At 35.4% G+C, this 72,089-nt stretch overlaps 1 protein-coding gene and 1 long non-coding RNA gene across 2 annotated transcripts; one reads left to right on the top strand and one right to left on the bottom strand.

Annotated features, from left to right (window-relative positions):
- Positions 1 to 31,578: 31,578 nt before the first annotated feature.
- LOC122586731 (protein FAR1-RELATED SEQUENCE 5-like) lies at positions 31,579 to 38,941 on the top strand. Its single transcript, XM_043758719.1, has 5 exons — positions 31,579 to 31,674; positions 36,621 to 36,720; positions 37,161 to 37,986; positions 38,310 to 38,568; positions 38,633 to 38,941. The coding sequence occupies exons 1-5, from the start codon at positions 31,579 to 31,581 to the stop codon at positions 38,939 to 38,941; spliced, it is 1,590 nt and encodes a 529-aa protein (XP_043614654.1).
- A 28,797-nt stretch (positions 38,942 to 67,738) lies between these two features.
- On the bottom strand, positions 67,739 to 68,793 carry LOC122590107. Its single transcript, XR_006322404.1, has 4 exons — positions 68,734 to 68,793; positions 68,234 to 68,376; positions 67,991 to 68,053; positions 67,739 to 67,912 (listed from the first exon to the last, which is right to left on the bottom strand). It is a non-coding gene; the product is annotated as an uncharacterized LOC122590107 (long non-coding RNA).
- Positions 68,794 to 72,089: the final 3,296 nt, after the last annotated feature.

Consider the following 72,089-nt stretch of genomic DNA (forward strand, 5'->3'; position numbering starts at 1 on the left):
TTCACCGTTCGATTCCTCATAGTTAATAACATAATCCTGTCAAGTTTCATGTTCTAATTCAATCTGGATCAAAAGTTCAGATTTTGAGTTTTTGGCGCTAAAATTTAGGATTTGATTCTGTTGTGTTATAAGCTAAGTTTTGTTTATCGGATCATTGCTGAGGTGAAAACAAACCGTTTGCAAGTGGTTTCATGTACCAATTCTCAGAAAATCAAAAGATATTGAAGTTTTAAATTTCGTCAATGGAGTTGTTCATGTTCAGAGATTGAAGACGACGGTTAAAACGATCTTAATTTAGATCGTCTCAGTTTTCTATCCTTCATATTTTCATATCAGTGTTGTGGATTGTCAAACGATTCAAATTTTGATCGTTTTGACAAGTGTTGTGTTGTGAATAACTGATTGTGGCTAACTGATCCTTTGGATTGGTTTTGGTCAGTTTAGTTATTGAAAATTACACAAGTTATTGAGAAATTCTGAAGAGGAACCAAAACGATCTCTTTTAGATCGTTTCAAGTTTCAGTCATAATTTTTTCTGGTTTGAGTAATTTCATACTACTTTTGGGTAACTGATCTTCGTGATTGGTTTTGCTCAATTCATTTCATTACAATTCATACCAAAACTCTGCCCAAATCATTTCAGAACACTTAGAATTTTCATTCTTCATTCAATATTAGATCGTTTCAATTTTAATTCAAAAACAAATCGTTTCATTTTAATCCCAGAATTAGATCGTTTCATACTTAATACAATTTAGATCGTTTCACTTTAAATCCCAGTTCAGGTCGTTTCATTTTCACTCCAAATTAGATCGTCTCTTTCATACTTCAAAACAAATCATTTCATTCTTCATTTTAGATCGTTTTATTGTTCATTACAAATCAGATCGTTTCGTTCTGTGTTCAAATTCAGATCGTTTCAATTTCATCACAAATTAGATCGTTTCATATTTTTTCTAATTTCTTAAAAATCAATTCAATTCTCAATTCAAATCAATTTCAAATGACTACTCGTGAAGCATTGTCTCTGGGTACTGATACAAGACCACCAGTTCTTTATCGTGGTAATTATGGACTTTGGAAGAAAAGGTTCATGGATTACATTGAACGTCAGACAAATGGTCACATGCTTAAGGACTCAATCATCAATGGACTTGCTATGCATCGTCATCCTACTACCCATACCATTTTGACTCCTGATCTTTTAAATGCTGAACAAAGAGATCGTACTGCTGCTGACAACAGAGCTAGGTCATGCTTGTACCAAGCATTTCCTGATGAGATCTATGGCTCAGTTGATTCTTACGACACAGCAAAGGAGATTTGGGATGAAGTTGCTAGACAAATGGAAGGTTCTGATGTAACTTCAACAATTCGACTGACTAATGTCTTAACCGAATTTGACAATTTTCAGAAATCTCCAAATGAATCTCTTGAGTCCGTCTACTATCTATTTTGCAATGTGATCAATGAACTGAGAAAGAACAAGGTCAAGAAAGATGAGATTGAGTTGAACATCAAGTTTATCAAAGCACTTGGTTCCGAATGGGAAGAATATGGAACCCAAATCAAACAACATCAAGATCTGACCAAATTCACCATTCATACTCTTTATGAATCTTTCAAGTTGAATGAGAGCAAAGTTCTAAGCAAAAATTCATTCAACAAAGTACCAGAAGTTGTATCTACTGATCCTTTGGCATTGGTTGTTGAACGAAAGGTTTCTGAGGCTCTTAAAAGACAAATGACTATTGTTTCTTCATCTGATGAGGAAGGAGAAGATTACTTGGCTCCAAGAGATGGTGTTCCTGATGAATTCTACCAAGCTCTTGCCGCTGTTACCAAGCATTTCAAGAAGAAATATTTCAAAGCGAGGCCAACTAACAACAATCTTTGAACTTCATCAACAAGTGCATTTCCAAAGAAGGAACAATATCATCACAAGAGTTTTGAACAAGGTGAAACAACTGTCTCCAAGCAAAGAGACAAGAAAGCTGAAAATGAGAAACACATCATGGAGAAAGAAAAGACATATGACAAAAAGTGTTACAACTGTGGATTTCTTGGTCATTTTGCTGTGGATTGCAAACTGCCTCGCAAAAAGGATTATGCATACTACAAGCAGAAGACGCTTCTGGCAAAGCAAGTTGAAGCTGGTCAAGCCTTGATTGCTGAAGATGACAAGTGGCTCTTGCGTACTGATGATGAAGATGAAGATCTGTCTGCCAATGTATGTTTCATGGCAAGGTTGAGCAAAGATAAGATGCTGGAGGCTGATAACACTGACGAGGAATATCCCGATGATGAGGTAAATCTCGACTCTACTTTTTCATCAATTAAGGATAAAGAGTCTTGTAGAATTGCCTTATCAAACCTGAAAAATCATTGCACTTCTTTAGCCAACAAAAACAAGAAATTGAAAAATAGCATTGTATTTTCAAAAAGGGAATACACAAAACTTCTTGAAGAAAATTCTAAACTTCTTTTTGAATATGATGCTATGAAACAAGAATTTCAAAAACTATAAAGAAAAAATGTTGGTCAAAGAATGTGAAATGAATGCGTCTCCTGACTCTAAGTTATTGGAAAAGTGTCATAATTTAGAAAAGACCATTCTTGATCTTGAAAAGGCCAATCAAGATCTTGAAATTCAAAAGACCAATGAATGGCTTCGTGCAAATGCAAGACAAATGGATGTTGATATTCTGAATAAAAAGCTTCAAGAGGCTACACCAAAAACAATTGAACTTGAAAGAAAAGTTTCTGATTTAAATCATAACTGTTTTTTAAAAGGCATTGAGATTGAAAATCTTGGAAGCCAAATTGAGGAACATAAAAAGAATATACTTTTCTATCAAGAAAAATTGTACAAAGTTGAACAAAACTCTCTTTTGGATTTCACTGCCTATTTCAATAAGTCAAAGATTGATAGATCAGAACTTCTTCTTGGGTTGGGATTTGAGAATATCACTCCATTGCAAAAAGCCAAAGAAAAAATCGAACCCTTGTATGATGAAAAGTTTTTAAGACTTGGTATGGTTCAACAATTCATACGTCCATTGGATGATGAATTTGAGACTGATGAAGTTGAGAAAATTCAAAACAATAAATTTTTGGTTAACTATGATGCCATCAACACTTCTTACGAAATGAAAAAGTCTTCAATTTTTGAATTAGAAGAGATTGCGTCAAATTTTCAAAACCAAGAATCTGTCGTTTTCCCACCTAAACCAACTAAAGTGTATGTTCCATCCACTATTTTGGAAAAACAAATAGAAGGTTTGCAACAAAAGGTGGAATCTCAACAAAATTTTATCAATACACTAAAGTCTCAAAGTCCAAATTCAAAGAATGAATCAATTGTTGTTGATATCAAGAAAGTCTGTGTGAATGTTTCTACACAAACAGATTTTAGTCTTTCAGTAGACCATTCAACTTAGACTGCTTATGTTTCATCTATTTCTACCTCCACCCAAACCTTGACTGATTCTTTTAAGTATTCATGTCAAAATACTGCTACTGGCATAGCTGATGATTATGTGCAATCTGATTTATCGAATGACGAACTTGCGCATAGTTTAGTTTTGATATGGTACTACGTTAGGTTTTTCACTTGTGAGTTTCCCGAAGAGTTAGTTGTTCACCCTAAGCCTTGTGCTAGTATAGGTGTTGATACTTCTACTCAATTTTCTTGTGAAACCAAAGAAGCGTCAGTTCAAGTTAATTTTATCCCTGAGACAACCAATAGTGTGAAGTTGGAAAACAAAACTCCTGATTTTTCAAAATTTTCTCCGGTTTCACCATTCAACAAATCTGATTTTGATAAATTCATGGAGAGAGAATATGTTTTTGATTCTGAAACTGAGAAAAAGATTGAATCTACCAAAATCAAAGTTGAATCAAAAAAGGAATCTCCAAAATCGTTTTTCAAAGCTCCAACTTCATATTATTCAAAGAAACGGATTACTTCCAAACCCATCAAGACTGAACCAAAGACTGTCACCAAACCAAGAATCAATAAGTTAAAAACAAAGTGTCCTACCCCGGAAAAGCATGTTAAAACCAAACAAGATGAGACCAATCCCAAAATCAAATACAACAAAGTGAAACTTCTGAAAATCAATTCAAATGTTTCTTCATCTAGCTCTCATTCTAGTTCAAATTCTAAAGTGTCTAAGTCTAGCTCAGTTTTGCTAACTAGGGATGCTTCAAATGGTGCAACTAGGTATAGGGATAGATATGGCTGGTTTTCTCATGATAAACCTAAGAAACAAGAAGTTTTTGCACCTCCAAAAGAGTCTGAAAAGATAAAAGTGCTTCAAAACTCTCATTCTAATCTTCTTAATATCAATTCAACAGGTGAAAAGAGCTTGATTAGTGAGTCTAAATGGGTAGCTAAGTCATTAGTACCTAAGATCACTAATGTTGATAAAAAGAAGAAAAGGCGAAGAAGAAAAGATGGTAGAAAGAAGAAGCATGTTTTTGTTGAGTCAAACAATTTAGTTTTTAAGTTCTCTGAGTTAAACAATTTTAATGGTGCCAAGGCTAGGCCTTGTGATGTTGTAAACAATGATAATTCTTGTTCTCATATGCATGGTTTGAATGTTGGTAAACATGTCACTTTTGATTCATGCGTTACTATTCGATTGTTTAATCCAAATGTGCTTATTGATAATGTGCTTATAAACAAGTATGTTGACATGAAAGCATGTTTGTATGCATCTCCTAAGTTATATCCCCTGCCTGTTTTAACTAACCACAAAGGACCCGTCTTTAAGTGGGTACCTAAAGTCGGTTAAATTTTTGTTTGCAGGAAATAACCATCTGTGTATGGATACTCGATTCCGGGTGTTCAAAACACATGACTGGCAATAAATCATTGCTCAAGAATTTTGTTGAAAGATTCATGGGAACTGTTCGTTTCGGAAACAACAATTTTGCTCCAATTCTAGGTTATGGAGAGATTGAAAGAAACGGAATTGTCATCAAAAAGGTTCATTATGTTGAAGGCCTGAGTCATAACTTGTTAAGTGTTGGACAGTTCTGTGACAACAATCTTCAAGTACTTTTTCGACAATCTCTGTGCAAAGTCCAAACTCTAGAAGGAGTTGATATCCCATGCGGAGATCGTGAAGACAATCTTTTCACAGTTAATCTTGATGATAACCAACCAACTGATAATATCTGTCTTGTTTCAAAAGCTACTTTGAAAAATTCTTGGTTGTGGCACAGAAGGCTTTCTCACTTGAATTATCAAACCATCAATGCTTTAGTCAACAAGCAACTTGTTGAAGGTTTGCCTGATTACAAATATGAAAGTGAGCATGTTTGTCCCTCTTGTGCAGTTGGGAAGATCAAGAGAACTTCTCATAAACCAAAGAAAATTCCACACACTTTGGCACCTCTTCATTTGCTTCACATGGATCTATGTGGGCCTATGAAAGTACAAAGCAGAAACAGGAAGAGATATATTCTGGTTATCATTGATGATTATTCTAGATACACTTGGGTCAAGTTTCTTGCTTCAAAAGATGAAACAACTCAAATCTTGATCGATTTCATCACTTCCACTCAAGTGAATCTTCAACTTCCAGTCCGTTATATCCGTTCAGATAATGGTACTGAGTTCAAAAATGCCATCTTCAATGAATTTTGCAAATCAAAAGGCATTACTCACCAATTCTCTGTTGTTCGTACCCCGCAACAAAATGGTGTTGTTGAAAGGAGAAACCGTACGCTGGTGGAAGCAGCAAGAACAATGCTTGCTTATTCCAAGTTACCATCAAACATGTGGGTTGAAGCTGTTGACACAGCTTGTCATACTCAAAATCGGTCCATCATCAATCAGCGTCATGAGAAGACTCCTTATGAGGTTATTAACAAACGCAAACCCAACATCAATTACTTCCATATTTTTTGGTGTGTTTGTTATACCTTGAATGATCGGGAAAATGTTGGAAAGTTTGAAAGGAAAGGTGACGAAGGTTACTTTGTTGGTTACTCAAAGACATCGATTGCATATCGCATCTTTAATCGTCGAACAAACACAATTCAAGAAACCATGAATGTTTGGTTTGACGAGATGTCTGGTATGATATTTGAACATGAAAGTTTACTACCAACAACTAGTGATCCAAGTACTTTAAGTGCTTCTTCAAGGACGTCTACCTTAGCTTCAAAATTCAAGAAATATCCAACTCCAACAAGTGAAGAGCTAGATATTCTTTTCGAAGAATTCTACAATTCAAAAACGATTCAAGAAAAGGAACCTCAAGTCATCATTGAACAAATTCCAAACAATAACCCCATTCAAACAAATGAATCAGTTCCAGACAACAATCATGAATCCTCTTCAAGTTCTATAGAGCAAGGAGAATCATCTTCAAGTGATATTTATTCTCAAAAGAATGATCAAGAACAACCTTCTCAATTCACCCAAACAACAAGTCCATCAAATACTCCAAATGTGTATGTACCACTGGATTTTGATCATCCAAATTTTGAGGAAAGAGTTCTTCCAAGCTATGATTCCATTGCTCAACAGAACTCTGGATTTAATGATGATAATGTTGACCTTCATCAACAAGATCCTCTTCCTCATGAACACAAGTGGTCATGTATACGCAAAGATCATCCTACAGAACAAATCATCGGAGATCCACAAGCTGGTGTTTCTACCCGTACTACAGTCAATGAGTGTCTTGTTGCACTTTCACTGAGTAACATTGAACCCAAAACAGTCTCTGAAGCTCTTAGTGATCCAGAGTGGGTTAAAGCAATGCAAGATGAATTAGCTCAGTTTGAGAGGCTGAAGGTATGGAGATTGGTTCCAAATCCAAGGAAAGAAGAACCAATTCGCACCAAGTGGATTTTCAAAAACAAGAAGGATGAAAATGGAGTTGTGGTAAGGAACAAAGCCAGATTAGTTGCAAAGGGTTACTGCCAACAACCTGGTGTGGATTTCGACGAAACTTTCGCTCCTGTTGCAAGAATGGAGGCAATTCGTATCTTCTTAGCTTATGCTGCATTCAGAAACTTTACAGTATTTCAAATGGATGTGAAGACAGCATTCTTGAATGGAGAACTCAAAGAAGAAGTTTACGTGGAGCAACCTGAAGGTTTTGTTGATCCTAAGAAGCCAAATCATGTCTACAGGTTAGACAAGGCTCTCTATGGTTTGAAGCAGGCACCTCGCGCATGGTATGATTCCTTATCTACTTTCTTACTCAAAGGAGGCTTTACCAAAGGTACAATTGACCCTACCCTGTTTATTCGTAAGCAAGGTAAACATGTTTTAGTTGTCCAAATATATGTTGATGACATTATTTTTGGGTCAACCAGTCAAACTTTTTGCCGAAATTTTTCATCTCTAATGGTCAATCATTTTGAAATGAGCATGATTGGGGAAATGAATTACTTTTTGGGTCTACAAATCAAAGAATTACCAACTGGTATTTTTATATCACAAGGTAAGTACATAAAAGATATGTTGAAAAAGTTTGAAATGACTAACTGTTCTTCAATTTCAACCCCAATGGCTGCTCGTACAAACATAAATGCTGATAAAAATGGGAAAGCATTTGACCAAAAGAAGTATAGAAGCATGATTGGTTCGTTGTTGTATCTAACAGCATCTCGCCCAGATATAATGTTTGCAACATGTATGTGTGCTAGGTATCAAGCCGCTCCAACTGATTTACATTACCAAGCTGTAAAACGAATTTTTCGTTATTCAGAAGGGTACACCCAATCTTGGTCTCTGGTATCCAAGGGATACTGGATTCAATTTAACTGCCTATTCAGATGCAGATCATGCAGGTTGTAAGCTGGATCGCAAGAGCACATCTGGTACTTTACAATTCTTAGGGGATAAGATTGTAAGTTGGTCATCCAAAAAGCAAAATTGTGTATCACTGTCAACAGCGGAGGCTGAATATGTGGCTGCTGCTAGTTGCTGTGCTCAAGTGTTATGGATGAAAACACAACTTACCGATTATGGTCTGAAATATGATCGTGTCCCTATCTATTGTGATTCTCAAAGTGCCATCGCAATTTCTGTCAACTCAGTCATCCACTCACGATCAAAGCACATTGATGTGAGATATCATTTTCTTAAAGATCATGTTGAGAAAGGTGACATCGAACTTTATTTCGTGGGAACTGACCATCAACTGGCTGATTTGTTCAAAAAACCACTGGACGAAAAGAGGTTTAATTTCTTAATCTTTAAACTTGGTATGCTAAATCTTGATCCTTGATTCACTTTAACATGGAAGGAATTCTTGATTCATTTTTCAAAAATAAAAATTGAAAAACCAAAAATCAAATACAAAAATATAAAATATTGAAAAATAACAAAAAGATTTTCTTAATTTTCTTTTATTTCGAAGTGGTTTACATATACTCTGTATGTAACCCGTGCTTAAAAGATGTATTTATTATTTCGTGGCTTATGCACACTCAGTGTATAACCCAGGCTTATTTGTGTTATTTATTTCAAAATGGCTTGCACATACTCTGTATGCAACCCGGTCTTAAAAAGAAAAAGTATTTATGCTTCAAAGTTGGAATTAATTCATGTTGTTATACATATAAATTGATATAAGATAACGCAGAATTGAACGCCTTTGTGTACTTCCAAGTAGTCTTATATGAATGTATATGTGTAATACAAGATGTTGATTGCAATTTTGTTACATCTGTTTCAAAAACTCTCAATTGTTGATATAAGAAACAAAGGATTGAACGCCTTTGTGTACTCCTGAGTTATCTTATCTTGAACAATTGATTGAGTTCATTTTTCATAAAATCTGTTTTGATATCACACAAATTCTTTTTGCTCCACATTTTCTATGAAAATCTTTTGGATCTATCTTTACATAGATTTAGGGGGAGTTTGTGATTTCAAATCTCTTTCAAACTTCAAATGTGTTTTTAAAATTTTCTTTCACATTTGATGATTTTTTTATTCTTTTTCAAAACATTTACTTCAAAAGAAGTGAGGTGTTTAGTTTGCACATGAGCGACTAGGTTTTTCTCAAAAATATACTCCATGAATTTCATCATTACCGAAGAATTCTAACTCCGGAGTAGTCACTTCTTTCATTAGAAAGTGAGGGTATTTTGAGATGATGATTTTGTGCAACTAAGTTGGAGGGAGTAAAGTTGAAAAGTAAGAGGTTAAGGTGATATGTTGTGAGAAAAGGGTTAAAAGAATTGACACCCTTCTCCAAACTCTAAAATCACCGGGTAAAACACATTTCTATCGGATGTCATTTGTTGATATCTCGGTATTGAAGAAGCCTTCATGAACCCAGTGAAGCAATGCACATCTTTACCTAACCACTCAAGTGTTTCTTAACAAATGCTTGTTTTATTTCTCACGGAGATTTTCTCATTTCTATTAACTCTTCATTTGGAAGACGTTGATATTGAAAAAGGGTGACACTCTGCTCCAGTACCCGACTTCATTTGATCACTTTGTGTCTAGAGCTTTCATAATTGATCATTAATTTGATCGTTATTCATTCTTTAGGACACATTTGCGTCATATCTTTGTGATATACATGCTTATCTTTGTGATATAGCCGGAACATTTGTAGTGATATCTTAGATGATATTTCACGATGATCAAATGGAAATCCTACCATTGCTAACATCATTTCCAGCTTTGAAAGTAGGTCTCATAATTGCATTTGTGTAATTATTGAGTTAACAAGAAGTCTATTGTGACCTTGGATTTTTTTTCTTAAAAGTCTTTAAGGATGGTAGAACATGGTTATCGAACGCTTAGGTGACACTGACCATGATTTACATTCTTTGAAGCAATCTTAAGGTTGGAAAGCCAAAAGACCAAACTATGTTAGAGGTTTGCTTTGTGCATTTCTCAATGATACATAGGAAATTCGATAAATGGTATACATTTCCTTCGGTCATTTCATTAATCCTTTCGATTTTTGAATGCAAACGGATCATTCTTATCCGGTTTCTTTTCTCATCACCCGAACATAGAAAACACCAACACCATGATACAACGGTTATCCAAACAACTTCAATCTTACATTTTAGTCATCCATAGGAACAATTGGGTTGGATTATGTGATTAGATTGATGTTTTGTTTGTTGATAAATCTTCATATACATAATGTCTAAATTTTAGTCATGATTATTTCTTCTAAATATTCAAATCAATCAATGTTTGCATAATGACATTGGTTCCCAACTTTGTCATTATGAGGGGGAGAAAATAGTATGATTGATTATTGATTAGGAGAAGAAATTAGAATGATTGATAAGGACAAGGAGAAAAAGTTGTGTTTGGTTGTTACAATTGCTTTCAGAGATACTATCATTCAACTTCAAAAATCAAAGAGACTGTGATTACTCATTTCCAAAACCTCATTGAAATGTTTACTCTCAAAAGTGTACAAGACAATGTGACAAAGATCAATATTTCAAAGGACAAAAGATTCAAGTTTCAAGACAAAGGAGAGTAAGATCTTCAAGTTATACAACAACACTTTACCAAAATCTACATTGCACACATCAAGGGGGAGAGTAAATGTTTCTGAAAATTCATTCTAAGATTTCAAAGAAATGACTTCAAGATTCGAAGATTGAAGAATTCAAAACAAATTCATACCTTCCGCACCTCAAAAGACAACTCTGATTCATGATTCAACAATCCTCGAAGATTTAATACACACACTCATCATTCTCTGTTCGCAAAGAACATTGAGAAACAACAGATGATTTAACCTCAAGAAGTCCAAAGACCAAGATTGAATCAAGTTCTCCAAAGACAATGAGAAAGCTTTGAAGACTTGTTTTTCACACACCAATTGTCTTCATCACCGGGTTCATCAAATTCTTTCCTACAAGACAAATCAACACGTACTTCAGACCTTACAATATATCACTAAGGGGGAGAATGTTATAAATCCAAAAATAGTGATACATTGTAATTTAAGTTATGGACTTACTTGTTGTTAAGTCATGAGTTGATAATTTCTAAGGTTGAGGGGCTAATAGTGTTAATTAGCATAGTTAGATAGTTTAGACTATAAATAGCCCTCAATTCCTTAGAAATTATAACAACTTGACACATTAACAACTCATTATTCATACAACACACCTGAATATCACACTCTTAATCCCAATTCTCTCTCAAAACACAAACAAACACCAAGAACACACACACTAACCAAACGCCATTGTTGATGTGAATTCGGTTGAGGAAATCGTGTTGATTATAGTTTGTTCAGCCTATAAATATAAGTCTTAGGTCAAGAATTTAGGTTGATGATTTAGTTGCAACATAGAGTCATTCACTAGGTTCTGGAGGTAGAGATCTATACCTCGAGATACCGCTCAAACTATCACGATTACGGATTCACCTTGTAATCATATGATTAATGATAGTATTTTTGTGTTTATCTCCTGTTCTTATTATCTTCGTGTGTGTTTATCATGATAATCTTTAATTAACCCTAAAGACGATCATAGACGGATTCCGCACATCTATGATTGTATAGATCTCGTGTTAATCGATCCGGGAACGTGCTGAAACACGTTTTCTAACAGGTACCAATAGGTTCCTTACCATGTGGTAAAGGAACTAAAAATCAGACGTGCTGTCGTTGAAATTGAGTGAGTTCTTCCTGCATGGCAGCAACCCAAGAGAGATCAGCCATTGCCTCACCAATATTTTTGGGAGTGATCATTGACAAGAAGTTTACATAGAGACATGTGTTTCTTGTCGCTGATCGAGTGACAATACCCTGCTGAGGATCACCAATGACTTGGTGAGCGGGGTGACTGGCTGTCCACCTAAGTGAAAGAACACTTGAAGAACCTAGTTGAGTATCAGCAGAAGATGGGGAGATGTGAACAGAAGGAAGAGGATTATATGAAGAAAGGTCAATAGTGATAGTGGGTTCAGTGACAGGATGATCAGTTGAGTTATATGACTGAGTTGAGTTATCCTTGATGTTGGAGTCGTCAGCAGACTCCATATCCTCAGCATTTGCTGAGGCATCATGAAACTCATCATAAGCGAGATCATCAGCATGAACATCCTTAGTCAACGATCTATCGTTGGCTGAGGAGGCCTGGATGGATCTCAGAATAGGTTCAACTGGCTCAATTGAGTAAACATGAGCGACAACTTGTTCCTCATCAGTACACACTAATGAATCATGAGATGTCTGTTGAAGACATTCAGGTAAGGTACAAGGTGCATCGGAAAATGAGTCAGCTTCCTCATTGGAGGGATTAGTGAACTCACTGAAGACTTTTTCATATGAGGAGGATTATATGTCTTTTAAAGCAGATGAACTTTCATCAAAAGTTACATGAATGGATTCATTCACTTTTTGAAGACGAACATTAAATACCCTAAATGCCTTGCTTATGGATGAGTATCCTACAAAATAGCGATCATCCACTTTGGGATCAAACTTACCTAGGTGATCCCTATTATTCAAGATGAATACAGGGCATCCAAACACATGAAAGTATTTGACTTGAGGTTTCTTACCTCTTAAGACTTCATAAGCTGTCTTATTACATCTTTTGACAATAAGACAGCGATTCTGGGTGTGACAAGCTGTGTTAACAGCCTCAGCCCAAAATTTGTTTGGGAGGGAGGACTCACTGAGCATTGTTCTAGTAGCCTCGATAAGGGTTCTATTCCTTCTCTCAGCGACAGCATTTTGCTCATGAGTTCTGACAGATAAGAAATTTTGTGAGATCCCTTGATCATCACAAAAAGATTTAAGAGTGTGATTTCGAAACTCAGTTCCATGATCACTTTTGAGTTCTTTAACTCTTATGCCGTTGAGATTTTCCATTTTCTTAATAAAATTTATAATCTCTTTGGCCGCATCACTCTTGGAGTGAAGGAAGATAGTCCAAGTGTATCGTGAATATTCATCCACGATAACTAAGGTGTGTTTGCTACCTCTTAAACTTTGGACATTTACTGGACCAAAAAGATCCATGTGAAGGAGATGAAAGCATCCTTTGACAGAGTTGGCTTGCTTGGTTTTAAAGGAAGCTCTATATCCTTTACCTTTTTCACAAGCACTACAAAGTTTGTCTTTTTCAAAGGAGAGATGAAGAAGACCATGAACCAAGCTTTTCTTAGCTAATGAATTTATGGTTTTAAAGCTCACATGCGACATACGCTTGTGCCATAACCAATTTAGTTCAGCAGCTGACTTGGCAAAGAAACAAGTCTCACTATCAGTTTTGATAGGAGTGAAGTCAACGAGTTATACATCTCGTTTTCTTGGAGCGACCAATACGACTTCCTTGTTGATATTTACAACAGTCCCTTGATGTTTATCAAGAATGACTTTGTAGTCAGCGTCACAAAGTTGACTAATGCTTATAAGATTATGTTTTAATCCATTCACATAGGCAACTTTGGAGAATTTGATTAACCCATTTGAGAGGAGACCATAACCTTCAGTTTGTCCGGTAGAATTATCACCAAACACTACAGTAGGGCCAGCAGCCTCTACATAGTTATCCAGCAAGGTCTTTGAGCCAGTCATGTGTTTTGAACATCCACTGTCCAAATACCACACACCTTTTCCAGTGAACCCTGCAAGGATAAGACAAAAGGTTTTAGTTTGGTCCACTTTCAGACTCACTGACAGGAATGTCAGTAGAAGTAATGATGGGTGCATCAGTGGTGGAGGAAGACTCAGTGGAGAAAGTTTCCTCAAGAGTGAAGTGGTTTCCTAAGTCAGGAAGCGTATGAGTTCTGTCATTCTCATCAGTGGGCATCATGTTATTCTCACTTTCTAGAAGCACCACTGAGTTGCTAACAACGTTGGGAGCACTGAACTCAACCAGCATTGCAGGTCGTCCCCACGAATTGGAGATGACATTCTGAGAATGAGGAATCTCAATGCGTTGAGAGGCAATATAGTTGGCAAGATTAGATTGATGAGTCCCCGCAGACCCAGTGTCAATGAAGAGAGATTCATTTGAAGGATTCTCACTAATCATGGAAGAAGAGGCAGGGTTGGTTAGAGAGACACAGGCTGAAGTGCGAGCATTTGATTACACAACAACTTTAGGGGCATCTCTTGAGTTACAGCAATCTGTAGCAATATGTCCTCTCATGCTACAAATATAGCATTTCCTGTTTGAGGAGTTGCTTTGTTGATTGCTAAGAAGGAATTCCTTAAGTTGAGAAGACAAGTCATTGACCTGTTGAGCAAGTTCAACAATTTTAGGGTCTGAAGAGGTTGAAGCCTTAGTCTTTGCCTTGGACTTAGGCTTTGATTTTAGCTTGCGAGAATTCTTTGAGAGAGGAGGTGGACCCAAGAGAGATTTGCCAGTGGGGTCATCTAGACGAGGAGTGGAAGAGGAGGCCACTTGTGAGCCTCTTAACACACTCCAAGCTTGTTTTAGATCAGATGGAGACGAGGAAGTCCTGGATTGAAGAACCCTATTGGGAGTGGTGGATCTAGAAGATCGATTTGGAGTGGAAGACCTCCCTTGCCTATGAGGAAGATATTCCACAACAGGAATAGAAGATTGTGTCTGCTGGGAAGACAACTATCTTTTATTTGGAGTGGAGGATCTCACTTGCTGATGTGGCAAGTGTCCCCTTTGTGGAGTCACACTCCTTGCTTGGTGCTGGGAACCATTTCCTCACTGAGGAGTAACACTCCTTAGTCGTTTCTGAGAAATGTTTCCTCGCTGAGGAGTTGTATTCCTCATTTGTTGTTGGGGAATGTTTCCTCGCTGAGGAGTGGTTGGTCTGTTGACCGACTGAGGCACACTACCTCTTTGAGGAGTTGGGTGTCTCAGAATTGAACGAGGTGGAGAAGAATGAGAGGCCCGCTGACGGACAACCGGTTTGGCTTGAGATGAGCCTTCATCATGAAACCTAACATCTCCAAACCTTACACGTCTCTCCATGAGGCGTTCATGCTGAGATTCATCAGCACTTAAGATTTTAGAAGGAAAAGAATTTGATGAGATAGACTGAGGTTGCTGTTTAGTATGATCAGCTCGCTGAGGCGTGCTATAGTCATATGGAGCAGCAACGTTACTTCTTTTGAAAGTCTCAGACTTATTCAAAGTAAGGGGCTGAGGAGCGATGGACTTGTACCCATCACTTGAAATGTCTCCATGAAATGTTTCATTTGGAGAATATTGAATTTTGCCTTCGTGTGGCATCATGCCAACAATAGGCAAATGGGAAAATATGTTATTTGAGGATGAGGATGAGCTAACTACTTTAGCTTCAGAAGAATTTGAAGGGTCGCTGGAGAGAGATGTGGAGGATCCAGCGTCCATTTCAGTGTGGTAATCATTTCCTTTAACGAAATACCACTTTTTCATTTCCTCGGGAGAAGTAATACCAGAAGGAGGAATTGAGATTTCAGGTTTCACATCATCTTTAAACATGTCAGCGATATAGGCAGCAGATTCAAAATCTCCACCTATCACTGCCTGAACTTGTGCAGGGACTTGTTCATTAAGACATTGATGATGAAACTTAGAAGCTTTTGACCAAGAGGTCACAATCTTCTTGAGGTTTAGAACTTCAAGCTTGAGTTTTTCATTTTCAAGCTGAAGTTTTTGAGTCAGCAACTCATGTGACTGAAGTTCAACATGAACATTCTTTAGTCTGTTGAGTTTATCAGATTTTTCACTCAATTTAGAACTTACTGAAAGGAGTTTCGAGTGAGCTTCAGCACGCAGAGTTTCTACGAACTGAAGATCACATGACAAGGATTCAAGAATTTTGGTTTTGTCCTCATCAGCAGTTGAAAGAAGAGTATGTACCTTTTTGACAGTGACGTTGACCCACTGACTTGTTGACACTTGGTCTTTTGTCAGCGCATCACTATCAGCCAGAGCCATGAGACACATGGCGTCAACATACTCCTCATCATCAGAGTCATCTAAATCAGTACTTGTTCCTGTAATCATCAGCAGATTTAGATGAGTTAGATTTTGGAGTAGCAGGAGTTGGGATAGAAACCCTGCACTCCTTTTGATTGTGGCCTTTTCTACCACATTTCCAGCATTCTTCCTGTGATTTATCCACAGGAGGCTTATATGGAGCAACCAACTTACGGTTGTTCCATTTCCTGGAGTACTTCTTTCCAGCGATTAAGGCAAATTCAACAAAATCACTGAACATTTCTTGTTTCTCTTCAGCATCAAGCTCTTCAACAAGAGCTTGAAAGGAAGCTGGAAGAGAAGAGGTGCTGGCACCATCATTGGGATAGATGGGCTCAGAAGAGATGAGAACAAGAGGGTCAGTTAAGGGGTTTGCAGAAGTGCTGGTTGCAGAAGAGGAGCCAGCATGTCTCCTAGATTCTGCAGAGGCTCTAATGTTTTGAGCCAAGGCTTTCTCTTCAAATTGAAGAGTGCCAAACAACTCCTCAAGATCCAGTTCTTGAATCTTTTTGGTGGTACGGAGGATTTGTCTAAGATTCTGCCATTTGAGAGGAAGAGAATCGATGAACTTATGGCATACCTCAAAATTGTCATGGGTAATGCCAACGTTTGTCATGTCATTGAGCAACCCTTTAAATCGGCTATATGTGCCCTCGAGACTTTCATCGGGAAGAGAAAAGAAATTTTCATAAGCACGTTTGAGGTCAATTTTCTTGGTATTAATCAAGTCAGCTGACCCTTCATAAGTGCTTACTAGTCTTTCCCAAACTTCTTTTGAAGTGGGGAATTTAATGACTAGTTTCATCACCTCAGTGGGAAGGGTGGTGATGATCATGTTTTTCAGTCTTGAGTCAAGATTGACGAGCTTTCGCTCTTCTTCAGTCCACTGGACTTCAGGCTTAACTAGATCTGTTACAACACCTGGTGTCCTTTGAACATATGTGGGAATGTAAGGACCTTCATTTAGAATGGTCATAAGATATGGTTCTACACCCACTATGTGTAGTAACATTCGTTCCTTCCATGAGCCAAAGTCCTTTGGCTCAAATTTTGGAGGAATAGAAACGTAACCAAAGTCACGCGTGTTAACAAGAGTGGGTACGGACGACATCTTTTAAAAACAGAAAAAAAAAATTTAGATTTAATGTGAAGAAAAGAAAGAAAATAATGTAAACACAAGAGGCAAACAGATCTTGTTCCAATAATTTAGGAACGGTTGCTCTGATACCACTTGATGGTCCACGAATGCACTGCTTGTGTTTTAATTAACAAACTTGTAATATAAAAACGAAATAACAAGAACAGAGATGAGAAGTAAGAACTTTGTTTAGTTATATGTATTTCAACTAAACGATGAAAACATGGATGGTTGTTTGATAACTACAACAATGAACAATAAACAGAAAAATACGTTAAGTTTTTGAACACACAAAAACTTAACAAATTACTTAGAGAAAATAAAGTAAAACTGTGGAACACACCAACAGGTATGGTGGCTAGGTCAAGTGATTCCTTTTATAGGCAGATAAGGAATCACATGACTACCCTAGTAGATGTTGACACATGAAGGTTGTTAACTATCTATTGGTGGATCATTCAGATCTGCAGAGCTCTCTTTCCTTCATCTTGTTTGTTTCCAGAAACAGTATGAAAGAGAAACTTCACTGCACCGAAGTAGTACAAGGTGACATGTCTTCATTTTGATCTTTCGACACGTGTCCTTGGGACCATTCTTCTAATCTTCAAATTCCCGCTCATATTTGACTTACAAATACTAGATGGTGAGTCATTGAACATATCCTTTAGACTTTGAAGATAAATTATGCTTGCAGATATATGAGCTCGCTGACAGCTCGCTGAATGACCCGCTCGCTGAGTCCCTCAGCGAATCCCTGATCTAACAATATATATATATATATAACATATATATATAGGGAAAAGGGAATATAAGGCTGACAGGCACCTAAGCTTAGGTGTGGAACCCCTCACATACCAATATTATATTATTTCTTGTTTAATGAATAAATGCTTGGCCCCATGATATTTATGGTTTAAAAAATTAGTATGTGAGTGTTCCAAACCTAAGCTTGGATACCCGACAGCCATATATTACCATCCCCCATATATATATATATATATGTGTGTTAGGTAAAATAAAACAAGTATTAAAGTAAAACAAATAAAACAATAGGTTTAGCTTCACCGAAAATCACCGTACATCATGAAAAATCATCGTGCATTAATTGCTTTGTGAATCTCTGTGCATCAATTTAACCATGATCTAAGGGTCAAGATCTTATCTTATTTGTTTTACTTTAATACTTGTTCTACAATACTCAATCCTTACAAACATACATATATATATATATATATGGGGTAACACTCCGGTGAGAATAGTATTAAAATAAGAACGGTGAGAACACTTAAAACACATCATTTTGATGCATTAAAAGTCCATAAAACTAACATAGTGCGTAACTAATTATCATTATTTAAGTGTTTAACAACACATTGATCCGTCAAAATCGAAAAAATCACGTTTTTTTGGTGGATGCATCATTTTGAAGAATATGCATCGAAAATGGATGCACAAAACAAAAAACATGATTTTCTTGATTTTGACTGGCCAATGTGTTGTTATACACTTAAATAATGATAATTAGTTATGCACTATGTTGGTTTTATGGACTTTTAATGCATCAAAATGTTATTTTTAAGTGTTCTCACCGTTCTTATTTTAAGATTGTTCTTATTTGAGTGTCCCCCTATATATATATATGTAGGGGTGGGTTATTTCAATAACCCTTAAAAAAAAAAACCCAAGAACCAATCCTAGCCATCCATTTATCAAGATCAAATTTTAATCAGCAAGGGTATTCTAGTCATTTAACATGTAATTACGAGTATATAACGTGTTAATTCTCCTCATTCACATTCTTAAGTGTGTGTAAAAACACACACCTTCCCACCTTCTGCTCTCAACAAAATTCCGATCAGATCTTCATATAATCCGATCAATCCTAAATGAAATCGCGATCAAACCTCCATTAGTTCCGATTAGATTCGATTTCAGATCTCAATTTCTATAAAAAAAAAAATTCATAAATTCAATCAAAAATTCATATTCCGGTTTTTGTGAAATTCAGATCCAATTTCCGATCAAACTATAACAGTTAAGTAATCATCAATTCGATTATCATCAATTGCAGTAGTTTTTTTTATTTATAACTTTTTTAATATGAAATTTTTTAATTACACAGGTGAATATGGAAGAGGATTCAACCATGAATGATTACGAAGTCAATTCAACGATTCATGAAGAAGATAGTGTGTTCAGTAACCTCTTTGAAGCTGAATCGAATAAGTTTTCAAATTTTCAGCTTAAAATTGAATGTATGTTGATCCTACACGTGTGTAGCAGATGTATGTATGCGTATTTTCAAAGTTTCAGCTTAGAAATTGAATGTATGTTGATCCTACACACGTGTAACAGATGTATGTATGCAAATCCAAGTTGTATTAGTCGTCTACTCATGTGTAGGATGTGTTTTAGTTAACAGATATTAAGTTAAAATGTTAATCAATGTATGTTGATTCTACACAGGTGTAAGATATGTTTTGACTTTGTTATATGAGTTGAACTTCACATGATTACCTGTTTTACACAGGTGTAGGACAGGTGTAGGTAGTTAACAGATATGAGGTTGAAATGTTAATCAATGTATGTTGATTCTAGACAGGTGTAAGATGTGTTTTGACTTTGTTATATGAGTTGAACTTCACATGATTACCTGTTTTACACAGGTGTAGGTAGATAAATATGTATTAGTTTTGAAGCTCCAAAATATCGATATAAAAAGTTCATCCTACACAAGAGTAGGACACCTTTTGTGTTAGCATGTTTTAGATATGATTAGTCGTTTACAAATGTGTAGCTACATATGATCGTTTTAGTCCTAAAGCTGAAAATATCACTAGAAAGGTCTGTCCTACACAAACGTAGAACATGTGCATATCTAAATGTTGTGTGTCGTGCAGGTTCGGTTAACAAGCCATGTAGTAGCTGGTATAACAGTAGGATGATAGAAACAGATGAAGGTGAAATATGTTGGATACCAGAAGTAGAGGAAGATGTAAGACCAGTTAAGGGTCAAGTTTTTGATACAATAGATGATTGCATTGAAATGTATGAGAGATATGCGTACCAAGCGGGTTTTGACACTAGGCTATCCACTCAGAAAAAAACAAACAGTGGAGTGGTTAGATTGAAGTACATTTTGTGTAATAAAGAAGGGAAACCACAAGGTGTAAGCATAGATACACTTAATCACGAAAACAGTGGCAAAAGAGTACGTATTTCGTCACTACAAGTGACAGGATGTGAAGCACATGTCATATTCAAGCTGATCGAAGGCCGACAATCGTACATATTAGACGAGTTTGAGGAAAAACACAATCATCAGCTGAATTCGGTAAAGCATAGACACTTGTCGAGAAGACAAAGGAAATTGGGAATCTCTGAAATGGCGTTTATTAATAAGGTTTCAACTTCGAATATAGGAGCGACAAGAGCTCATCATATCTACAGCAATATGCTAGGTTCTTACAAGAACACACACGGCACAGTGAACGACTTCAAGAACTACAAGAACAAAATCAATTGTTTTATAAGCTCAAGTGACGCGTAGATGTTGGTAAATAGAATGGAAAACAGACGAAAGCATGTCCCAAATTTTACCTTTGAATACAAGGTAAAAGATAACAGTGAGTTGGAGTGTATGTTTTGGGCCGATGAGACAGCAAAAGAAAATTTCAAAGAATTTGGAGATATCATTCATTCGATGCTACTTACAGGACAAACAGGCAAGTGTATGATCTTTTTATTCGGAGTCATATTATTGTATTTACACGTGTAAAAGTGTCGTTTATTCGTATCCTACAGTCCTACACAGGGGTAAAATAACAGCCATAATGTAATATTTTTTTTTTTTGAAATCATATTATTGTATTTACACGTGTGAAGGTGTCGTTTATTCGTATCCTACACAGGGGGTAAAATAACAACCATAATGTGCGATTTCAGGTACAACATTATGTTTGTCCCATTCACTGGGATAGACAACCATAAGAAGACTGTGTCTATCAGAGCTGGTATGCTTAGGGATGAAACAACAGATTCTTATGTGTGGTTGTTGAAAGCGTTTTTGGATACATTTGGAAGCCAACCAATGATGGTCGTCACAGATCAAGATGCAGCAATGAAGAAGGCCGTTGCACTCGTCTTAACGGAATCAAGGCACCGACTGTGCATGTGGCACATCACTCGGGAGCTGCCTATGAAGGTACAAAATGGAAAAATGTGACATTCTTCACATGTGTAGGACGATATTATACAGCCTGGACCTCTTAAAAAAAGCACAAGCTTCACACGTGTAGGTAGGCTAACCATTTTCTTATGCAGGATGTGGCAGGATGTGGCAGGGAAATGACGAATTCTAAACCCTAGAGCGGGATGTGGCAGGGAAATGACGAATTCTAAAACCCTAAAATGATAAAACCTAAATGCTAAATCCTAAAAAACCTAAAACGAATGAGGGTTCCCACTCTAGGGTTTAGGGTTTGAAGCCAAAGGGTTAGCCTATCGGCTAACCCTCGACCTTCAAACCCTAAACTCTTGAGCGGGATGTGGTAGGGGAATGACGCATTCTAAAACCCTAAAATGCTAAACCCTAAATGCTAAATCCTGAAAAACCTAAAATGGATGAGGGTTCCCACTCTAGGGTTTAGGGTTTGAAGGTCGAGGGTTAGCCGGGAATGACGCATTCTAAAACCCTAAAATGCTAAATCCTAAAAAACCTAAAATGGATGAGGGTTCCCACTCTAGCGTTTAGGGTTTGAAGCCCGAGGCTAACCCTCGACCTTGAAACCCGAAATGTGGTATGGGAATGTTCAAAAATAATGTCGTACACATACTTAAGAACTGGTATATTTATAAATTACACATGGGTAAGTATAACCTACAAATGTGTAGAAAGACCTGTAACTGGTGAGTTGTATATCATACCCATGGGTAAGTACAACCTCCTGCCCATGGGTAAGTACGACTTGTCCATGGGTAAGTACGACCTGCCCATGGGTAAGATGTATAATGGAAGTAAAAAAGACAGTTCTGCAAAGGAAATTAAATCTGAATTCATCAAAGATACAGAGTGCAAATCATAAGTTTCAGCATTAAACACATGTTCAAAGATAGCTTCATTAACACGTAGCACAATAAACGACAAAAAGATGTCGAACAATCCTACGTCCCAAGCTAAAACATCAAAATAACAAGATTAAAATCAAAGTCTAACAGTACCAAAAAGTATTAAACAACCAAGTTCACCAGCTAAAAAGGATCAAAATGCATATTAGAGGCAACAACATTACGAATCGCCTCCTTGCCCGTAGGAACATGATACGACTCCTTGAACACCTTTAAATATTCATCAAATTTATGTTTGAGAATGTTCTCTGAATGGCACAAAATCTTGGTGCAGTATTTCGCCCTTAGGTTAAAAAGCTGAATTTTCTGAGTAACGTCACCACTTGCACGCTCCCTCTTAAATCCAATGTCCCAGTCTTCACGTGCTTGGCCAACGTATGTGTCCATATGACACATCAAAAACACCCCAAAGTCTGAAATGTTGTGTTTGGTCCTCCACTTCATCTTCATTATATTATGCTTGACCTTCTTGATACTGTCTGCTTTGGGATGACCATATCTTCTCAAATGACAAACAAATAGGTCATGCTGAAACAAAAAGCGACAAGTACTATGTAAGAAATCAAACTTGGCATTGTAAGACTAAAGATGCACAAAAATCGATACTTACGACAACATCACAGACTTGTTTGTATTTCACATCATATTCATCACACGAAGCACTATTATCAATTATGGTGAAGGCAGCCCTTGCAAGATTAAAGACAATGAGGTAGTAGTGCTCAAATGCAAGAATCGGGAAAAAAAACCTGCATATTCAATATAACGTATGCTGAGCAGTTATCATACACATCTGAAAATCAAAGGAGGTATTGCTAAAAACCAGAAACCACAGAAGTACTTACAGTTTCAAAATTCTTCATGTCCATGAACTCAGTATTACGACGCAATACCAACTGCATATTCGATTCAAAAATCTCGAATGCTTTTTCAACAGTCAACGTTCCGTCCCACATATTAGATGTCTGGTTTAAAAAACTAGTTTAGTACCTTAAAAGGTGTAAAAAGAAAAAGTAAAAAAAAACATAAATTAATTTTAACAAACAGCTTACAATTGTTGTGGAATACAAAAACAATCTAGTGGGTATTCCTCCATTGACCTTTTGTTCTTCAAGAAGTATGAGACTCCAAACATCAATAACAGAAGCATGCACAGGAACTCCAGGTGTCAAACTTTCCAAATGGGCACGGGTTAAACAATGGCCAGTTTTTGTATCAAATACAAACTCCCTAACAAGAATAAACAACAAAAACATAATAAACTGAAAACATGTGAATAAATATAAAAACATAAAACTGTAAAATGAAACGATAAAACTACACACGTGCAAAAGAATAAACTTACATGGCTTCACCTTGAAGAACAAAGAAACTGCCAGAAAGTTCAAACTCAAATTGCTCAAGGGACGTAGTGACATCAGTAACCATACCCTTATACGGAGAACGAAAGTATTTTGAAGGTTTTAACATCCGTTTCTTAGCATCCTCTAACTTCGCATTCTTTGCATCATCATTACCCTTTGAAGGTTTCTCCCTCCGCTTCTTAACATCCTCTAACTTCGCATTTTTTGGATCAACATCATCCTTTTTCGACAAAGCAAAATTAGCAGAAACAGATGGCGGGGAAAAACGAGTGACAATGCGATTACTAGGTTTTGGGGAAGGAGTAATGAAATCCTAAGACAGATGAAGAGAAAAACTCGGAGCATAATCTGTAGCACAACGGCCTAGTTTGGTTTTAGGCGCACTTTTATCAATGTTATCAAGAACCGTATTAAGAGCGGGATCATTCAACCACTCGTCTCCATTTAAACCATCACCTTCACCCGCAGAACTGGCAAAATGTTGTTTATCTTCATTTTCTGTTGACTTCTCGAAATTGGTACCATCAGGAACATCTTTTTGGTTATCAAAAACATCATCATCAGTATTCTTAGTATTCTCACAAAAACCATCAGACTTTTGATCATTACAACCCTCTTCATTACATTCAACATCACCACCATCAGCATAATCACATGGATCTTGGACACACTCATTGAATCTTTGATCATCAGCGGTTGGGATTTCAGTGTTTGAGTGTCTTAAAAATTCTTCAAACTTATCCTTCAAACTTAAAAGCTTCACATTATCAGGAAACAATGAGACCCCCTTATTCAATGTAGAATCAAGCTGAAGAACAATTTCCTGAACCTTTGAATAGATTTCCTGAAATGTAACAGAAACATAAAGTATTAAGAATGTAATAAAAAGAATGATCCTACACGTGTGGAGTTGCTACACATGGGAAGGTAACACTTTAACATTTGTATGACAGTGCTACACCTATGTAGGTCATAAATTACACATGTGAAGGTGATAAAAGATTTACCTCTACAGACGAGTCACCCGATGCACAAGTAGTGGCAAGAAGATTAACACCTTGATCAACTTCATCCTCTGATAATGGAGGCTGCAAAGGAAGCTTACAGAAATTTCCATTAGCTTTGAGAAAGAGGGGCGGAGGAAATAAGGGGTGAGGAGACGAGAGAGGTGTGTTTGATGGGGGTGGGGAAATTACTAAGATACTCTTTTAATTAGAGACGGGGGAAAATTTTGATCTAATCTCAGTCGTCCAAACTTTTTGATCCAAGGGATGTTGTTAGTTCCTGGGTTCTTTTTTTTTTGGTAGTTCTTAATTTACCCCCCTTCTATATATGTATATACATATATGTATGATAAAAAATAAATGTGAGATTTATCTCATATTTAAATTTTGATGTGAAACTCTTCACGTACATCTGATTTATTTATTTTTTAGAATAAATTAATAAGTTTATTTCGAGTTTTTAATTGATTAAAAAGTTTCATTCGGGAAGATTTTTATTTAAGATTAGACATCTAACAACTTTGTACTCATCTTTTAATATCTTTAACACCTAACCCTGAGGTATTTAATAGGATTGAATGGAATGGATGGAAAAGGGATGAAGACTTCTCTTGTTTAGTTGCATTAAAAAATGAAATCAAATATTGAATTATCTCAATCTTGGGTTTTATATCCCAGGTTTGGATTTTATTATTCACTTGTTAGGATTGTAGATCTAGGGTACCGTTAGGAATTAAAGTGACCAAAGTGGTGGATATTCAAGATTAAATATCCATACCCTCGTTTGATATAAACATGTACACTCTAGCTATCTAGCATAGGTTCACTTGTATTGGATTTTTAAGTCACCAAAGCAATGATCTAGTGTTGAAGTGCATAAATCCAACTTTTGGTGAATTTCTCGGTCTGTGGAACAACGACGGGGTGTTTAAGTGACGACGGTAACGGTTACGAAGCCTCGTAATGTGTAAGACATACATACCATGTAAACTCTTTTCCTTTGTAGGCGAATATGTACCAACCTGTAGGTGGTCGATCATGAATTTACTTTAGACCTATTTCTTGTTTTGTAAGCATTAGTGAATGGTGGCTTTTTAAGTAATGTTTTTTTAGTTTGAATTTGGTTAATTTTAAATTAAAAAAAAAATCCCCCTCAGCAGGTCCGTGTGGACCTTTTAATGATGTGACACTTAACAGGCGACTAACAATGTAATTAACGATATTATCTTTATTAAGAACTTTTTAAAAATGAAATTATTATAAAAGATGAAAGATAAATAGGTTGCTTTCATTAAAATTTTGAGTAAAAAAAAAATCTGTGGAGTGAATGATTTGTGTGAACAGTCTTTTTTGTCTTTATATCACCTTTTAATATTAATAATATAGAAATTAAATTAAATATAAATAAATATCTAAGTTTGGTGGAGTGGTTTGGCTTTTTTCTTATTTTGGAGGAGGTTTTTTTTGTCAAATTTCTCAATCTCGTATTTATGTTTTTTTCTTCTTTTTCGTTGACATTTTATTTTTAGATTTTGTCTCTTTCAAATTTGACATACAACCCTAAAGTTAGTTTTAAATTTTAACTAGCTAATCAATCCGGATTCAATCCGGATAGTTAAAACCATGTTTTTATAATAAATACAAGATAAAATATTTGTAATAGGTAAACTTTGGTGTTAATATTATCGAATTTAATAAAAACTTTGAACATAACAATCGTTTCAAAGATTTAAAAAGCCGCTACATATTGTATATCTGAAACTTTTAGGTACTTAATTTAATACACATATAAAAGTGGTTTTCAAAAAAACAGAGAGTCGACAATGTTACGATGCAATGTGCAATTACTTATAAAAGAACCATACTTGCGAATTGTGATGATGCGAGTCAAAAATACGAAAAAGAAAATAATACATAAACGTTGAATGGTAAAATTAGAAAGAAAAAAAAAAGAAATGTTAAATCAAAAAAATATATTTTTTGTAATATGACATCTAACCTCTTTTAAAAATAAGGTGTATAGAATATTCCTAATTTACCACATCAACTTTTTTCTAAAAATACATTTTGTAAATAATTCTCTTTTATTTATAATAGAGATAGAGATTAGGATTTAGGAGTTACTAATTTCATTTTATTTAATTTTCAAAAATGATACTAATATGACATCATTAGGAGAAAGTTGTAGTGTAACACTCCGAGTTAGGCTCGAAATGCACCGAAAAGTTATAGTGTAAGCATGAGATTATCGTAGAACATGAACTATATGAAATAAAGGGGATTCGGTGAATGCAACATCAACAATAAGTACATAATACATAATGCAAAGAAAATACGGGCAAATGAATCCTGGATCCATGTAAGTCCAAGCCCAAACTCTAGCATAACATCAATCAACTGACACATCTTGGATTCCCCTGAATACCTGAAAAGTATACTAAACAAAGTCAACACTAGGTTGGTGAGTTCGTAGGAGCAAATGACAAGGATCTAATGCCAAAGCCATTTACAATATGAACAAAGATAATGAGCATGGAACACACTTACAGTAAGTCCTTAAAAGGCACAAGTACTCAATTTAGGTTGGCTCGTAGCGTAACCTAGACCCACATGTATCCATTGCACAATTATACCATAGCTAGAACACACATAATGCACAAGAACACAGAATATCGACATCAACAAATATCCATCAAGTTCTGAAATGTCAAACATGTTCATCAATGTCCCTCAATTGTTCTCATCTCATCCAATTGTCATCAAGCACGTATAGCACCTATTTATTGCACATGCACACATTGTCCCTCTATTGTCATCGATATTTTCATCGATATTTTCATCAAGTACATAAGTACCCGTTTAATGTCATCAAGTATATAAGTACCCGTTTAAAGTCATCAAGTACATAAGTACCCGTTTAATGTCATCAAGTACGTAAGTACCCGTTTAATGTCATCATGTACGTAAGTACCCGTTTAATGTCATCATGTCCATCATGTCCATCAACTCAACCATGCACAATGCACATACATTTCATACGACTTTACATTTAAGGAATCTTAGATGTTTGTATACAGGGTCACCTGTAGCCTTCCCACCACATCTGCAACTCATAAAATGTATCATCGTCTTCGATGTATGTACAACTATCCTAATCATAAATAAATCAATCATACTCAAACAATCCATAATCAATCAATGTCCATCAATGACCCTCACATATGTATTTACATAACTACGCAAGGTATTTAGAATACGCATAGTAAACAAGAACAAGTAATAATGATATCGATAAGTATCTAACAAGTTCTATAATGCCAAACATGACTATCAATGTCCCTCAATTTCACTCAACTGCACGTAATGTACCTTATTGTACCCAATTGCACGTAATGTACCTTATTGTACCCAATTGCATGTAATGTACTTCATTGTACTCAATTGCACGTAATGTACTTCATCGTACTCAATTGCACCATGACCACCAATGTTTACCCAGAAACAAACACCATGTGTATATACTTCGTACGATACTACATTTGAAAGGCCTTTGATGCTTATATATAGGGTCACCCACAGCCTTCCCACCACATCTCCAACCTTTCGAAGGTATTATCGTCTTCCATATACACACCACTAACCTAAAAGTCAACCAAACATGTACATACAATAATTATATAACAACCACGTATTTACACGTTAACAATCCCATCAATCAAACAATGTCATCACTCAAGACACTCAACATATACACAATCAAGTTATGTCATCATCAAGGAAATCAAACGTATGCTTAATTGAACTATGTCATCAATCAAGGCAACACATAATTACACAAACAACAAGTTAACACACTAAGGTTGTACACTTTTCAGCCCGAATCTCAAACGAGTAGGGAGCTACGAACTCACCTATGATGAGCAATAACAAGTTAAGATCCAGCTATGAATGTCCAACGGTCGTCAAATGTCTACAACCGAAACTTCAACAACGATCACAACCTACTTTACAACATCACAAATGCATTCCAACAATAAGGTCGAACTTTCTATACTATGTCACTATCCTCAAAGGTACTTTAGAAGTGATTTCAAGAACGTTTAAACAATGATTGAAAAGTTTTGGTTAATTACGGTCACTTAGCACCAAAATTCGAGATGGAAATCAAAATGTTTAAATTCGTGTTTTAACAAGTTATATGACCTTTATTTGATGATATAAGACTTCCCTAAAAGTTATAAGTTGATTGAATGTAACACGAAACGGGAACTGAAAAAGTAGCCAAAGAGGGCAGTGGAGCACGACTCTTGTGCAGAGCAAAGGCCGTGCTCAGCCTCTCAGAGGCCATGCTAAGCCTCTCAGAGGCCGTGCTCTCCAGACGGGCATAAACCACATTTTTCAACCCAAAACTTAATTCTTGACCTTGTAATCGATTAAGGAAGTTCCAAGACACACTTTGAACATAACCAACCATGTTTCATCATAACCCACTTCATAATTTTGTCTCAAAACATCAAATCCATCAAAATCAATCCAAAACCCTAATTTCAAATTAAACGACTTTTGACCCGTTTTGTGACTCAAGGGTTCTTAAGTTTAACTAGAAACAAGTTTACAATCATAAAATAATCGATTTGGGAGGAACTTGACTTACCAAAATCACCACAATTGTTCAAACCCGAAAATTGACCCGAATGGAGGATTCTTGCACTTTTTGATGACCCAAATCTTGATATGATGCAAAGGAGATGTAATAGATGATGTTTTTAGCACTAATCCAATTTGAAACCATAATCTTGGTGTAAGAATCTTAGAGAGAGAGAAAGACATTTGTGTGTGTGTGTTTTGTTCTTGTAAGAAAAAAGGAAGGAAGAAAAGATAAGGGAAGGAATGAATGGATGGAAAAAAAATAAGGAAGTTACTTGGGTGATGGGTCATGGGTTTGACCCATGGAGGATCCATTTCATGTTGCTAACAAGATTTAATGTCATCTAGTACTGTAAAGCCAATTAGATATAAATGTCATCTCAAGGTTTTGGTTCGATTAGCACCAACGATGATATCGACTAGCACATAAGTCCTAAAGTAAACTATAAATTGATCTATTTGGACACATTGCACTTACATGAACTCCAAATTGCACTTGAACTATATTGGCCAACTCAATAATTATTCAAATGGAACGAGTGGTCAAACGGTCAAAGTCACGGCTGTTACATGTAGCCCGTTATTAAGATTAAATGATGACACATAAGCAAAATTTTAAAAAAATACTCTAGATAGAAGGCTACTTTATATATATATATATAAGAGACTCAATTGTTATATATATATATACAAGATCTTTTACCCGCACGATATGCGTCTGTTTAAAATTATAGTTGAATTAAGTTGGCTAAATGTTTAGAATGTATACTTTAACAATTATTAATATTTTTCTAAGTTTATATACACTGGTAAAAATTCATCTTGTTTTTTGAACGTTTGTGTCACGAGACGGCTAGCCGTTACATCTATCATCTACTTTAAGTGGTGACATCATTTATTCATGTATCTGAGTTGTAGTTCTTGATGATAATTTATTAGCTTGAAGCAAGTTCACAATATTTAAACCTGTTAGATAAGGCCATCATGTTAACACATATGTTACTTAAAAGCATATAACTCTAAGAAACAACTTACGGTTGTGATATTATTAACTAAATTTCTTGTTTTAGTTAAAAAAAAACGGTATTGATAGTTAATATACCTGACAATTGTTTTTTAAATAAAAATAATTGCCATTGAAGTCTACGATTTTTTTTTATATAATTTTGTAATATATGATTTCATTTAATTGTTAATCAGCTTGGTTTTGTGTGATTTTGACATAATGTATTTGAAACAATTTCGCAATTAACAAATCTTCATGGATAGAAACATTAAAGTTTATATGATATACATAATTGCTATTTGAATGACAAATTAACTCAAAAAGATGATGATCTTAAGCTATCAATAAAAATAACATAATAAAAAAAAATGGTAGATTGATAGGAACCGTCTGATCCCATGTACCGAATTGGTACCCCCAGCAGTGATAGTGTCAAGGTAATTCAACCACTTAAATTCAATTCTGCCTCTGGCAAGATTCGAACCTAGGTTGCTCCTAGAAAGTGGTAGCTGGTGGCCAACTCTTCTACGAAGAGTTGGTTAAATACCATAATAAATACAATAAGAAACTTAAATAACAATATTGACAAAAAGAAGAAAAAAAATTTTAGTAACAATATTGAGAGAAAAAAATACTGAAAAAATCATAAAACCTCACAACAAATTTTGTAGATATGGACTAAGAGTGTCATGATCATCAGGGGCATAGCTATATAGGGGCCAGAGGCGGGGCCCGACCCTCTGAAGTTTTTTTTACGATGTAGGGGGTATATTCTTTTCGTGTAGAAAAATTTCGATATACTCGGTTTTGACCCCTCATTTTAATTGTAACTTTTTTATATACTAAGCAATAAAATTGATCCATTACATTTTACATAAGCCCATTCAAAAATACTTAGCCCAAACAAAAACCCATTACTTAATTAAAATCTTACCCATTAACTAAAAAAAAATAAATAAACAGGAAAAAAATAAAAACAATTCCCTCCTACTCCCGTTCCCTCCTCCCCCCTTTTTGTCCTCATTCTTCCCGCCGGCCAACCACCACCACCTGCAGTCCCGCTCCTGCCACCTCCGACCTCCGGCAGTGGCGCCACCGCCGTCCAGCCTCCAATTTCAGGTATGTGTGTTATTTATTTAGGATTTTATTAGAAATTAGTGATTTAATTTTTAGTAGAAATTAGGAATTTAGTAAAATTAGGGATTTAAGTAGAAATTGTTAATTGTTATTAGAGAATTTGAGATAATGTTTTTGTTAATTGTTATCATATTAGGTAAGCTTGAGTATTTGAGACAATGTTTTTGTTAATTGTTATCATTTGTAAATTGTAAATTGTTCAAGACTCGCCTACGTAATAAGATGTCAGATGACAATCTAGCAAATTGTATGGTGATATACATAGAAAAAGAGATTGCTAGCAAGTTTGACGCAGAGTCCATAATTGAAGAATTCAAGGTTCTTAAAGGTCGAAAGACTGAACTCTAATTTCTTCAGTGAATCGAACCAGGTACCAACTGTTTGTCTCCTTTTTAATATTTACTTTTCTTGGACAAATGTGGTGATTGAAACTTTTTTTTTTATAATAATAGTATTTAATTTTGACCCGACCCGACCCGAAACGATCACCGACCTGAACATATTACCCGAAAAATAGCGTTAGGGAAAAAAAATTGATCCCGACCTCCCACTCAAAAATTTCTAGCTTCGCCACTGATGATCATGAAGTTTATATAATGTTAAATATACCATCTGTTCAATAACATTTATATGAACTAAAAATCAGTTATATATATCTATAGGCCATATATTACATGCGAGATTTTGGAAGAGATTACGATATGAGATTAGACATTATTTTCTTTAGTGTTTTATTTATAGTTATTAACTAATCTATACTATCTATATAAACAAACTATCTCAACAAGTTTAACACTCTACCTTTAAAATCTCTAACTTACCCTTTTAATCTATACTACCATCAAACACTTTATCCCTGTAATTTCAAAAATACCCTTAAAAAAAACCTTACGCGTGTCCATTCTCTTCCCTGAAGTTGCTCAAATAGTATACCAAAAAAACACACATGTGTTACTGAATTTAATAATCAATCAACATAAAAAACGCTCACTCTAAAACAACGACGGTTTGCACTTTCAGCCGGACTAAGAAACACTTGAGTTGAATCATACATTGATGTAATAATGTAACATCCCAAAACTTTTTGACGTTGACAGTTAACTTGCCGTTAACGACCGTTAGTAACTATGCATTTTATATGTGCTTACGTGAATTTAATGATCTACATGAGATATGTGTTAAAGTGATTTAAAGTAATGAAATTAAAGTTGATAATGATTAATAAAGCCAATTAATGTTCCTGATAAGATATAAGGGTCGATAAGTGTCCCCGTAGGCGTTAAAAGAGTCGTTAAGGGCCAAAACGGGTTGTAACGAAGTGCGAGGGCCTAGATGTAAAGTTTTAAAAGTTATTCCACTATATATAATAGCTTGTGCACGACCTAAAGGCTGGAAATCAGATCTAAACCCTAGAAAATTCTCACACACAAAATCCTAGGTTAATTCTTCAAGTTATAGTCGATTTCGGGGGATTTCGAAAGGGTTTTTGCTTGGTTTTCGATCCGCTGATCAACCCGACAGGTATTATATCATCAATTGATTGTTGATTAAGTTTTAAAGTAAGTTTGTCCCTGTAAATTCGACCATGAGGGCTGGGGTTGTTGGAAGTTGATGTTTTCGGTTAAAAACGACGTTTTCGTGAGTAAAATTATTAATAGAGTTGATTAACTATGTCAAGATGCAAAGTTTAATCTTGAATAATGTTGTTTATATGTAAATAAGTGAACTCCAAGTGTTTAATTAGATCCATGTGTGTTCAATTGTGTTTTTAAATTAAACGTTGCGGTTTCGAGTCATTTTGATAATCAAAAGAGGGATTCATTTATGCAATTGATGTAAGGATCAATTGGTGTTTTCAATGAGTGATGTTGGTCTTATTTTAAGTGTATTTGATGTTCATAAGACCTGGAGATGTGTTAAAGTCGTTCGGGATGTGTTTGGTTAGGTTTTGAAGTTGTTTTTCACGTTTAGTCGTCGTAACTCCCGTTACGGTTGCGTAACTCCCGTTAGGTGGGTAACTGAGATAGCACCTCCACTGTAACTCCCGTTACAAATATTCGTAACTCCCGTTAGGGACTGATTTTGTTAACGTTATTAAACGGTCATAACTTTTGAACCGTAACTCCGTTTTTGACAAATAAGCTATCCACAGAATTGTGAGAGAGTCTACTTTCTAATGGTAATTATTTTAAAAGATGATGATGATGTCAAGTTTTGTCATGGGTCATATTTATAGGTATCTAGACTTGAGTTATGACCATAAGTAAGTGGATATCTGATTAGCTCATTATGTCGTTTAATGGTTATAGGTAGTCGGAATACATGCAAAGCTCGATAACTTACGTTATCATTTATTGCGCTCTTCAACGAGGTAAGATACATGACTTTTCTCACGCTGGGGGCACAACAAAAGTAGTTTTCTTTAATTAACCTCTTAATCGGATTATCTTATGTATGTTGGGTTATCCGAGTCATGCGGGAGGTTATATGGGAACATATGCATGTTGAAGTAGTTAATTATGTTGTGATGACGTTTAAAGTTGAAGTAATTATATGCATGCATAGTGTGATGATTACAATGATGTTTCCATGAAGTGTTTACGATATGTGTTGTTGAAATGATTTAAGTTGATATGTTGACGTTTAAAATAAAAGTAAGTATGTGCATATAAAGTATGATGCTTATAATTACGACGCCATGATATGTTTATGATATGTGATGTGATGTTGATAAAGTTGTTGATATGCCTAAATGTTGATATGTGATGGTTTATATGTGCACTTAAGTATGAAATGTCTAGCTCACTAGATACACGAAGAAATGTTATGAGATGTGCACGTTAATGTGGTTATACGTTGAAGTAGGTGTGAAACTCATTAGGTAATGAATATACCTACATTTAAAGTAAAGTAAAGATGTTGATATGTGATTAGTTTAGGTGAAAGTGTAGCTTAAGCTAATATAAAGTAAAGTAAAGATGTTGATAAGTGATTGGTTTAGGTGAAAGTGTAGCCTAAGCTAATAAAGATAAGAATTCTCGAGCATAAGTTGTGTTAAGCTTAACCCGTGCTAGTTGAAAAGCTAGTGCGTACGTGGTCGCTTGGGTGGCTCCTTGCGGCATAGTTATGTTGATCTAGTGTTTCCGGGTGGAGTGACTAACCACCAATGTTAAAAGCATGACGGGATACTAAAAAGTGGTCGCTTGAGTAATTTCTTGCAGCATAGTTACGTTGATCTAGTATTTCCGGGTGGAGTGACTAACCACCAATGTTAAAAGCATAACGGAATGCTTAAAGCTGATTAAAGTTGATAAGTCGATACGTTGATTAAAGTTGATAAGGTGATAAGACGATAAGTTGACATGTTGATAAGTCAATACGTTGATTAAAGTAAATAAGTTGATAAGACAATAAGTTGACATGTTGATAAGTCGATACATTCAATAAAGTTGATCAAAGTTGATAAGATGATAAGTTGATTAAGTTGCTTACATTGATTTAGTTGATTATAAGTATGATTTATTGTTGATAGGCACAATTAGGAGTATATATCCTACATGTGCTATACATATATGTGTGATATGTTTAAGTGTGGTATGTAAGACGTGAGATGAAGTTGATTAAGTTGATTAAGTGGATAATAAGATCGATATATGTGTGAAAGAAGTATATGTGCTTTACGTTATGAGATCAAAATGTGACGTGAGAATATGCGCTAATATGAATACGTGTGACAAGTTTATGTGTGATATGCCAAGATATGATATGAAGTTACGTTTAAGTTGTAAGTCTATGTTGATATGATATAAGATATTGATTAAGATGTGAGTATATGATGATATGATGTATATGTTGATATGAAATGAAATGTGATGCAATGTGGGAAAAGGGAAGTGTGGGTTGATCTATGATTGTTGTGGATGATACGTAATGTGATTATGTTTTGATAAGTAAAATATGACGAAGTTTTATGAAAGTAAAATGACGAACGTTTTATCAAAATGTGTGTATCTTACTTAGCTAATTTTATTAGCTAACACTTGCTGTTATGAAAATGTTGTGTCCTTCAGGATAAGCAAGTTTGAGCTAGAGAAAGATTTAGCTTGTGAGATGGGTAGATGCAATAAAAAAGATTAGCATAGATTGTCGAATACTTAGACTTCCCATAGCCTATGTTTCGGCTACATTATTTACGTTTATGTTACATGTGATAATGAATGGCATTTATGTTTGTGCCAAGACTTGGATTTCATTTATATTATTTTGATGATGCACGTTAGTAACACCATTTTATAAAGGTACCATCCGGTTACGGATGGGAAAGTTTTAAAGTGATCCTTTTCCGCTACGTTTTAATCGCCGTTTGGCAAAAGTTTTTTCGAAATCCAGGTTTTAAAACAACGGGTGTTACAAATAACACGGTACTTTCACTTAACCAACTTTTTTTCCTATGCCTCGACGCATCGTGCGGGTACAAGGCTAGTCAATATTTAATATATATATATAGTTTTGGTTTATAAAATTGATTTGATTTAATTATTTTTTATTTAACCTTTATTATATATTTGTCTTTTTCTTTCTTTTGTTTTAAGCATATATCATACTAGCTTAGACCCGCACAAAGAACTGATTAAGAAAAAAAGCTAAAAAAATATAATAACTGATAATTACACTATTATTAATAATTTATGATAATATAAAACCGTCAAATTACGTACTACTGATGTAAATAATAAAATTATAGTTTATGAATATATGATATGGGGGTGGGTTATTTCAAGAACCCTTAAAAAAAAAGAACCCAAGAACGAATCCTAACCATCCATTTATCAAGATCAAATTTTAATCAGGAAGGGTATTCTAGTCATTTAACATGTAATTACGAGTATATAACGTGTTAATTCTCCTCATTCGCGTTCTTAAGTGTGTGTAAAAACACACACCTTCCCACCTTCTGCTCTCAACAAAATTCCAATCAAAATCTCCAAATTCCGCTCAAATATTCATATATTCCGATCAATCCTATGCGAAATCGCGATCAAACCTCCATTAATTCCGATTAGATTCGATTTCAGATCTCAATTTCTAAAAAAAAAAAAATTCATAAATTCATATAAAAATTCATATTCCGGTTTTTGTGAAATTCAGATCCAATTTCCGATCGAACTATAACAGTTAAGTAATCATCAAATCGATTATCATCAATTGCAGTAGTTTTTTTTTTATTTATAACTTTTTTAATATGAAATTTTTTAATTACACAGGTGAATATGGAAGAGGATTCAACTATGAATGATTACGAAGTCAATTCAACGATTCATGAAGAAGATAGTGTGTTCAGTAACCTCTTTGAAGCTGAATCGAGTAAGTTTTCAAATTTTCAGCTTAAAATTGAATGTATGTTGATCCTACACGTGTGTAGCAGATATATGTATGCGTATTTTCAAAGTTTCAGCTTAGAAATTGAATGTATGTTGATCCTACACACGTGTAGTAGATGTATGTATGAAAATCCAAGTTGTATTAGTCGTCTACTCATGTGTAGTATGTTTTTTAGTTAACAGATATGAATATAGGTAGATACAATTGTATTAGTTTTGAAGCTCCAAAATATCGATATAAAAAGTTCATCCTACACATAAGTAGGACACCTTTTGTGTTAGCATGTTTTAGATATGATTAGTCGTTTACACATGTGTAGCTACATATGATCATTTTAGTCCTAAAACTGAAAATATCACTAGAAAGCTCTGTCCTACACATACGTAGAACATGTGCATATCTAAATGTTGTGTGTCGTGCAGGTTCGGTTAACAAGCCATGTAGTAGCTGGTATAACAGTAGGATGATAGAAACAGATGAAGGTGAAATATGTTGGATACCGGAAGTAGAGGAAGATGTAAGACCAGTTAAGGGTCAAGTTTTTGATACAATAGATGATTGCATTGAAATGTATGAGAGATATGCGTACCAAGCGGGTTTTGACACTAGGTTATCCACACAGAAAAAAACAAACAGTGGAGTGGTTAGATTGAAGTACATTTTGTGTAATAAAGAAGGGAAACCACAAGGTGTAAGCATAGATACACTGAATCACGAAAACAGTTGCAAAAGAGTACGTATTTCGTCACTGCAAGTGACAGGATGTGAAGCACATGTCATATTCAAGCTAATCGAAGGCCGACAATCGTACATATTAGACAAGTTTGAGGAAAAACACAATCATCAACTGAATTCGGTGGAGCATAGACACTTGTCGAGAAGACAAAGAAAATTGGGAATCTCTGAAATGACGTTTATTAATAAGGTTTCAACTTCGAATATAGGAGCGACAAGAGCTCATCATATCTACAGCAATATGCTAGGTTCTTACAAGAACACACACGGCATAGTGAACGACTTCAAGAACTACAAGAACAAAATCAATTGTTTTATAAGCTCAAGTGATGCGCAGATGTTGGTAAATAAAATGGAAAACAGACGAGAGCATGTCCCAAATTTTACCTTCGAATACAAGGTAAAAGATAACAGTGAGTTGGAGTGTATGTTTTGGGCCGATGAGACAGCAAAAGCAAATTTTAAAGAATTTGGAGATATCATTTCATTCGATGCTACTTACAGGACAAACAGGCAAGTGTATGATCTTTTTATTCAGAGTCATATTATTGTATTTACACGTGTAAAAGTGTCGTTTATTCATATCCTACAATCCTACACAGGGGTAAAATAACAGTCATAACGTATGATTTTTTTATTCGGAATCATATTATTGTATTTACACGTGTGAAAGTGTCGTTTATTCATATCCTACAGTCCTACACAGGGGTAAAATAACAGTCATAACGTATGATTTTTTTATTCGGAATCATATTATTGTATTTACACGTGTGAAAGTGTCGTTTATTCGTACCCTGCATAGGGGGTAAAATAACAGCCATAATGTGCAATTTCAGGTACAACATGATGTTTGTCCCATTCACTGGGATAGACAACCATAAGAAGACTGTGTCTATCGGAGCTGGTATGCTTAGGGATGAAACAACAGATTCTTATGTGTGGTTGTTGAAAGCGTTTTTGGATACATTTGGAAGCCAACCAAAGATGGTCGTCACAGATCAAGATGCAGCAATGAAGAAAGTCGTTGCACTCGTCTTAACGAAATCAAGGCACCGACTGTGCATGTGGCACATCACTCAGAAGCTGCCTATGAAGGTACAAAATGGAAAAATGTGACATTCTTCACATGTGTAGGTAGGCTAACCATTTTCTTATGCAGGTAGGAAAACGCATGTTTGATAATACTGATTTCAAGAAGAAGTTCAATGACATAGTTTGGAACATATCATTGAGTACAAAGACGTTTGAGAAAAGATGGGCAGAGATAATGAAGGAATTCAAGTTGGAAGAACATCCATGGTTCATGCATATGTATGATATCAGGTCTACATGGATACCAGCTTACTTCACAGACTTACCGATGTCGGGTTTGATGAGAACCACCTCAAGATTGGAAAGCGAAAACTCATTCTTCAGCAATTTTCACAAGTGGTGGAGCAATGTTGATTCAATTTATGATGTCATATGAGTCTGCCATGGAGAGGCAGGGGAGTAGGCTAGAGGTTCTCGACCACCAGACGCATAACAAGAGACCACCGCTTCAAACCCCTCTTCTTATTGAAGAACACGCTTGCAATGTTTACACGCGTACCATTTTCTTGTTAGTGCAAAAAGAAATATATTTGGGAAGTTGTCAGTGTTCTCGGCATTCCGTAACCTCAGGGATGCAAGGATGTGATGTGATTGTGGTTAAAGAGATTAGGGAAGTTAAGAAAAACATACAAAAAGTGGTGGTCGGCAAAAAGAAATACAAGAATGTTGAAGTGGTTGAAGACATCAAAACTGTGGATCCAGAAGAAGCTGAAGATGAAACCGAAAATGAAACAGGGATGGGAAGCACAACCAAAACTGTGGAAAAAGAATATACTTTCCAGGTATGCTACTCAAAAACTCACTTAGCACATTTACTTACACATGGGTAGGTACATCTGATAATATATGCTACGCATGGGTAAGACAGTTTATTAGAATTTTTTAGATGTAACAACGGGTCCTATTCTCTTGTGTGACATTAAGGTGACACATAACAAGCAAAATGGAACCACTGATTGTAGTTGCATGACTTTCACGAGATATGGATTTTTATGCCGGCACATATTTTGTGTGTTCAAGAGCTTGCATGTTCAACAAATTCCAGAAAAATACATACTAAGAAGGTGGAAAAAGGATTTGATACCTCCAGGAATGAGAACACGAAGATATATTGGAGAAGGTGGGTCAAGTGAAGAATGTGAGAGGATGGGAAATGAGTTGCATTTTATGGTAGATGTTTGTGTAGATATATTGCAGAAAGATGAGGAAAAGCTGTCTCATTTTGTTGAAAAAGTCAGGGCGCTAAAAGATGAGATAGAGGCTGCACATTCAAACTCAAGATCAAACGATCATTATGAGGCAATAGAGAGATTCTTAGGAGTTACCAAGCCAAGTAACAATGATGTTCAAAATCCACCTGTTTTACGATACAAGGGATGCGGAAAAGACAGCAGATTAAAGTCTCTAAACGAAAAGGTGACTGAAAAATATCTAAAGCCAAAAAGAAAGTGCAGAAAGTGTGGGACATTGACAAGTGACCACGACGCAAGGAATTGTGAAAAGAAGAAAGCAGAAAAAGCTAAAGCAGAGGCGGTGGCTCAAGCTCTTGAAAAACTTGAAAAGAAGTAATCAATTGGATGTTTGAATTAGAAGATAGATAAATATATAAAAAAGATGTAATTCATTGATAATTTTTTCTTTTTCTTTTTTCCGAATGTTCAAAAATAATGTCCTACACATGCTTAAGAACTTGTGTGAGCAATGTAATTCTAAAACCCTAAACCCTAGAGCGGGATGTGGTAGGGGAATGACGCATTCTAAAACCCTAAAATGCTAAACCCTAAGTGCTAAATCCTAAAAAACCTAAAACGGATGAGGGTTCCCGCTCTAGGGTTTAGGGTTTGAAGCTCGAGGGTTAGCCTATCGGCTAACCCTCGGGCTTCAAACCCTAAACCCTAGAGCGGGATGTGGTAGGGGAATGTTCAAAAATAATGTCGTACACATACTTAAGAACTGGTATATTTATAAATTACACATGGGTAAGTATAACCTACAAATGTGTAGAAAGACCTGTAACTGGTGACTTGTATATCATACACATAGGTAAGTACGACCTGCCCATGGGCAAGTACGACCTGCCCATGGGTAAGATGTATAATGGAAGTAAAAAAGACAGTTCTGCAAAGGAAATTAGATCTGAATTCAAAGATACAGATTGCAAATCATAAGTTTCAGCATTAAACACATGTTCAAAGATAGCTTCATTAACAAGTAGCACAATAAACGACAAAAAGATGTCGAACAATCCTATGTCCCAAGCTAAAACATCAAAATAACAAGATTAAATCAAAGTCTAACAGTACCAAAAAGTATTAAACAACCAAGTTCACCAGCTACAAAGGATCAAAATGCATATTAGAGGCAACAACATTACGAATCGCCTCCTTTCCCGTAGGAACATGATACGACTCCTTGAACACCTTTAAATATTCATGAAATTTATGTTTGAGAATGTTCTCTGAATGGCACAAAATCTTGGTGCAGTATTTCGCCCTTAGGTTAGAAAGCTGAATTTTCTGAGTAACGTCACCACTTGCACGCTCCGTCTTAAATCCAATGTCCCAGTCTTCACGTGCTTGGCCAACATATGTGTCCATATGACACATCAAAAACACCCCACAGTCTGAAGTGTTGTTTTTGGTCCTCCACTTCATCTTCATTATATTATGCTTGACCTTGTTGATACTGTCTGCTTTGGGATGACCATATTTTCTCAAATGACAAACAAATAGGTCACGCTGAAACAAAAAGCAACAAGTACTATGTAAGAAATCAAACTTGGCATTGTAAGCCTAAAGATGCAGAAAAATCGATACTTACGACAACATCACAGACTTGTTTGTATTTCACATCATATTCATCACACGAAGCACTATTATCAATTATGGTGAAGGCAGCCCTTGCAAGATTAAAGACAACGAGGTAGTAGTGCTCAAATGCAAGAATCGGGAAAAAAACCTGCATATTCAATATAACGTATGCTGAGCAGTTATCGTACACATCTGAAAATCAAAGGAGGTATTGCTAAAAATCAGAAACCACAAAAGTACTTACAGTTTCAAAATTCTTCATGTCCAGGAACTGAGTATTACGACGCAATACCAACTGCATATTCGATTCAAAAATCTCGAATGCTTTTTCAAGAGTGAACATTCCGTCCCACATATTAGATGTCTGGTTTAAAAAACTAGTTTAGTAAAAAGTAAAAAAAAAAAAAAACATAAATTAACTTTAACAAACAGCTTACAATTGTTGTGCAATACAAAAACAATCTAGTGGGTATTCCTCCATTGACCTTTTGTTCTTCAAGAAGTATGAGACTCCAAACATCAATAACAGAAGCATGCACAGGAACTCCAGGTGCCAAACTTTCCAAATGGGCACGGGTTAAATAATGGCCAGTTTTTGTTTCAAATACAAACTCCCTAACAAGAATAAACAACAAAAACATAATAAACTGAAAACATGTGAATACATATAAAAACATAAAACTGTAAAATGAAACGATAAAACTACACACGTGCAAAAGAATAAACTTACATGGCTTCACCTTGAAGAACAAAGAAACTGCCAGAAAGTTCAAACTCAAATTGCTCAAGGGACGTAGTGACATCAGTAACCATACCCTTATACGGAGAACGAAAGTATTTTGAAGGTTTTAACATCCGTTTCTTAGCATCCTCTAACTTCGCATTCTTTGCATCATCATTACCCTTTGAAGGTTTCTCCCTCCGCTTCTTAACATCCTCTAGCTTCGCATTTTTTGGATCAACATCATCCTTTTTCGACAAAGCAAAATTAGCAGAAACAGATGGCGGGGAAAAATGAGTGACAATGCGATTACTAGGTTTGGGGAAGGAGTAATGAAATCCTAAGACAGATGAAGAGAAAAACTCGGAGCATAATCTGTAGCACAACGGCCTAGTTTGGTTTTAGGCGCACTTTTATCAATGTTATCAAGAACCGTATTAAGAGCGGGATCATTCAACCACTCGTCTCCATTTAAACCATCACCTTCACCCGCAGAACTGGCAAAATGTTGTTTATCTTCATTTTCTGTTGACTTCTCGAAATTGGTACCATCAGGAACATCTTTTTGGTTATCAAAAACATCATCATCAGTATTCTTAGTATTCTCACAAAAACCATCAGACTTTTGATCATTACAACCCTCTTCATTACATTCAACATCACCACCATCAGCATAATCACATGGATCTTGGACACACTCATTGAATCTTTGATCATCAGCGGTTGGGATTTCAGTTTTTGAGTGTCTTAAAAATTCTTCAAACTTATCCTTCAAACCTAAAAGCTTCACATTATTAGGAAACAATGAGACCCCCTTATTCAATGTAGAATCAAGCTGAAGAACAATTTCCTGAACCTTTGAATAGATTTCCTGAAATGTAACAGAAACATAAAGTATTAAGAATGTAATAAAAAAAAACGATCCTACACGTGTGGAGTTGCTACACATGGGAAGGTAACACTTTAACATTTGTATGACAATGCTACACCTGTGTAGGTCATAAATTACACATGTGAAGGTGATAAAAGGTTTACCTCTACAGAAGAGTCAACCGATGCACAAGTAGTGGCAAGAAGATTAACACCTTGATCAACTTCATCCTCTGATAAAGGAGGCTGCAAAGGAAGCTTACCGAAATTTCCATTAGCTTTAAGCTCCGCCTCAACTCGCTGTGCCAAGTAAATACGATTCCAGCACTTGATGGCTGGTCGTGAGCGAGGAACCGGGAAACTTTCACAAATGGTGGAATCAACATAAAGCAACTGCATCATCGTGTAAACGACGTTAAACACACAAACACATAAATAAAAGGCAAAAACGTAATAAAAACAGAATATTACTTGCAAAAACGTCATCGGCCCAGACCAATGTGTATCCTTAGGCAGTGGCCATCTCTTCTTACATCCTTCCATATGACGAATCAGAAAATCACACCAATCAATCGACTTGATGTCGGTATCTTCTGTTATGCGGTCAAGAATTGCCTTTTGACAGCCAACAGTGTAAGCACCACTCGCATCCAAAGTGACCATCGTGCCGACAAAAAGCATTAAGAAATTAAGCTTGAACGATAAACCAGCCTCATCAGAATGTTTGAGAACATGCGCAACATGCTTAGGACGAACATATGCCAAACCAAAATCAGATTTCCATCGATCAGAGAAAGATTTTTCATCATCACCAACATTCTTTAATGGCAACGAAAAAAGATTTATATCACCCATTGGGATCCTGAGAATATCACGAACAGCTTCACGATTGATATTAATGGAAACAGAATCAAAAGTGATCTTCAAACCTTCTACATCTAACTTATCAACAACAAAAAAGCCTAACGAACCAGGGAGAGTGTCGAGTTTCATATCCAGAAAACTACCGAAACCCATCTCTCTAATAACCCTTTTCTGTTGTTCTTTGATATTAGACAACTTCAAAAAGCAAGTTAGGAGATGACCTAGTCCTAACACTAGGAAGAATGTCAACTTTCAACTTCTGAGTCCTTTGTTTAACATTGTCTCCCTTTTTTGAACTTCTCATGGACTTTTTACTCTTAACCGACTTCTCAACAACCTTTGAAACATCTTCAGTGTCTCCCTTTTCTGCAATTCTCTTGGACTTTCTACTCTTAACCGACTTCTCAACAACCTTTGAAACATCTTCAGTACGACGTTTCTTCGACCTGTGAGAAACATCTCCTGTATCAGTTTCAATCAGCCGTTTGTTTGTTTTAACGGACTTAGAACGACTGACACTGTTGGATTTATCAGCTTCAACAGGCTTGACGGTGGAAACCTTCTTCGCACGCTTTGATGACCCAAAATCAGAATCAGAAGAAGACTCAGAAACGTCGGCAACCTTTTTAGAAGATTTTGATTTCAGAGATTTCGGTTCCGATACATCTTTATCATCAGTTTTATCTTGCGGAACTATAATAAAAAAAAATACATATAAGGAAATAATCAAAAAGCCACAACTAGACTAAAACAAATAAACCTAAGCAATATAAGCAATTAAAATGAGAAATTTACACATGTGTAGCAAGACTTTATCCTTAGCCAATTAGATCAACAACAAATATCAGAATCATTATTAAAACATCATCAACCGCTCACAGTTAAAGATTTCTAAAAGTAACTACCTACACATGTGTAACTAACTAAAAAATAAGAAATAATCAACAATGAAAAAAATACATCAACTAATAACGAAACAACAACAATAACCAAAAGAATAACAGCATAAAAATGTCTAAATAAGTAGGAATAAAAACCATCAACTACACAAAAATCATATACAATCTTCAATTAAATAAAACGTAAAAATAAATGTAATGAAAAAAACCGAAATGCATACCAGGAGATTTACATCGTTTTGCAGACCTTTTCCTCATCGTAACCCTAACTTGATCGGGAAAAAATATTTCAAACCCTAATTTCAATCGGATTTTAAAAATAAGATACTTTTCACCGGAATCTGTAGTAGTATTTGATAATACGAAGATAGAAAACGGAAATTAATCAAAAATTGTTAGGTCCAGTTTTAACTAAACTGGAGCTCTCCAGTGACATCTGGAGAGCATGGAGAATTGTCCGAAATATTAGAAGTCCAGTTGCATTGTACAGGGTTAGCAACTGATGACTTCCTCCAGTTGAGATCTGTTTACTAGAATCTGAAGACCTTCCAGTTGAAATCAAAGACAACAAATGGAAGATAGAGATTGGCAATGGCAGCGAAGCCCAGTTGACAATCTACCAGATTAATCAACTGGAGAATCCTCTAGTGTAAATGCACTTACAAAGCTTTACACTGATTACTAGGAGGACCTTCTTTACTCTACATCCTTTTAACCGGACAATGATCTTGTCTTTGGATAAAGACACAAAGATGTAGAGTAAGTGAATAAAGTAACCTTTTGTCTTACTTTATTTAACACACACAAAGGATTATTTTAACAATACTTTTGTGTGCTGTCAACCATATTTATACATCGAAGTTGAGATCCCCATACTCAATCTTCGACTATAAATAGAGGTCCTTGCACAAGCCTTTTCAACAACTTTGCAAATACATATATTCTGCAATATTGGTGAACTTGTGCAATATTCTCTCAATCGTAAAAAGGAACATTTCACAACTCTAAGTGTTTCGATTGTTAAGGAGAATTTCCAAGTTTAGATCAATTGTAATTCATAGGTTGTTAGGATATTTACATTCTTGTATTATCTTGGTTCCGCAACAACCTTGTATTTTATTTAATCAAGTAATAAATAAAATACTCTTGAAAATTACATATTGTCTCACCAGTTTATATACTCGTCATTTATATTATTGCATTCATTAATATTCTGTTACTCCAGTTAACCTGGTACACGATCAATCTAACTGGTCACTTCCAGACTAATTGATAGTGTTGCAAAGTTCACTCACCATCGACATAGAGGTGTCTTCAGCACCCATCTAGTAATAGTTGGGACTTACAAGTGGTATCAGAGCAGGCAGGTTGAATTGTTTCAATTCTATAACCTAGGTCTGCTTCGATGGCTGCTGAAGGTGAGAATGGTTCTGGTCCAAATGAATCTAATCCTAATATTGCTACTCCTTTAAATACTAATCCTCCTCCTCCTACTACTCCTGGAGCTAACCACGTTCATGTACATTACTCCAACTCTCCTGTTCCCAAATTTGATGGGAATGGTGAGACATTTGGTACATGGAAGGCTAGAATGCTGTAACAACCGCCTTAGAAATAATTTAAATAAATCCATAATATGTTCTAGTTTCGAACATGTGCTCACGTGAAGGTCTATTCACTCTTAAATCTTAAATTATAAGACGCGTCTATGGTCTATTGTGATAAGAATGTTAGGTTTCAAGACGTAAGCGATTGTGTTCAAGAAATTCTAGTCTGAAAATGTTTCATTTAGACCCTACAATTATTAGAATCATAAATTAAGGGAAAACTATAAAAGGGTTAGAAAACCCAATTTCTCCACTTCTTCTCCATTTTCATCTCATCTCACCTCTCTCTCTCTAAAAACACACACATACCTTCACCATCTTCACCCACAAAAATTCATCATTTGATTTTGAGTTGTTAAACCAAGATTTCTTGCATTTTTAGCTTCCTTGTGATAATCAAAACATATTTCTAGTATCGATTTTCAGGTAATGACAACAAGTTTTGAGATTTTCATCAAAATAAAAGCTTACTTTTCAAGTGTATGTTCTTGATGATTTGGTCCATTTTTGGTGTAAAAATCGTGTTAAAAGTTAGTGGGTTTGTGTCTAAAAGTGTTTAGTAACCTTTTCGTGATCAAATTTGGGTCGTAAACATGTTTTAATCTTCAAAACCCTCGTTTTTGTTTGAACAGTCCCAAATTCGTCCTAAAAACACTTAAAACGAATTTAGTATCCTGGAAACGAATTTAAGTCTTCCAAAACGAAGTTAAGCTTCAAAACGAACTTAGCAAACTTAAGTCCTCAAACGAATTTAAGGTCTATCTTCGTTCAGATACACCTTACGAACTTAAGGTCTATCTTCGTTCAGATACACCTTACGAATTTAATCTTCGTTCAGATACACCTTACGAATTTAATCTTCGTTCAGCTACACCTTACGAATTTAAACCCTATTTTCGTTAGTTGTAGAAATCAGGTTTTATACTTAGTTGTAATCCAAGTCTATCATGTACAAGGAAACCCTAATTAAGGTAAAATCAAGACATATTCGATCTTGTTTATCAAAGTGCGAGTTCAAAGACGTTCATTACGAGTCTAGTGTATGAAAAACACTGTTGAGTCAAACGTTTAAAGATCTTTAGTGATCCAAATCATCAGTACATCAAGGACACTTAGTGAATAAATAATCACGAGAACTAATACATGTATCCATCTATACTCAATGGTTTGTGATTAGGTTGACATCAAGACATACTTGGATTCGAGTAGATATATTTTACTGTATCAGTGCTTATACCCTGTGCTTGTAGAAACTACGTTTGTAGCAGATCACTGTGAGTCTTCGTAGCCCCTTTTTCTTTACTTATTTTGGGGTGAAAGGAATACTACTTAAGCTTTTATACATGCCGTAACTACTTTTACTACTCTTTGGCTATTTGACTACTTGATACTATTAGCCGGTCCTATTGAGGATTGTGTGTGCTCTATTGATACTATTAGCCGGTCCTATTGAGGATTGTGTGTGCTCTGTTGATACTATTAGCCGGTCCTATTGAGGATTGTGTGTGCTCTATTGATACTATTAGCCGGTCCTATCGAGGATTGTGTGTGCTCTATTGATACTATTAGCCGGTCCTATTGAGGATTGTGTGTGCTCTATTGATACTATTAGCCGGTCCTATCGAGGATTGTGTGTGCTCGCTTACTTATGTGCAAGTTGGTCACTAGCCACTACATACTACTTAATACTTGAGATCTATTGGCGGTATAAAATGTTTTTATACTACTTGTTTATACTCAAACCTACGAACTCACCAACCTTTGTGTTGACTCTTTTAAGTATTCCTTTCAGGTAACCAGGCTAATCGTGGCTAGGAATGGTAGCATGGGACTATTAGCAGACTTCAGGATTTAGGGTTGGAGTTTGCATGCTTGTTATTTGGGGTTGGTGGCAATATGCCCAATCGTATCCCCTGCGTGGGACTTTTCATACTTGATTTGGTCACCTTTGTTGAACTTATGTGTAATAGCCACTACTATGCTTGTTTGGTTGTGAAATTGACTATTTATGTTTATTCTAAGCACTCATTTAGTATTCCTATGTAACATCCATGTGCGCGTGTGCTTTATCTTACATCCCGAGTTTTCCGCCGCTGTCGGGGTGTTACAAATGCTCTTGCATTTTGGTGGGATAGAGAGGTATATGTTGAAAATCCTTAAGGATGGACCATATATACCCATGTCCAGTGGTGTTAGCCCTCTTCTCGACCCCACTGGGAGAAGAGGCACCAGGGAAAAATCTGAGGAACACTGGTCTGATGAGGATCGCAGATTGGTTGATCTTGATACCAAACTGAAAAACATGATTCTTTTTGCTATACCTGAGGAACTAATTCCTGCTCTTGTGCTATTTCCAAGTGCAAAATCTATGTGGGATGAATTAGTTCTCCAGTTTGAAGGAGGAAATGACACCATTGTCACTAGAAAGGTTGCTCTCAACAAGAAGTATGAATCCTTCTTTGCTCTTCCCAATGAAAGTTTAACTGGTACTTATACCAGATTTACTGGCCTAATTAATCAACTTAGAGGCTTGGGAGTGGAGAAGGATAAGGATATTCTTCTTGAAAAATTCTGTGATGTTTTGCCATCCAAATGGGCACACATGGTTCTTGTCTTAAGACAAGGAAAGACCTTGCATAGCCATACCCTTGCTTCCCTTTATGGAGCATTCAGATTTACTGAAGATAACGATGCTGCAAGATTGCTGGCTGAGCAAGATGCTTTAAACCATGCTCAGAGTTCCAAGGCTGCCAATTTTTCTGGGCAACCTTGTGCTGCTTTAATGTCTACTGAGAATGTCCAGTCACATTCTGTGAAGGAAATGTTAAACAACTTTTTGAACTCTGGCCTGACCTCTAATCTCTGATGACTCATCTGATGATGAAGAAGAGATTAGAGATATGTGTTTCATGGCATTGGAGAGTCAACAACCAGTGGTGAAGGATGATGTTGTGTCTGGAAGATGGGTTGATATCATCTTAAAGAAGGTAAGGGATTATGATATCGAAATTGATTCAGAATTGAAACTGGATATTGCTGAATCATTGAATGATGACTTATTATTTGTTGAAACCATGAGAACTGACTGTGAAAGATATTTAGAAACAGTTTTGGATGAATTAAACAACATGAAAAGTCAAGTAAATGATTTGCAAAGTGTCCAGTTGGCTCTTAAAGAGTCAGATTTGAAAAATGAGGCATTAGAAAGAGATAACCAAAAACTAAAACTTGATCTTGAAAAGGAACATATGGTTATCAACTCATGGGTACAAGCATCTGGCAAAAATTATGACGCTTTTTCTAAAACCATTGATGCTCAAAAAACTGCCTGGAAATCTGGTGATCTTCAGATGGCAGCTGTTTTACCCATAATTCACCAATTGCCAGAATCTGTCAGAATCGAAACTCCTTATGATTCTTCTGACACAGTCAAATCTGAATCAAATAAGACCAACCCTGTTGAGGTTAAAACTGGAGCCAAGAAGGCTAAAGCTCCAGTTAAAAAGGAATCTGGTGACAATCCTTTACCTCATAAGTCAAGTGAGTCCTCTACTCTAAAGACTAAAACCCCTGTTGTGCCAAAGTCCAAAGGCCAGCAGCCTGATGAAAAAGACATTTTGGTTAAAATGGAAAATCAACTCCAAAATTTGTCAAGGCAGGTACAAAGTTGTACTGCCAGAATTAAAAATTTGGAAGGAGGTGCATCCTCTTCTGTTGAAAAACAAATTGTCAAAACTCCTCCTCAAAAACAAAAGATAAAACAATCTGCTCAGAAAGGAGCATACATTGAAAAGAAAAAGGAGGTCAATGTTCCACTGAAACCAATTGTTTTTATTCCAGAAACTGGAGAGAACCCTCCAGTTTCCTCATCCAGTTCAACACCTAGTCAAACACATGGGACTTCTCAGAAGAAGTCCAGTGGACCCATCAAGAAAAGATGGGTTCACAAAAATAACTGATCACTTACTTGGGTGTGCAGGGCGATCGAAACAAAAATATTTGGTATCTGGACAGCGCAGCTGGCCGGACTATGACTGGATGTAAGCCCCTGCTGGAAGAGTTCACTGTTTGTGATGGACCTGCAGTGACATTTGGTAATGATGGAAGTGGGAAAACTGAAGGATATGGTGTTGTTGACAATGGGCAGATTCAATTCACTAAGGTTGCATTTGTCAATGGTTTGAAATATAACCTAATAAGTGTCAGTCAACTTTGTGATGATGGATATAGGGTACTGTTCGACATTGCTCAAGGCACTGTTTTTAACAAGGATTGGAAGGTAGTGATGATTGCACCAAGAAAAGGGAATGTGTACATCATGAACATGGAGCCTGCTCCAAAAGAGCATTGTTTCTATGTCAAGGCTGATGAGGACACCAACTGGCTGTGGCATAAACGGTTATCCCATCTTAACTTCAAAAATATTAACAAGTTGTCAAGAAAACAACTGGTTGATGGGATACCTCTGTTTTCCTTTAAAAGGGAGAAGCCATGTCCAGGGTGTGAAATGGGCAAAAAGAAAAGAGCCAGTTTCAAGACCAGGCAGAATTTCAGCATCACCGAACCTCTTCACATGCTTCATATGGACCTTTTTGGTCCAGTGAATGTTCAAACTAAAGCTGGTAAGAGATACACTTTAGTTGTGGTCGATGAATACACCAGATTTTGTTGGGTGATATTTATCAGATCAAAGAGTGATGCATCTGGTGAAATTATCTCTCTCATCAAGCGAATTGAGCTCAAGTTTACCAAGAAAGTTTGTTAGTTGCGAAGTGATAACGGTACAGAATTCATGAATAAAGAATTGGAGACATTTTGCACTGACACTGGCATTTCTCAAAACTTCTCGTCAGCTCGTTCTCCAGAACAAAATGGTGTGGTTGAAAGGAAGAATCGCACATTGATTGAAGCTGCCAGAAGTATGTTATCTGAATCTGGTCTTCCCACCTGTTTTTGGGCTGAAGCTGTGGCAACAGCGTGTCACACCCAAAACCGGTCAGTTTATGTCAAGAGACACAGGAAGACTGCCTATGAAGTTCTCAGGAATCGTAAGCCAAATGTTGGATATTTCCATGTATTTGGCTGTCCAGTTTATATTTTAAACGATTCCAGTCAGTTGGGAAAATTTGATGCAAAAGCTGATGAAGGCGTCTTTGTGGGGTAATCAGATGTTAGAAAAGCCTATAGAGTTTACAATTATAGACTCCAAAAGGTACATGAGACAATTCATGTCACATTTGATGAGTCAAATGAAGCAATCAACAAAAGACCAACACTTGATTTATCCTCAGTTGTCCCAGTTGATTTTGGTGTATCTGATCAGGTTCATCAATCATTTAGTACACCAGAAAATGTTTCCAAACACCAAGTCTTGGAACCAGTTAAGGAAAAGAAGAACTTCTGTGACATCTCATTCTATCCTTCTATCAGTTTTAACCTACCTGAAAAACTAGTAATTGGATCTGATGTGCGTGCCACAACAACATCAGAACCAGTTCAAGCTTCTCCAGTTCTTCAAGAGATACCTTTGTTTGAAGATAATCATGTTAACTCTTCAGTTGACACTAATGATGAAGTTGAAGTAGTTTGGACTGATTCTCCTCCAGTTGCTGCAACTGTTGGAGATCGTCAGGTGTCTTGCACTGATGTTGTATTATATCAACCTAGTCAATACACTAAATGGACTGCTGCCTATCCCATTGAGCAGATTATTGGCAATCCAGATAGTGGGGTTCAGACTAGAAGAGCCACAAGTGATCAATGCTTGAACGTCACCTTCTTATCACTAATTGAACCGAAGAAGATTGACGAGGCTATGGCAGATCCAAGCTGGGTTGAAGCTATGCAAGAAGAACTCAACCAGTTCGAAAGGAACAATGTTTGGGAGCTTGTTCCTTGTCCTCCAGGGTTAAAGAGAGAACCCATTGGAACGAGGTGGGTCTACCGGAACAAGATGGATGAAGATGGCAACGTTGTCAGAAACAAAGCTAGATTAGTTGCCAAGGGTTATTGTCAAGCAGAAGGTGTTGATTTCGATGAAACGTTTGCTCCAGCTGCAAGACTTGAAGCCATCAGAATTTTCTTGGCTTATGCTGCTCACTTGCAATTCAAGGTTTTCCAGATGGATGTAAAAAGTGCGTTTCTGAATGGTACATTGGAAGAAGAAGTGTATGTTACGCAGACTCCAGGCTTCATTGATGAAAAGCATCCACATTGGGTATATAGACTGAACAAAGCTTTGTATGGTCTTCGACAAGCCCCTAGAGCCTGGTATGACACTCTAACTAAACATCTTCTCAAAAATGGTTTTCAAAGAGGTGCAATTGATAATACCTTGTTCATCTTGAAAGAAAAAGGTAATATCTTGCTGGTACAAATTTATGTTGATGATATTATATTCGGGTCAACTGATGATGGAATGTGTAAAAGGTTTTCGAAAATTATGTCTCAAGAATATGAGATGAGTTTAATGGGTGAATTAACATTTTTCTTAGGTTTACAAATCAAACAAACCATGGATGGTATCTTTATTAACCAAGAAAAATATGTCAGAGATTTGTTGAGAAAATACAAATATGATTCAATCCCATCAAAAACCACACCCATTTCAGCTCCATTAAATTTGGACTCTGACCCAAATGGCAAACCAGTGGACCAAAAAGAATATCGTGGAATGGTTGGTTCACTGATGTATTTAACTGCCAGTCGACCAGATATAATGTTTGCAACATGTTTATGTGCCAGATTTCAGGCAAATCCAAAGGAATCACATTTGCATGCTGTTAAACGCATTTTCAGGTACCTGAAAGGGTGCCCTAGCCTTGGTCTTTGGTATCCCAAAGGCTCAGGGTTAGATCTAATGGGTTATTCAGATTCTGATCATGCAGGGTGTAAGATTGATAGAAAATCCACAACTGGTGGATGTCACTTCCTAGGGGGAAAACTGGTGAGTTGGACCAGTAAGAAGCAGACTTCAGTCTCAATGTCTACTGCTGAGGCAGAATACATTTCTGCGGCCAGTTGCTGTGCCCAGATTCTCTGGATCAAAAACCAGTTACTTGATTATGGAATGAAATTCACAAGAACCCCAATCTTTTGTGACAACACCAGTGCTATTGCTATATCTCACAACCCAGTGATGCACTCAAAGACAAAGCATATTGATATCAGGTATCACTTCATTCGTGATCATGTTATGAAAGGAGATATTGAAATACATTTCATCCCCACTGAGAAACAGTTAGCTGATGTGTTTACAAAACCTCTTGATGAGAAAACTTTTAAAAATCTCATCAGTGAATTGGGTATGTTAAATCCTTATTAAACTGGAGAGGCCCTTCAGTTGAGGATGGTCCAGGTGATCCTTGATTGGTTGGAGATTGAACGCCTTGATGTACTCAAAGACTAGTCATTGATCAAATGGATCACATTTTTAGGGGGAAAAAGACTTAAAATATTTTTCAAAATTTTTTTTTTATTGAAAAATGCAACTGAAAGTCATCAGTTGAAACTGGCATCTAAATTTTCTTTTATTTGCTAAGTTTGGTCTTATCTCAAAATGCTGGTCAGCCAGATTTCATAATGTTATGTTTTACTTGGTGGATACTTGTGACACGTGATGTTACTCGAGTGCTTACCTCGCACTCTCGAACGTCACCTGACATGTCTTACGTGTCAAGACTTTTTTGCTGAATGTACTGCACTTTTTATGGGTTTTGATGAAGTTAGTGGGTGAGTGGGAATACCAGCCGTCTTAGCATTAAATGCTTGATGGGAGGTATTAAATATTTTTTGAATTCTCAAAATTTTGGAAAATAACTTTCTACAAAGTATTTCAAACTTTTGGTAACTAAAATATCTTTTCGTATATATCTTGGCAATATTTTACTGCCTATATATATACACCCACTAAATGTCCGTCTCATTTACTTCTCTCAAAATTCTTTCATTTACTCTTTCAATCATTCACAATTCGAGATCCTTTTCTCTCTTTCTTCTTTAAATCCAAAACCCTAAATCCAACTTCACAAATGGCTCCTAAATCATCTTCTTCATCCCGTTCTCGTGATGTGAATCTACTCACTGCTGAGTATAATCCATCACAAAATGTTATTCGTGCCACTGGCGCTCCCATAAGCTCTAAGCTTATTAAACTAAATCCAAATAATCCAATGGCATCTCTTCAAGGGCTTCAGGCCGCTGACTCTCTTATCGGGAGAATCCAATCCTTTCTTCGGATTTCTCCCCTCAGCGATGCCTTCTCTTTGAATCCACACAAGCTATTCCATGATTACTTGTGTGAGTTCTGGTACACTGCCTCTCTTTCTGAGGACTGCTCATCCATCTCCTTTTCTCTAAAGGATGGGTCAGTCCCGTGTACCATCACCACTGGAACGTTGAGGGAAGCCCTTAACCTCAACTACTGGAGACATAATGAAACTCCAGTGGTGATTTCCTCCAGTATCAATTTCCGCCAGGTCTTCCTTGATATGGGAAATAAAGAGATGGTGGAGGGGGATGTGTTGAAGACCAAGGGGTCCATTACAATGAAGGGGCTTTCACCATCCTGGAAGTTCTTTATGGTCCACTTGGTGGAAAGTTTGGGAGGGAGTTCTGGTGGATTGGACCAGATAAACTCCTTCCAGGCAGAGATGGCGTACTGCCTTTGGAATGGGCTGAGGGTGGATTTTGCAGGCATTTTGTTCAGAAGCCTGGTATTCAAGTTGAAGGGCAACAGAGGTCCTTGTGTTCCCTTTTCAAGGTTTCTGTCCCTTTGTTTTATTCAGATTCTGGGCAAAGACGAGTACAACAACACGCAATCCTCGTTCTCTGTGCCCGAACTGTTAAGGAATCTGGACAACCTGGTGTCCACTTCTGATGAAGTCCAGATGTCCCCAAGAATGATTTTTGCATTCTCTCGAACTGATACACCACAATCTGGTGAGTAAGAAAGGCAACTGGGCGGGCCTCAAAATAATGAGGGACCCACCGGTTTGTCTACAGGGGAGGTAACTGTGGCAGAAGCAGGAGTTCAGGCGATCCCAAAAGCAAGAAGATCCTCCAAGAGCAGGAGGAGATCAAGATCTGGACTCGCTGCACCTGACCAGTCACAATCTGTGACCGTGGTCTCTGAAGCCACTGCCAGTGATATTGCAACTGAGGATATAGCAGTTGTAGTTGAGGCACCAGTCACCTTTGTCCAGGGAGAAGATGCTTCGGCAACGGATCCCAGAACTGATGATACCATTGAGGCAACTCAAACTGGTCATCAGGAGTCTGAACCACTCGTTCAGCCACCCCCAACATTTATGGATCTTGGCATAAATGAGGGTGAGTTTCAGCTTGAGTCTTCGGACTCATCTGAGGCGGAATCTGACCAGGAGATGGCTGATGCAACTGTACTTGATCAGCTCCCTTCTCTCCTTGGTCAACCCCAAGAACCGCATGTTTCAGTTTCCCCTATTACTACACAAAGCTTAGATATACCTCCTATATTCGCCTATCGCCAACTACTTTCTTCTATGGGTGTGCCTAGAAATAGACACATCCTAACCCCACCGTCGCCGTCGTTCACACCTGAGCATTCTCAGCATGAACGACACATTGAATCTCTTCCCGTCATTTCTACAACCCCTCCTCTTCTATCTATTGATGCTACTGCAACTGGAGAACCAAATATTGTCATACCTCGTCCAGTTGCACCTGTAGCTTTTTCGGCTGGTCCAGTGACACCTTCTCCTCAGTCATTGGACAGCCAGTTCGTGTCTTTTCAAGCCGATCTCTCGAACCTTCTTGCGAGGGTGGAAGAGATTCAAAAGACACTGGAGAAGAACACCAAGTCCCTCTCCAGGTACCACAAGGATCATCTGCAAAATATTAAAGTGGTTGACCTGGGGATTAACAAGTTCTCTGCTAATGAGGACTTGGTGTTTGGCAAGCTGAACGAGTTAGTGGAATCCTCCAATCAATTGGCAATATCTTTAAGGGAGGCATTCGCACTGACTCAATCTGGAGTCACATCTTCAATATCCAACCTGCTGAACAATACTGTCAGATCTTCAGAGGTTGATATTAAGAATCTGGAAAGGCAGGTGCAAGAGCTGTGTAACAAACCTGGCCTAGATGTGACGGAGCTTGGAAGTCGGTTGGCCTCTTCAGTGGGTCTAAAGATCGAAGAAACTTTGGCTGCCAGTGAGCGTAACTTGATAGAAAAGGTGATATCTGAGATCACCAAGATTGCAGTGCCCTAGGTCGATCTCACTCCAATTACATCTGAGATTGATCGGTTGAGGTGCAGTCTGGATACGCTGGCCAGCAAAGTGTCTGAACATTCAACTGCCATATCTGATCTGACCACTGAAGTTGGCAAAGGAAGGGTGGTTGAGCCTGACAGTGCTCAGGAAGTCCCTGCAACTGGGCTCTCTTCAGATGATCTCTCCATTCTCAAACAAATTTTAAAGAGTCAAGAGCAGACAAGTGGAAATGTAATGACTCAGTCTCAAGAGATAAATCATCTTTGGAGGACAGTTCGCATGCTTTGTGGAGTCTTCAAAGAGTGTAAGACAATGCAATCATGGCAGCCTCTAGATCGCCTGCCCTCTAGTCATGATGATTTTGAAGCCATCAGGCAGGGACTAGATGCTGCCAAGGGGGAAAGGTCGGTACATGCCCCGCGCACTCTTGTGGAGACTTCAGATAAAGGGAAGGAGATTGTTGTGGCTACCAGTACTGAGGCTGGTGAGCAAGGGTTTGAGGTGGTTAAGGATGTGGTGGTAGGAGGTGTGGACAAGGGAAAGGCCATTGCTGATGAATCTTTGGAACCAGCCACCGATGCACCAATGTTGGAAACTGGCAATGTCGATTTATTGCCTCCAGTTACTGAAAGCGAGAGCCAGAAGTTAGCAAGAATGGGATACCTGGTCAAGGAAAGGAAGAAACAAATGAAGGCAAATCAGTTTGAATCTAGAAAAAATCTTCCAACCCCTCTTGTTGATATCACTGATGCTCAACTCCTTGGCTTGACACTTGTTGAATACAAGAAGATCAAAGAAGATCCAAGAATAGTCAATGCACTGAAGGAGATGCTTGAAGTGGAACTGGACAAACACTACCAGGATGATGAGGCTGAACTGGATGCAAAGTGTTTGAATGTGTCGGTGGAAAAGGCCAGAGAGATCAGATCTGAAGGGATTCTCAAGAGAACTGAGCAGGTAAAGAAGGCGGTCACCAAAGTGTTGAATCCACCGAAGTCCAAAGGAAGAAAACAAAAGGCCTTACCTAGAGATGCAAATCTGAGGACTTGGGTAGAACCATCTGAACCTACAACTGATGATATTCGAGCTGCTACACAAAAGCTGAGCACGAGCAAAATCAAACTGACAAATGAATCTGAAGCTCGCACATATTTGTCAGATGTACAGCGTCGGAGGCACAATAGAGGCAGGATTACTGATGTTAAGGTTTCGATCAAGCCTGGTGCCAAGCATTTTGTTGTGGAGGTACAATACTTTGGTGGACCTAAAAGGACTACTGAGAACCCGGATGTCAATCAGTATGGTCATTCCGAGCATGTTGAGATGTTGAGGCTGTTGGAGGGGAGGCAGAGGAAGAATAAAGTTGAAAGAGGCTGGGAGTATGTATTGCAAAATCTTATCAAGTTCAAGGAAAACATTGAAGAAAGATTAGGCCTTGATCCTGAGGATACTCAGCCGATTTCATCAGTCTCAAAGAGAAGGAAAACTGGCGAAGGGCCATCTGTTTAAGTTTTCCTTCTAACTATTATCTGCTTGTAAATTTTGTGTACTCTCTTGTAATTTATTTGAAATTGTATGTATATACAAGTTGCCAGATTGTAACCTACAAGTAAGATATCTGATAAGATCTACAAACACTTAAAACAAAATCCAAGACATTTGATGATCTATAAAAATGTCTTGGAAACTTAATAGGTTTTATCAAATTCAAGTATTTCAAACTTAAACTTGTATAGAAACAAGTTTGAAAATACTTGACAATATTTCAGGACAATTAGGGGGAATTTGTTAGGTCCAGTTTTAACTAAACTGGAGCTCTCCAGTGACATCTGGAGAGCATGGAGAATTGTCCGAAATATTAGAAGTCCAGTTGCATTGTACAGGGTTAGCAACTGATGACTTCCTCCAGTTGAGATCTGTTTACTAGAATCTGAAGACCTTCCAGTTGAAGTCAAAGACAACAAATGGAAGATAGAGATTGGCAATGGCAGCGAAGCCCAGTTGACAATCTACCAGATTAATCAACTGGAGAATCCTCTAGTGTAAATGCACTTACAAAGCTTTACACTGATTACTAGGAGGACCTTCTTTACTCTACATCCTTTTAACCGGACAATGATCTTGTCTTTGGATAAAGACACAAAGATGTAGAGTAAGTGAATAAAGTAACCTTTTGTCTTACTTTATTTAACACACACAAAGGATTATTTTAACAATACTTTGTGTGCTGTCAACCATATTTATACATCGAAGTTGAGATCCCCATACTCAATCTTCGACTATAAATAGAGGTCCTTGCACAAGCCTTTTCAACAACTTTGCAAATACATATATTCTGCAATATTGGTGAACTTGTGCAATATTCTCTCAATCGTAAAAAGGAACATTTCACAACTCTAAGTGTTTCGATTGTTAAGGAGAATTTCCAAGTTTAGATCAATTGTAATTCATAGGTTGTTAGGATATTTACATTCTTGTATTATCTTGGTTCCGCAACAACCTTGTATTTTATTTAATCAAGTAATAAATAAAATACTCTTGAAAATTACATATTGTCTCACCAGTTTATATACTCGTCATTTATATTATTGCATTCATTAATATTCTGTTACTCCAGTTAACCTGGTACACGATCAATCTAAACTGGTCACTTCCAGACTAATTGATAGTGTTGCAAAGTTCACTCACCATCGACATAGAGGTGTCTTCAGCACCCATCTAGTAATAGTTGGGACTTACAAAAATCATGGATAAAACACGATCAAGGCGGAGGATTACTGTGTGAAGATTACTGTGTGAAGAAGGTTTGAGAGAGAGGGGCGGAGGAAACAAGGCGTGAGGAGACGAGAGAGAGGTGTTTGATGGGGGTGGGGAAATTACAAAGATACCCTTTCAATTAGACACGGGGGAAATTTTTGATCTAATCTCAGTCGTCCAAACTTTTTGATCCAAGGGATGTGGTTAGTTCCTGGATTCTTTTTTTTTTTGTTAGTTCTTAATTTACCCTCCCTCTATATGATATACCCTAAATATTTTAAAACATGATTAATGAAAAATAAATATTTCTAAATTGTAAGAAAAAGGTAAAATATATTTATAATAAATAAACAAAACATAATATAACATATATAAAAATCTTTGTATAAATCTAATGTTTTTGAAAGACATATATACAATATTTAGAAATATATATAATTTACAATTCAAAGTCTAAAAAATTTATAGTTACATGATGACAATTTCATCAAATATTTGATTAAAGTTGTTAAACTAATAGTAATAAAAAATTTAAAAAACTATAATGTTTTGTGCAATTAATTAACAAAGCACATGCGAAAATGCAACAAACAAAACCATAATGTATCCAAAACACATCTAAAAATATTCTAAGATACCATAAATGAAAAAAAAATATCATGTAAATGTTATATCATACCAAGCATCTATTTTAAAAAGCTACAAAAATTAATTAAAAAAAAAAGAAAAGAAAAAAACAAAGATAGAGAATGTTAAAACAAATCACAAAGTCATCAAAATATAAATTATTAATCAAAAATACTAAAAGTTAGTTGGAATAAATTTAGGAGTTTAACTTTTTATTATTAATGAATGATGATTAGGAAAAATAATAATTTTTAAAGAATGCTTAAAATTAAAAAATTAATATAAGTATGATACATAATAAAAAGTCTTATATGGCATTCTCTCATAATTATCAACTAATAAAAAACTATCCTCTCATAGTTATATATTTATATATAGAGATATTGGAACTCCAATATATTTGAACCTCATTTTTAGTTTCTTTTAAAAGTGACCATCTTTTCTGTCAATGGATTACATGACATTCATTTAACTTATCTATATTAATTTTAATTGTAATTTAGTCATTAATTTTTTAATATTCCAGCACATAATATTAAACTTAAACTTAATTAACCATATATTTTAACAAAATAAAATCTAAGTTCCTTAAATAATATACATAATCTAGCAACATAGTTTGTCTATAAAGTTATATATTTTTTAAAAAATAATAAAATTTTAAGACATGTTATTTAATTATGTTTAATTTTTCTTTAAAAATAAGATTTCTTTTGTTATCACATGAAAAATTACTTAGTTATTTTATTTTAAAACTCATTTTATTTTTACTTTTTTCTAATTAATAGTACTTTTAAAAGGACGTTTATCTAGATTTTGGACTCTGTTAACACACAGACTCCATCAAGTTTTTACATGATAGTTGTTACGATTTAAAGAATTGCAACAATCAAATATTATTAAGTTGGAACCGATTTTGTTTTGCTCTAAAAAATAAACTTTACAAAGATGAGATAATTTGCAAAAGCATATGAACAAAAACCTGTTAACAGATGATCTCTTTGAGTCAATGTTATCTATTTCTTTTTAACTATAAATTATTTAAAAAATATGAAACATATTTACACAGTGATTATTTTAGATTGCTCATCTATCGGCCTTAGTAAATTATAATTTAATTTAAAAGTTTAGAAAAATGTATATGTAATTCTTCTTAATGAGCCCTACACCTCCAATTTTACTACCTCACATGTATTTGTAACCGACTACCCAATGCCTTAAAAGGCTGTTTTCTTATCAAGTGAAACTGACTTCATTAGACATGGGTAAAAATGACAACATGAGATTGATTTTGCATGAAACCATTAATTTGTTACATAGATAAATTGCAAAGTGAACACAAAATGTATTAACCTTCTCGTAAATACATAAATACACTTTATTATTCACGCATATCATGCGGGATATAAATGTAAGTATTTATGAGAACAAATTTGGTTGTATTATCCGTTAACCTTTTTTATTATCTTCCTCCTGGATTAGTGGAATTGGCTTTCTTTATTTGTAAAAGCTAGGGAAGACTTGGAAAATGCAAGTCTTTGATGCGACAAATTGATCGATTGAAAAATGGATCTAAATATTCAATTACGTAGCCTTATTTCCCTTCTTTTGGAGAAAGTAATGTATTTCAATAATTCAAGTATTCAACTACTTTCTTGTCTAGTATTCAACACATGGATATTGATCTTCTTAAAGTTTCATAAAAACATTAAATGGTTTCACAAGGACATTCTTTCAATATACATTCCAGTTAGTTAATTAAGGTTAAATTTATGGTCACCTTACTAAAATTTGTTTTGAAAGATGTGGATTACTCGCAGCGTAAGGTCTAGCATACATTGTTTTAACCGGGTCCGCACTATAGAGCCTCTCACCTCCAATACCTTGTAGGAAAAACCCTCAACTAAACCGCCCGAAGACACGATGTTTAATTGGGATAAAACTATGTCCCTTTTGCGGGACTCAAACTTGCGTCAATGGAGGACTTATTTGTGAAATTCTTTGAAAATGTCTTTCTTAAGTCTCGAACTCGAGACCTCCAGCATATAAAGTTGGTCACTTTACTAAATGGTTTTAATAGCAAATAATCAGTTGGTCAAGTTCACTTGTTTAAAATCTCGAGTCCTACTTCTCTCTTATACTAACAACTAGTTATTTGTACCGTGTCAAATAACTAAAAATATAGTTTAAAAAAGTTTGAGATATCCAAATTTAATTATAAAAAAACCATACGTCCTCATCAATCGTTTTGTATTTTGCAATATTTCTTTGTATATGACATTTGTTATATCTAAATATAGACGGATTATAATTTACAATGAAGCCTAGACCCATATATATGTGAAGTTTAAATATGCGGGTTCGATCATTTGGGGTGTCCAGCTCATGTTGGGATTAGGATGGAGGTATTATACCGGCATCATATGGCTCATACAGGATAAGTTTATGGGTATCCAATTGTAGTACCGGAGCTAGGATTCCTCCCATTACCTTTTTTTAAGTCGGATTATAAATGCAAATAAGTAAATAACAAATAATGATTAGAACTAGTTAAAAGAAAGTTGTAAATATCATACTGAAAGGAGGGTATACTTCGCCGACCTTGTTTAATACCGTCCTCTTATTTCGACAACTTAGTGGAAAAAGCGGTGACGTTTGTACTTTTTTGTGCTCACATGCTGATATATTTTATGCTGTTATGCTGACATGTTTCTTGTGTATTCAACATTATTTCATTTGTTACAAGTTTATTGTCAAACTGTGATAATTTTAAAAAACATTTACCAAATAAATGTAGTTGTAAAAATAGTTACCAAACAAGTGTTCTATAGGTAAAAAGTAATTACCAAATAGAAGTTTTTATGTTTCATTGTTCCCAGATCATGAATTCTCATGACTTTCCATACTTTTTCAATATTTTTTTCTTGTATAAATATTTATCTAAAATAAAGATGATACCACATACATAAAAATTCCATAGTTTCATTCAAAACAGTAATATAAAGTCATCACCGCTAAGCAATACCATGTATGTAAACATGAAAAAAATCAAATAATGGAACATTTACAAAAATTAAAATAGATGAAACATGCTACTAAGATCAAGTACATAGCATCCATCTCGAGTTCCATTTTTTGAAGGTACTAAAAGAAAAGCTAGAGCATTAAGTCCAAGCATCCAAGCCGTCAAAAATATCAAATTTAGAGCCCAAGCTGTCAAAAATATCTACACGTGAATTATGGTGAACACTCCTGGATCAGTTACGTAGTCATCAAACTCAGTTTTTAACAAATGTCTATCAAACTAATTATCTAGCAATTTATAAGAGAATAATAAAAGAAAAAGATTATAATAGAACTAATTTATCGCCTTGGTAACAAGCATTTTAGAGATCAGTATCAATTCTCTTAGGTCTAGAAGGACATGCATGTTTTTTTATTATGACCACTTTTCTAGCAAATACCGCAAAGGTTAGCCTTTTTTCCTTTTTTAATGGAACCTTTGTAACTGTAATGGAACCTTCGATTGATTGACATTATTTGGGGTTTCTTTAGATTTTTGGAATGAAATTAAAATGACTTTTGGATTGGCATTTGTTTTTCAATCGATAGGGTTTTCTTAATTTTGGGGGTTTTCAATCGATGTTGCAAGATTTCCGGGGTTCTCCTAATCTTGGAGATTTAGGTTTTTTTGGGGGGTTTCTTTTGGGTTAGCGGGAATATAAGTTTTTGTTGAGCAGGAAATAGAAACAATAAAACGACACTTAGGGATGACACGCAAACGGAGGTTAGTCCGTGTTACACTACATATTTTTAAGACACTAACAATTGCGTGTCATAAACCCTTCAGATTTTACAAGTTATGACAGTTTTTTATAACATACGTTTTTACTTGTCATCGTAGATGCGTGTGTTATAATTTAGATGTCATTAAAAGCTATTTTTGTATTAGTGAAGTGATGGGTATCTACATATAACTTTGATATTGTGTAGTTGTTGATTCATATCCACAAACTTGATTTCCTATTTATATTTCAATTTTCATTTTACGAATCTACATTAATTAAATAAATAAGATACTTGGATCCAATTTTCTAGCAGTTAATTTGTCATTGATTTGTACGAAAATTTTGAAAAGTCTACCTCTTTAAATTTTTGGCAAAAGTACAAACTAAAAAGGTTGTCGTTAGCAAAACCTTTTCTTTAATAATCAAATTTTCATATCAATAAGTTTAGCGTCGCATATATATATATATATATATATACCAATTCAACAAATAAATGAATGCCATAATAATTTCTTTTACGATTCATTACCATCTCAAGGTAATATTATTCTAATCCATTTTTTGTTATTATTGTTACTAAATCTCACGATTTGCATATCAATGGCTTAATAATTAGTGTTAAGAACACTGGATGATATGCGTATAAAATCGATCAGTACAATTTACAGCCGTTTTATCAAATGCCTCTTTAAGATATCAGATTCTTTAAAACAACAACGGTCAAAGGATGTTCAAATACTCTCAATCCTCGATAAAAACTCCCATCATTTCCAACTGGTTTCCAAGGACAAGGGATGAATTCGGAAGCCAGCTCGAAAGAAAAGACCATACATTTTCTAAGACATCTAGCCAGCAGTAGTTGCAAGCTTGGACTAGCTAAGATCAGCCACTTGCAGCAAACTAAATGCCTCTAGCAAACAGAGGCCATCCAAGAATACCATGACCACCAGTGAAAATTTAAGAGTGAGATCACAAATGAATTCCTGGCCCTTTATCATAGGTTGCCTCATTTCACTCTCAATCCCGTCAATAAATATGCCGGTACTTTTAAGTTTTAACTAAATATCAATCACATCATACTAAATTTAGCAAGCAAGCCAGCCTACTGCCTACGTTTATAAACACAATAAAACAAACAGATGTAGTTTAAAAACACCGAAAGATACAACTGTATAGGACATCTTCAACAATAGATTTTTAGAAAGAACGGCGTCATTTCAAATTAGAATAGCTCAATTTGTCAAGTTCATTTGTGTATTTAGAAATCAACAGTAGATCTTTTAAAAAGTAAGGCTATCTCAAAAGGTAAAAGCAATACTTAATTCATAATCAGTCTACGGACAGGGCTGTGTCACAACATGCAATTTAATATACTGCCACAGTATATCGATTAACTCCAAAAATAGTTGAAAACATATAGGTAAGTACTTGAGCTACTAAAATGTGAAAATCGAAAATTCAAAACTAGGCTCAAAAGTTCACTTGAATAGAAGCTACTGAAATGAGAATAGAGTTTTGGGTTTCTAAAATGCAATTTTTATAATAAAATAGATCTTGTAGTCTTTATAAAATCTTAATATACTGTTCAACATTAAGGTGTTGAACTCTTACCACCCACAATATCATCATCATAACTGTAATATACTGTTCAACCACCAAGAAAAGACATCAACCAACCGGCAACAGCACACGAAACAACATAACGGTTGCTACAGCATTTATCACCGACAGCATACAGCAACATAAACTCTATTTTTTTGAAAGTTTTGCAAGATTGGTCCCTTTTTAACAGACTTGTTAGTGAGTGTCGTCAAGTGTTTACGTGACCATCACGTGCAGGGACAATAACGTCATTTCATACCACACAAAAGGGACCATCATTGTTGGTAAACTCGGAAAGAACCTCATTGTTAAAATGAAAAAAATAAATAGGGACCAATCTTTCAATTAACACCGTAAGATTTTTTTGGATTTATTTTAAGAGGTTGCAACATATAATTGTTAGTGTGTCAGATTCCTAATTAGTAAACTTATGTATACTTTAAAATTTTAATAATAAAGATGTACCTTATATAATTTTTTCTTCCTTTAAAAACTTTTTATCTTTCGAAAAGTAATTGATTTATAAACATTAATTATTATTTATAGTTTCAAAATTAGATATTGTATATTAAAAACTTGATGTTATCAAAAAGTAAACCTGTTTAAAAATTATCATGTACGGTATTTTACTTCTCTATGTAACATATTAGATAGTTGGTGGATTAATAGATATATAATTTATTTTAATATAGATTTTAACAGATTTTATAATATAGTTTTGCTATATCGGTTAATATATATTGTTTTTTTAAGACGTGAATAAAAATTATTATGTAGATTTAATAACCAGTATCAATTGAATCATTCACAAATTTTAGAATATTTTGTAAAAATATGTTTTAATAATATAATTCTAAATAATCATGAAAAGCTAAAATATATTAATAGTTATGTCCTTGAGCTTTAGCTCAATTATTAAAAGACCATCCCCTTTGTCTGAAGTCTTGTGTTGAAGCCTTCGGGAGGACATGTGAATTAAATTCCTTAATGAGGCCTTGGCTTAGGTATACTCAGGTTCAAGTCAGAGGGGGCATGGTTTACCCCTATTAACCATCGTGCCTTTGGTCGGATTAATAGGTGCTTTTCTCCTCATCAGGTATTTGAAATAGACATTTTTACTTCAAAAGAGTTCTCTAGTGTGGACCCGGTTAAGAAAACGTATGTTAGACCTACCGCTGTTAAATCGCGACACGAAATTTCTAGCGAAATTGACCTTTCAAAAAAAATGTTGATAGTTATATTTAAATTAAGTATTTATTAAGATTCATTATTTTATTGAAAAGATAAAAAGTGTAATTTATTTTATTAAGATTCATTATTTTATTGAAAAGATAAAAAGTTATATTTCATTATTTTATTGAAAATATAAAAAGTGTATCGATCAATAAGACTTTTTTTTTATCACTATTAATAGTAATAAAACTTTTTTTCCCTATATTTTCGAGTTTATAATTTAAACTATGACACATGAAACATTAAATTTAAGGATTATTTAAGTTTTTAATTGGTTAATAAGTGGTTAGGTTAGTAAGTTTTTAGTATGTATAAAAAAATAACAAATAATGAGATGTATTATCAAGAGCTAATTGCAAGATTGGTTCCTATGATTTTATATTTTAACAATGGGGATTCCTTTTCGAGGGCATTACCAATGGGGTCCTTTGTATTTTGTGAGAAAAGACTGTAATATTGCACCTGTACGTGATGACCATGTGCAGATTTGACGACACTCAATAATGCGCCTGTTAATTAGGGACTAATTTTGTAAAAAAGTCTTAAAATAAGGACCCCGTTACAATAATACTTAAAAAAGAGCCCTATTGTGAGAGTGTGTAAACCACGAGGACCAAGTTTGAAGTTTGCAGTTAACTTTTAAAAGAAAGAAAGGACAGTTCCTTGTTACTTTATTACGACTTACGAGTATACATCCAACTATCCAAGCTCATTAATCTTTTAATGCTGAACATGCTCTTTAATCTTCGTCTAAGAGTAATGATTAACCATCTTTTTTTTCTTTTTTTTTTTACAGCAATGATTAACCATCCTAATTTATAAGTTTAAAATTCCTTCACCACTAGAAAAAACACATTTAATGACACCCATTTTGTGTCATAAAAGAGGTCAGATGACACGCTTTTTGGTGTCATAAATCGACCCATCATAAAACTTTATGACACACATTTGGCGCGTCATGAATTTATGACACGCTTTTATGACACTCTTTTATGACATACTTTTATAACACTATTTTATGACGCCTTTTTTGCGTGTCATGCTTCAATTATTTTTTTTTAATAAAATTTTTAATATCCACACATTAAATAACAATTAATCTAGCTCATAATACAAATAAATACACAAATAGAAAACGAGCGCATTTCATATATATCAAAACAATGGACTTCATACCACTAAAAGTTATCTTAAATTCTAAGATTAACCATAAAAGTTTACAACCGCTAAATTATATAAAATTCAAAAACGGTAAATGAAGTTTGATAGATGCCTATCCAATTTGCTATCAAGTCGTTCTTCAGTGATTTGACTTTCTGCAACAATGAGAAATATCACAATTAGATGGTACTAATAGGAAATAATTTGAAGGCCATGCTCATCAAATCACTGACCTGGTTATAGGCAAGGGCCATAGAAACAGCACCTCTCATAAGACCAGCCCACCAAATTAAGACCTAAACATTATATAGAAAACCATTTTTTAACATACATATAGGGAATAAGTAGATGCATCCATACCAAACAAGACATAAAGACACATATTTCCTGATAAATAAACTACTACGCTCATAGGCTAATCAGCAATATAAAGAATACACCAAACAAAGAGAATGTGATTAAGGGTAAGGTCTCACCTGATTTTCTCCAAGTCTTTTGGAGTGTTTTGGTTGTCAAGGGGACTTGGCTCAACATGCAGAGTGTAATCTGGTCCAAAATACTCATAATACTCATTGTAAGGCAGCTTATTATCAGGTTCAACCCCAACTGCAACTGCTGTCTGCATAATTATTAAATATAATCATCAGCATCCCCTATTTCCTTAGAAAGTAATTGCTTATATAGCAACCAAGTGAACCAACCATCATGTTGCCGCAAGTGTACCAAAGCAACTATAAGTTTTTGAAAAAGAAAAAAAAAACTCTTATGTAGGTAACTGATCACTGACCCACCAAGTATGTCACCGAACAATCATTTTGATGCTAACCACTATAGTCTTCTAGTCTAGTGACCTTTAATAGCAAAAAATAGAGAGAAAAACTTCCAGTTGGTTACCTAAATTAGTAACGAAGTGGTGACAGGTTGCTATACCATACAATTAGCCCATAATTTATTTAGTGTGGGAAAAAAGAGAGACCTCGTAACACCAGCACCGTGGCACATTGCGGATCGTATAACCTATATATATATTCAATTTCAAATATCCTATATATTCAATTTCAAAGGAGTTTAAAGAAAATAAGTATTTATATGCCACAAGAAGCACAATGCTTGTATAAACAAGTAAATTAAAGACTAAACGAGAAACATGACAATTGATAAAAAGATGGACCTTTGAAGAGCTTTAGTGCATGTAAACTTACCTGGTTAAACCCAAGAAAGAAGAATGACAACAGAAAAAACCATTAAACACCTAATTACATCAGAGCGGAAGTCCAGAACTTAAATTAACTTTCAACAAATAATTGATTATTCTAAAAACACAAGCAGATCTGGTAATACATCAACTAAAAACAGATTTGTTTAAAATATATATATATATATATATATATATATCGCATCTATTTATAATAGAAAACGAAAATATATTCACAAATTAAGTAAAAATTAATCGCAACTATGTGTTTGTGTGTATATTATATATGTGTACTGCATATACCATCAATAAGGTATGCAATATGTTCAAAGTGCATCCGCCACCAAATACAATCATTATTTTAGAACAATTATTGTTTCCACAAGTAAACCATGGATGAGGATCTTCTATATATCCAAAAATAAGTCGCCTTCCTTTATCACCACTCTTTTAGTGTTATTTTTTTTTATATATTTTTTAACTAGTTAGTAGTTACCGTTCTACACATCACAATGACATTCAATTACGCGGTATGCGAAGTTCGAACCACATATCTAAAAACCCTCTAATAATCCAGTCCTATAAATACAAATAAGTGAGATGGTTTTTGTAATGGCCCATCAAGAGTACCAGGAGAATTATGGGAGGGACTTCAAATACGAGTGGTGTTTCCAAGAACTTATGAATGTTCCCAACTTTTATCAAATAAGAACATTCACCGACCTCGTTTCACCGAAAATGAGATGAAAGCACAAATCATGGAAGATGTCAAAGAGGACACCCTCCTTCAAAATGAACTCTCTGGGAAACTGCTTTACCTACGGAAGAAGAGACACCAATGCGACCAACACGTTCAGGAAATAGAAGCACCAGGCCGCAGGGTCTCGAAACACGAAGAGACATATTCTTATTTTCTGCAGGATGAGAGCAAAAGGTTTATTGTATACATGAACAAAATCAGAAACGTTATCGAATACACGATTGACCTACTATTCCCTTAGCCGGTAACCTTTTTGAATTCTTAACTACCGGATGACGTCAGCAATTTTGTCTTATTCTTATTTTGTCATTTTCTGCTGTTTTTTTTTTTTTTTTTTTTTTTTTTTTTTTACGATTGTATATTTTTACTACTTAACTTTTAGGTTTTATCACTTTAGTCTAACTTTTTATATACAAGTATAATTTATTTTTAAAGTTTTTTAATTTTTATCAATTAACTTTGGATTTTAAAATTAATCATCAATTTTTTTTTAATTTTTTTTCTACTTTCTATCTTTTATGTTAATGCTTTTAACTTATTTATACCACTTAACTTATTGATTTTTTTAACTTTAGTCTAACTTTTTGTATACAAACTTAATTATAGTTTAGTTTTATACGGAGTAGTTTTTAATTTTTATAATTTAACTTTGACTTTCTAACTTTAATCATCAAATCTTTTTTTTTTTTTTATACTTTTTATCTTTTATTTTAAGGTTTCTAACTAAATTATAGTAATTTTTAAGTGTCCAAACTTTTAGGTACTGTTGTATGTATAAATGTCTGCATGATGCAGTGTCGATCCTGGGTAATGTCCCCCAGGGGTCAAAAAACTAGTTCTAACTACACATATTCATCAAAATTTAGAACCATAAGAATTTAAAAACAAAATCGGATCTTATATCTTGATGATGAAGATGTCAAATAAATGAATAACAAAACTGATGAAAAACGATACCAAACCACCCCACATATTCCTTTTTCTGTATTTCATCATGAAACCGACAAATAAGTAATTCCTTTTACACCCCGCCGTCGAAAGATGTTGTGGAAAATGTTGGTCGTCAACTGTTACCGTCTTTTGTTTTTTCTTCTTCTCTTTGATATTCCTTTTTCTGTATTTCATCATTAAACCAACAAAATAGTAATTCCTTTTACACCCTGCCGCCGAGAGATGTAGTGGGAGATGAAAAAAAGTGGAAATTGTAAAAATCTTGATACAATAAATATTTATTATAAGTTCATGCACGTAATAACTTTTTGGGCATAGTTTATTGTATTTTCATGCACTTAACCGGCCCACATCAAGCCTTTAGCCGATTTCGGTATACAATAGAAAATTAGCAGATGTATACAATAAACCTTTTGTAAGTTCATATACACAATAACTTTTCGGCCTTAGTTGATTACATTTCGGTGCACTTAACCCTAATTTTAAATATAAAATTATGTATTTTTTAATCATGTACTGTTTTAATATTTTGTTTAAATATAAAGTTAAATAAAATAAAAGCGTGGAAGAGGTGTGGAGGAGGGGTTATAAGGAGTGATTGTGGAAGATGTGGATGAAGAGAGAGAAAAGCTGATGTGGCAGTATAGAAGAGGTATTGAAGAGAGAAAGATGAGGTAAATATAGAGAGAGGCCTTAAGGTTACAAGGTAATAGGTATGTCATATAATTTTATAAATTACTTCTACAGTATGCTGCTTATTTTCTTTATTGTTTATGAGTTTTAAAAAAATATTAAATTTAGCAATTAGCTTCATTCCAGTTATAATTGGATTATATATGTTAAATTTTGATTATAATTTTGTTTTGAACCGACCATATATAGTACTATCACCCGCTTTCCTTTACTTCAAAGTTTATACTTGTAAAATATACATCCCACAAAAAAAGATGCCCAGATTGAATTTGTTCACCAGCATTCCAGTATTATGATTAATTCTTCTATCATTCTCAAAAATGCCACAAGCCCACAAAATCCGCAGTTACTAAAATCAGTTAAGTTTCCTAATATCCTCCAACTGTTTGATGAAATGCTTCAATGTTGTAGTAGCATAAGTTTCAGTTGCTGTCGTTTAAGGTTGTTTATTTTCTTCTATTTGTGATCGGATGCCAAATTGTAGTTTTGATTTCTCTATTACATGTTAATTAGTTAATTGTTTCTTTTGTAGCTTTAGTGCTTTACATATTCAATAAAGCTCACTGAGCTCTAATGTTGGCAAATTAAAATACTTGTGCTTTCCTTTATGCATATTGTTAAACTTGTCATATGCCCACGTGATGCGGCGGTGTAGTGGCCACGACTGTTAGAAATTAAACTGCACACACACACTATAAATAAAAGATAAGAAGAATGAAGGATATGAGATATT

This window comes from Erigeron canadensis, chromosome 2, assembly GCF_010389155.1.
Source record: "Erigeron canadensis isolate Cc75 chromosome 2, C_canadensis_v1, whole genome shotgun sequence".
Taxonomy (NCBI): Eukaryota; Viridiplantae; Streptophyta; class Magnoliopsida; order Asterales; family Asteraceae; genus Erigeron; species Erigeron canadensis.

Bases quoted from the DNA above. Each gene is read 5' to 3' on its own strand.
- LOC122586731 (XM_043758719.1), top strand. From the start codon at position 31,579: ATGTCAGATGACAATCTAGCAAATTGTATGGTGATATACATAGAAAAA. The intron at 36,721-37,160 runs GTAAGTTTTCAA...TGTGTCGTGCAG, and splicing joins CCTCTTTGAAGCTGAATCGA to GTTCGGTTAACAAGCCATGT. The intron at 37,987-38,309 runs GCAAGTGTATGA...GTGCAATTTCAG, and splicing joins GCTACTTACAGGACAAACAG to GTACAACATGATGTTTGTCC.